General features: G+C 37.8%; 1 long non-coding RNA gene across 1 annotated transcript; it reads left to right on the top strand.

Moving 5' to 3' along the window:
* The first annotated feature begins 38,661 nt into the window (after positions 1 to 38,661).
* On the top strand, positions 38,662 to 40,705 carry LOC114168300 (uncharacterized). The gene is made up of 3 exons (XR_003600658.2): positions 38,662 to 38,901; positions 39,983 to 40,171; positions 40,422 to 40,705. It is a non-coding gene; the product is annotated as an uncharacterized LOC114168300 (long non-coding RNA).
* Positions 40,706 to 72,089: the final 31,384 nt, after the last annotated feature.

Genomic DNA, 72,089 nt, shown 5'->3' with positions numbered 1-72,089 from the left:
CTAAAATTAATACTTTTGTATTTACTATTTTAAGAGACTAAATAATTAAAGTATTTTTTTAGAAACTATAATTTCAATAATTATTTAAAAATATGATTTTTACCTTATTTATCACTAGTCGTCGGCACTTTCGCATACTTAGCTTTAACATTGAATTATCTATAACATAACAATTATCATACAAAATAAGATAACAATATTAAAATCTACTTTCCTTACTCGTGGTTAAGATGAGATTTGGAAAAGTTACTTCAACCGGAAAAAAGAGACCACAATGTTAAATGCGTATGAAAATAACTCTAAAATATTTGAAATATAATCAGACCAAAAAAATAACTTACCGTAGAAATGTTATTACATTGATATGTAATGTGTCATATTTTCAGAAATCAAATAAATATATTTAATAAATGGAACTACGTAATCTATGATGCACCGATATTTCAACTTGGGTCACGTATCTGTGTCTTACACGTATCGTATAAGATACTTTAAGATACTCTAATGATATTTATCAATGAAGTATCTAATCTATAAAGTCGTATGTACCACACCTAGCCGGCCCCGCTAGGATATCAACACATGTCACCCTTGACCGACACCTATATCGGCCAAGGCTGGGGGACTGGTGTACCACACCAAGTCAACTTAACAAAATAGTAATAAAACGATGCCTATGTACCAAAGAATTTGAGTAGTCAGCCTAGGCCGAGCTAACCTAAGCCTAATCGGCCTAAACCGGTAACTTAAATACCTAGAGGAACAACCTGCCTAAGATAGCACATAAGCAACACAAACCGGCAAGGAAAGTAGTCGGCTTAGGCCGGCAACCCCAATATACTTAACAAAATTAAAGCCCCCTTAGTATTCAATGGGTCCACCTCAGGGGCTAGGTTAGGGCCCAAGCCCATTTACAGCCCAAGCTAAGGCCCAAGCTAGGGCTTGACCCATAGCATAACAAAACGTAATTAATACTCTATAAATACACGTGGACCCCAGTAATTAAAGGTACGCATTCATTACTCCATTAATCACCTGATTTGACCTTTTGAGAGCTTTGACTCACTTGAGCTTTGGAGTCCCTTCTGCAGGTAACCCCTCCTGGGTCCAAGCCGACATATACCAACCGGAAAGAGGCCAACTAAGGAGATAGCGGACTACATGGGTAAGGTGACACTTGTGCCTAACTATCTTGTTTGTTCTCTGCAGGAACATCGTAGTAAATTACAATAAAATCTTTGAATAGTGACCAATTTTAGTGACAAAAAATAATTACATTGTATAGTGACCAAATTGACAACTAAAATAGTTCTAAAAAATTATAATTAGTCTCTAAATTGATAATTAAAATAGTTTCAATTATGAATTGGTTTTTAAATTGGTCACTAACATTAGTTACCAGATTTTGGATACCAAAATAATTGGTCTCTAATTAGGAAATTTGGATTCACACATTAACAATCATATATTTATTATGTTTATAAAAATTATTGTACACTTTTCAATATTCATATATCGCGTATCTATTATGTATCGTATCCTATAAAACGTATTGACATATCGAATATGTGTCATATCCGATACACGCATCGTGTCTGTGCATCATAGCTAGTAATTATTTGGAAAATCGATGAGAAATTAACATTCAAGAAAAAAAAACAACTAATTAATGTCTAAATGACACTTCAAGAGAAAGGGACAAAATTATGAAATAATATATGAGTGATGCAACATTTCGTTGGCCTGGATCGGTGGAGCAATTTTTGCATTAATCCAGGGTTGCAACTCGAGGTTGGTTGCTTTCTGGTTTACAGTGATTTGATCACGCGTGGTCTTGTGCGGATTCAGGGGTTGTAGGACGTTGGCTTCATATCATTGAAGGTTTTTTTATTTTATATGTAGTAATTTAAGTGATATCATTCACGTGTTTAGAGTTAGTTTGAGTGTTCTATGCTATTATGACATGTACATACATTTTTTTAGAAGGGTTTAAAATACTCTAATATTTTTTTATTTATTCAATTTTTATTATCGATCTAAATATAAAAAACGTAGAGGTGGTGCATCCTTTGGTTGGCGGCGTGGTCATGGAGTAGATGCATTGGTGTTGTTGTTTGGAGGTGTGTTGCAGCATACAAGTTTGGAGGTGCGGGGGGAACCTCGTTGGTTTGAGGGATAAATATGTCTTTTTTTTCAAGGTTTCATATCTTTGGGAATTGTTTACAAGACTAGGATCATCATGATCAAAGAAAGTTTTATTAATCTAAATTGTTTTCAAATTTATGGACACATTTGTCAATGTTTTTAATAATACTTGTGATATTTCTTTGTTACAATACATTCTCCTTACATGAAGGGAGATATGGTCTCAATGTAGATTACTGAAGAAATTTATCTTGCTGATATGAAAAAGTGCAAAAATCATTTGTATGGGCGTATTTTGTAAACAAAAAGAGATAAACTTCTCACACATTTATATATTTGTAAGAAGCTTGATGTGGCTTGGAAACATTTTGGTCGATTGAAAGCAATTCCTTTTGGCAAAGAGTTCTATGAATGTACTTTTTCTATGCTTGAGGATAAGAGAGAGGTTTTGGTAGTTAGATTTTAGAATTTATTCCGACATCTATGAAGCCTACGAAAGCTCAATGTTGGGTGCACATACATGGCCTTCCTTTAGAATATTTGCATTCAAAGTCAATTTTATCAATTACGCGTGGTATTGGCACACCCTTACATTTAAATAATTGCACCAAGAATAAGTCTGAAGTTTCTTTGCCCATGTCTTGGTTGATGTTAATTTGTTATATGATTTGCCCAATCAAATTTTGGTGGAAAGGCTTAGATCTACATTTATCGTTGACGTCAAGTATGAGAAATTGTCTCTTTTTTGTTCAAATTGTAAAATGATTGGTCATGATCTATCTAATTGTAGATGGTTACAACAAGATGTCAATGTAACTTCTGGTGGGGAGAAAATAGTTGGCACAAAAATACAATTTTATCATCCTAAGGTGGTTGGTACCCATGGATATAAAGGTTCTCCAGGTTCATTTTTAAAGCCTTTGGAGGTTATTGTGCAACCTGTTGTGGAGCCTATTAAGGAGCATGTTTTGACTGAGTCTTTGGTGAAGCCTGTGGTGGATCCTATTGTTTTTGTGGTGGACTTTGTAGTGAATCCTATAGGGGAGCTTGTGCTGGATATTGTTGCTCAGTCATAGTCTAAGCCAAATCATGACAATTTTTGTGGTTTGCATGAATCTTCTATTGTTAAGAATCTAGATGTTTCTAATGGTGGTGGTGTGGCAATGGATTTTGATTCCTTGGTTGATATGCCTTCTTTGCAGGATGTTTTTTGTAACATCTTGTCAGGATATTACTGATTTAAATAAATAAAACAAATAAAATCATAAAGATGTCGCATTTATGTATAAACTTCATTTCCCAAAAACGCGAGAAATTTAAACTTTCATAAATGTAAATAATGGAAACCGAAGTTCATAATTACCAAAGTGTCATAATCTAAAATAAACGTCTCAAATGAGTTTACATTTCATTTCTAATAGTAGAAAATACAAGTAATATAAAACACCTCGGATATCCCCCCTCCGTAGCTAAGTGTCACCGGCTCCACCTGCATCAACATCCTTTGCTCATGTGTACCGCGTACACGATCATCGCCAAACACAAGCAGATAGGGTGAGCTTATGAAATCAACATACATCATAACAATAATTAAATAACCAACCATATAATTATATTTTCTACAAAGAACCAATATACAATCTCTGTCTCTATTCTCTAACTTCTGGCCACAACCAAACTATTCGTGTTCTACCTCTTCTAGTGATTATTCCAAGATAATTTGCTGCCAAACCTATCGGCCACAACTGACAGAGCGTGTGCGAGAACCAATGCCATGGATCATACACTATAACACTAGGTGGAGTTCCCATATACGAACATAATCCGTAATGTCCCAAGACTACCAAACTCGTCAATGATTTACTGAGGAGGGCAATCTATCTAGACCCATCCGTACTGGCCACAACCAGCACACTCACACCGGCAACACTCGCCAACCCGAGCTCAACTCAAGGGTTCCTCGTGTTCATCCACCATCCCGAGCTCAACTCGAGGGATGCCATTCCGAGCTCAACTCGAGGAATGTACGTGCTTAACCCCTATCCCGAGCTCAACTCAAGGGATACGTTCCGAGCTCAACTCAAGGAACCCAGCAATCTTACCTTTGAAGCATCACCAAAAGCCTTGTAGAACACCCTACAAAGTCCAATAACCAAGACATACAACAACCAAATCGCCTAGTGGGGGACAAGTACCGCTAGGCGTTATTCGCCTCCAGATCGCCTGGCGGGGGACACGTACTGCCAGGCGCCAAGCGCCTCAGAATCGCAAATTCATTAACCACAGCCCGGCGGAACAACCCACACCGCCAGGCAGACGTGCTCCAGGAGACCCCTGATTTCGTCGCCATCGCCTGGCAGGACGCTCCCCTCCGCCAGGCGCCACCAATTCCAGAACCCCATTGTTTCCTTGCCACCGCCTGGTGGATGTGACCCCACCGCAAGGCGCCATACCAGTAATAAACTCTTATTGGTTTTTTCGTGACTTTTATTCAAGTTCCCCACATTGGTCTTGCATAATCATTCATTCAGATAGTTGAACCTTCTTCATTTCATGTATATACACTCTTATCCACACTCGTCAAACACTTAATCGTCATCCACACTCGAACTTTAACTATCCGTGTCTAAAATGTGAGTACACCCAATTCACCATTACCATTGATTCATCCAAAACTCCCAATTATAACCCTAAAATCATATTCACATTGTTTCATCAATTTGACCTATTAATTATACTGGTTTTCAATAAAATACGACGTTAGATCATCTCTAAATCACCAACCCATGATTTCCCTCCGATCAAAATCCTGTCAAAACACCCCAAAATGACAAAAAACCAAACCCCAGACCCGCGTCGCCTGGGGGAAATTCATCGCCGCCAAGCAGTTCATCAAGAAAAACCCAGAATAGTGTAAAAAGCATACGTCGCCTGGCGGTCGGGAATGTGCCGCCAGGCGGTCTCACTTCAGTAACCCAGAACAGACAAAAATGCATGCACCGCCTGACGGAAATGAACAGCCCGCCAGGCTATTCCTGGAAATTTTCTAGAAAACACAAAAAAAGACAGAATTCACAGGTATGCATCCAGTTTCATACATTGCATGGTGTAATATCGAAAGCCAACATAAATTAACAATTACAGCTCCCCTAACCTGGTTTTCCTTTGCTTAAAGCTTTGACAATTGAGATTTTCTCCCTACCCAAATTGCCTCCTTAGCCTTCTCTCAATTCAGTCCCAAAAGTCTCACTCAAACCTCACAAAACCTCAGATTTTCGTGCTCTCTTTCTAGGTATAACTTCAGCTTTGCCAAACCTTAACTATTAACCTAATTTTGCTTTTTAAAGGAAACCTTAACTATTAATCCCAAAACGAAAAATGCCACTTAATAGTGGTTAATTGCCATTCATTGTCCCATTTTGGGCTGTTTTACAGCCACCCCTATTCTGCCATTCCACTAGGATTTCCCTCAACTTTTCATATTCAAGCCAAAGCCAAAAATATCCAAAAATAAAGTTTAATGTGATTGCCAAATCAATATCAAACCATCATGCTAATTCATGTTTCATGCTAACAATCATCATCCAATTAACATATTATTTCACAGCATGATTATCATATATCTAAAATAACAACGAATAATAACATAAAATTGGCATACATAGGACTTGAACCCAAGTCCTTTCACACAATCAAAGTACTCTCAACCACATGAGCTAGTACTTTTCCACATAATACTCTTCATAATTTAATGTCATAAATGATTTTCCCACCCTCATTTATTAATTAATTATTTATTTAATTGATTAAATTCCACGGGTCTTACATTTTTCCCATTGTCGATAGTTTGTATAGTTTAAGACATTTAAATTCACCTCATTACAACTTTGAGGCAGTTTCTAATTTTTTAACATCTAACAAATCTTGTTTTGTAAAGGAATTGAAAATAGCCTCTAAATGGACTAATATGCTTGACGAGAATGAAGATTCCAATTCTAAGGAGGATGATGAGTTAATTCACACTATAAAGAAGCCTAGTCGAGGTCGGCCAAAGAAAGTTAATACTAAATCTTCCAAAGCATGGATTTATAAAAAGCTATAATAAGTTTTAAAGGTCTTTTATGGATTGCGAGTCAGTATAATATGCTGAGGAATTTGATTATTGAGATTTAGTTTTCTACCGGTGTTGCATTGGTTTACTTTTTTCCATTTATGTATTCACTTAATTTTTTCATCATAGTTATTGTTTTCCTATGTGTGTGATGTATTTTTATCATGGGTTTGGTGTGATCCTTCCATGTTTTCCTACTGTTTTTCTTTCTTGTTTTTAATAAAATCTTTATATTATGGTTGTGACGCTAACATGAGTTTATTGGAATGTTTGGAATAAGATTAGGAAAAGGGTAACAAGAAAGAAAACATGTATCCATCTTTTTTTAAGGAGAGTTTGCCTAATAAAATCATACATCACCTTTCTACCTTCTATTACATCTCAATATACAAAGTACTAGTAGTTAATCTTGAAATTAAAAGAACTTAAAGAAATTTTCTATGGGACTAGGAGCACGAGAGTAGAAAAAAGGATCAAATGGACAAACATATGCAAAGCCAAGCGGATGAGTATATGAAGTTAAAGATATAAAGCTACTTAATATAACTGTTAACCAAATGGAAATGGAACTGTTAACCAAATGGAAATGGAGGTTAGGTATAGAAAAACAAGACCTCTTAAAAAAGTTTTAAAGTCTAAGTAGGAGTGTTAGAGCAATTTAAATAATAGCACTAATAATAAGCATGAATCCTTGTAGTAGAATGATCTTATTCATATATAGTGATCGTTGGGTCAATGACAAACAGTCCCAAAAGAGAGATATGGATGTTATAAACATCAAAACAATTTGATGGAAACCTTGTAGCAATTTTTTGGATATCATATTTGTCGCAACCGGGGTCATAAGGGTACGATGAAAACTATTTTAAAATACAGAGATGTCGCCACCATGGTTTATTAAAGAAAACTATAGAAAAACCTTAAAGATTTTAGTCTTTGAAACTAAATTTGGGTTCGGAAGTCGGTTTTGTGTGGGGAAGGTATAAACACTCCAGAACGTCTATCCAAAGACGATTCCTTTTAATTAAGTGTGCCAAATTAATGTAATTTTTAGAATATTTATTTTCCCCCAAACTTCAAATATAAAAACAAATACAATATATTAAAGAATATTATTGAGTTTTTTAGCTAGGTTCAACAAGGATTGACCTTGCTCCTATTGATAACGTTGTCATGAAGTGATCAAATTACCACTACTTAACTATAGTAACTTCAACATTGCCAAATTAGTAGTGAACAAACTAGATAGGGTTAAACTAACCTTGAGTCATCTCCCAATGAATACAGAATTGATTTCAAATAATTTATTCTTATAAAAATCTATCCTAATGTAATTAAAACTAGTAACTATGAAGAGATGGGGTTTTGATATTCAAAGAATAAATGACACACAAATAAAAGATTGTAAACACAGTAATAGTAAACATGTCAATTCCACTACTTTTTCAAAATAGAATTCATCATTATTGTTATTTGATTTCTTGTCTAAGATTTCAAATTAATCAATGTAACTTCTCAATTAATTTGTTGTCGTCCTCACTTTTAACCAAAGTAATTTTTCAATCAAAAGCAAGTAACTTCTCAATTAAATGTTACTATACATAAACATGTCTATTCTTTTACCTCTTATATCTAGTAAAAACCCAATTAACCACAGTAGCTTCTTGATTAATTCTGATATAAGTTTTCACCTTTAATTAAAGTAACTTCTGAATTATTAGCAAAAACTCATGCAATCATATGAAAGTTTCTAAAATTAATCAAAGTAATTTCCTAATTAAAATTAAAAATCCTTGGACTCATACGAATGTTATGTTATGTAGATTTAACATTGTGCTAACTTGGTACAATGTAAAAATCATTACTTTTACTAGATTAAGAACGAAAAGACATAGATGAAAATAAATCTCAACAAGAATCAAAAGAACAAACATATTAATTCATCTAACCTCAGAATCTAGTTAAGAAATTACAATGGAATCAACCTTAAAAGCTTAACCCTCCATGGATTGGACGAAATACATGATAAATGATGAATGAGAGAAAATTAAAAAGGATGGAAAAACGAGAGATGTGGGGGATTGTAGTTGCCAAAACCAGAGAGTTGATAATTGTTCTCTTCTATTCCCTTGGGTCTCTTTATATAGGCCTTGATTGGACTTGAATCTTATATTTTCTATTGTTGAAATATTTTATCTTTTGATATAATATCTCTCAAATAATTAACTGATTTTATCAATTTCTAAAATATTTGGAAGATTTTCTTACTGATAATTTGAGATATAACAAAGATAATTAATTAAAAATCTTTAATTAATTATTCAGCAACTTAATTTCTGTCCAATTTCCAATTCTGCCCTTCTTGTTACTATGTAATGACAGACTAACACGTGGCATCACCTTCTCTCTCCCAAAATTAGGGTTTCTTCCTCTAGGTTTGCTTCAGCTGCATGGTGGTGATTTCTACAACGTCTCATTCTCTGATGAAGGTGTGATGATGGTGCTGCATCGCGGAATTGCGTCGTCAATGGCTTGCATTTTCTACAAGTTGCATGGTCGAAGGCGTGTTTGGTTAGAGAGTTCGTTTCTAGCATTGCATTGGAGAAATCCATGACGTGTTCATGGTTTTGTTGGAGCAAATAATGTAGAAAATGGTGAGTGACACTCGTTGTTGCGATTTCCGACAAAACTCGACGGTGCTACTCTGATGGTTCAGTATTGGATGCACGAAGGTTGTGTGATTTGTAACATCCCGACAGGATATTATGGATTTAAATAAAATAAAATAGAAATAATACGTCAATGTCTTTTAATAAATCTCATTTCCCAAAACGTGGGAAATTTAAAACTTCTTTACATAGTCAAATAAACTAACTCCAAATCATAAACTTGATTAAATCATAATTATCGCTAAGTGTTTACAAAACTATTCCAAATCATAAAACAATAAAACTCTGAGAAAACTCTTTATCCTAGTCTAGCCTCGCTCCGGCTCTATGCCTCACCAGATCCACCTGCAACATCATCTGCTCTTGTGTACCACGTACACGATCATCGCCAAACACAAGTAGATAGGGTGAGCTAATATAATAAACACATAAATACCAAATAAACATGTATCAAAACACATCAAAAACAAGCCCTTCTTTCATCTCACATGGCCACAACCATGTTATTATCAGCTCACCACAAGGAAGACTTATCATTTCCCTCCACATGGCCACAACCATGTGATGTCAATTTACATCGAAGGGAACTCATTCCTTTCCTTCCACATGGCCGCAACCATGTTATCAGTTTTCTACATCTTCTAGTGAGTACCTCAAGGCGTCTTGCTGCCACACCTATCGGCCACAACCGATAGAACACGTGCGGGAAACCATGCTACGGATCACACACCGTAACACCAAGTGGAGTTTCCAATACGAACATAGTTTGTAATGTCCTAAGACTACCAAACTCGTCAGCTATTCATTGAGGAGGGCAATCCATCTGGACCCATCCGTACTAGCCACAACCAGCACACTCACACCGGCAACACTCACTAACCCGAGCCACAACTCAAGAGTTTCTCGTGTTCATCCGCTTTCCCGAGCCATAACTCAAGGGAAGTCATTCCGGGCCATAACCCATAGATTGCCACGTTCTTAACCCATATCCCGAGTCACAACTCAAGGGACACCAGTAAGTCGACCTATGAGATATCCTAGAAGCCTTGTAGACCCCACCTCACAAATCAACACTCACCAAAACCATTCCAACATAACTGACTACCTTAAAATACGCAATTGTCCCAACCTTCGCTTAGCTTGAATCCCTTGCCTAAGCCACCACGCCTAACTCTCTTAAGCTAGGTTACCCCGCCTAAGCAAGCAAGTATCACAGTAGCAGCCCACGAAATCTCACCTAAGCGAGCTCGTTCTCGCTTGGGCGAGACCATCCTTGTAAGACCCGAGAAAAATTAAATAATTAATTAATAAATGCAGGTAATAGAAGCGTTTAAGGCATTTAATGCGGAGTGCTATGACGTAGAAAAGTACTAGCTCAAGTGGTTGAGAATACTTTGATTGTGTGAGAGGACTTGGGTTCAAGTCCTATGTATGCCAATTGTGTGTTATTTTTATTTGTGCATTATTTATTGATATATTTGAATGTGAGACGTGATAATGTAATCCTAAAATTATAGGAATTATCACAAATATGAATTGGTTGAATTGGTTGTGCACTTGCTTTGTGGTTGAAGGGTTGTGGGTTCAATCCTTGCTAAGGACAAATTCATTCTTTTTTTGCCAAATTTTCTTGGCATGAATATGAAAGGGTTTAGGAACCCTAGCAGCTAATGGAGAGGCAATGTAAGGGATGAAAAACAATGGGTTAATACTCATTGAATGGCTTTAATCATATTTTTATTTAATAAAATTCGTTTTAGCAAATTAAAGAGTAATTAGGGAGCATTAATCTTGAGAGAGAAGAGAGAAGGAGGGGAAATCAACCTGGAAAAGTGCAGAGAATTCTGAGAGTGAGAGGGGAGAGATTCTGGTTCGTGAAAGAGACAAATGGGAGAAGAATTGAGGTGGTTTTTAAAGCAAAAGGAAGAAGGTGTGAAAGAAGAGTGAGGATCCCAATTGGAGCGTGAATTCCAGGTAAGGGGAGTTATTCCTGCGTGTTTTTAATCGTAATCACTATATTGTGCCTTGTATGATCATAATTGCATGAACCCTATGTTTGGTTGCATTGTTTCTGCACCATTCTAGGTTCTGCCCAGAAATCGCCTGGCGGGCATGCATGTGCCACTAGGCAGAACATCAGTTTTCTCCCTATTTTGGGGTTCTATGATGAACTGTCTAGCGACGCGAAAGAACTACCAGGCAATGCACATTGTTCTGTCACTGTTTAATTGCAGAATTATATATTTTGTGATGTATTGATCTCTCTATGATTTTTATAATTGTGAGGTTGGGAAGATACCATGATTTCATTAGTGCTTGTATGATTTTAAATTACCCATTGGGATGAAGAGCAGATGAATTGTGATTCAACCTTAGGTATAAATTGAATATTAGGTTTTTGGGGTATATAATGATGTATGGGGAAAACCTGATGGTGCGGAAAGAGTAATAGGATTGGGAGTCGAATTGATAAATTGTGAGGGCTATTTGATTCTGGTAAAGTAGGAGTTGAGATCAAATTCAGGATAATTCAGTTCCTTGCGTGTGTGCAAAAATGCGAGTTTCTGGCCAAGCCTGGTGAGCCGCCTAGCGGCTCCTTGCTGGCTGCCAGGCGATGACGAGCAGTAGGTGTTGTGTTGTGCGTTTGAGTGATTGGCAAAGAAGGAAGGAAACCATGCAGGTGAATATTAGGATGGAATTTAGTGTGGAAGGGAGGAAGGATAAGACATGAACATGTATGGAATATGAGACTAGTAAAGGGAAAGTATGGATAGGTTATACATCTATGAGTAGTTGTAAGATAGGGTATTGGAAGCAAAGGGGAAAAGTTGCTATCAATTACAGGTCCAAGAGTTAGGAGGCATAATTTCCATCAGGTTAGTATCTTAGGATGTCTAATGGGCAAGCCTTAGTGAGTAAGAAACTAATCTTAAATGGTACACTATAATGTATGAGGGATCGACTAAAAGAGTGGGCATTATTGACAATGCAGTATAAGTAAATTGCCAAATTTTCAGAAACTGAAATGGAGTTTATTGAGTGTGATTTTGGTATGGTTGAAGTGATTAGCATAATATCTTGAGGACATAGGGTATAGTGACACTTGTGGTAGTATTTTGTATTAAGAAATTACCAAACTTAAGTGCCAAAACTAGTAAACAGTGCTATTGATATAGTGCTTGGCGGCACGGGAGGGAGTCCCAGGCGATAGACCCAGCGTGGGAGAGAACTGCACCGCGTGGCGCCTAGCGGCAGGGTGTGCTCCGCCAGGCGGTGTCCGTGAAGCAGGGGGTCTAGCAGTGGATGGCGCCTGGCGACAAAGGTGTTCCACCAGGCGGTATGTGTAGACTTCGCCTGGCAGCGCGTAGGCTGCGCCATGCGAATTGTCCAGGGCTTTTCTGTGTGATGTTTCAATGCAATGATACTATACTTGGATTAGGATATGTTGTGCCATGAGCGGGTAGGTTCGTGGATGGTGGTTAAACATATGATGAGTTAGACAAAGCAGCACTCAATCCTCATATTCTCACTTAGGCGAGGAGCTATCGCCTAAGCGAGACAAGTTTACACCCAAAAAAAAAGTTTCATGCCTGAGCAAGAGGTGCGAACAAAACACCCAAAACTCTCGAATTCTCGCTTGGGCGAGTGACACTCGCCTAGTCGAGACAACCAGTCGCCTATAACTGACACCCTCCGCTCAAGCGAGATGCGCGAGCAGTATCAGACTCAATCCTTTGCTCATCTCGCCTAGGCGAGCCCAGCTCGCTTGAGCGAGAGTTGCAGAGTTCTAAACAGATTTGTGCACACAAACACTGCAACAAGGTCTAAACCACATTCCAATTCATCCCAACAATCAAGTATATTGCCCCAAACATGTACACATAATTCAGACCCAAAATAATCCCCAAAATCCAAGTTTAAACCATAATTCACATGTACAGTACCCAAACCCTCATTATTTTCATACAATTGCATAAGAAGTTTGAGCAAATGCCATCAGAACAATTAAATACAACTTCCATTAGTTTAGACACGAAATTTTGGATACACACACAACCCAATCATGCAAAACAATACAATTAACACAGGGTTTCGGGTTCAGCTCCCCTAACCTGAAAGTTCCTTGCTTAAAACTTGAGTTGTGAGTCTTTCTTGGAACACCAATGCCCTCTCCTTGCTTCTCTCCTAAATAGTTCTCAAATTGTTCTAATCCTCACAGATCACTCTAGATTTTCATATCCCTCTACCTATACCAACATAACAGATGCAAAAACCCTTCCTCTCACCTCAATCTCTCCTTATAAAGGTGTCTTAATGGTAGATTTAAGTGCCAAAACGAAATTTAACTTAATTATGGTTTAATTATTATTCAAGGCCCATGATTTAATGGTTTTTCAGGTGTCTTAATGGTAGATTTAAGTGCCAAAACGAAATTTAACTTAATTATGGTTTAATTGTTATTCAAGGCCCATGATTTAATGGTTTTTAATTATGGTTTAATTGTTATTCAAGGCCCATGATTTAATGGTTTTTCAGCCCCTTCTTTACTGCCCCTCTGCTAGGGTTTTCTATGCCCTTTCAAATTCAAGCCACACCAATTATTAGCAAAAAGAGAGTTAAAGTTGGTTCACCAAGGTTTGAACCCATACCCTCACCAATACAAAGTCAACGCACAACCAAACCACCAATTCCTATTTTGTGACAATTCCTATACATATAAGGTTACATTATTCCTCCCCATGCTCAACATATTATTAAAATTAATAATAAAACAAACAGCACATAAATGCCATACATAAGACTTGAATCGAAGTCCTCTCACACATTAAAGTACTTTCAACCACTTGGGCTAGTACTTTTCCACGTCACATGAAACAATATTTAATTCCTTAAAGGTTCCCACTACCCACATTTATTATTTAATTAATTAATTTTCATGGGTCTTACATGATTTGCTCGTGCTGTGGCTTTATCGCAGGCATGGCAAGGTGCAAAAGCAAAACACGTTTGCTCGCGATTCAGGTGGGTGATGTGGCTGACGGTGGTGGCACATGTTGCAGGTGTACGAGAATGGTGTTAGGGTTTTAAAGGTTGGAGGGGATGAGGTGGCAGCCTTAGATTGGACAAAGATTGAGTGCTAGGATGTTACCACGTGTTCTTACATCCTGGCCGAAAATTACTAGTTTAAATAAAATAAAATAATAAGTAATAATAAATCTACAATTAATACAAATCTCTTTCCCAAAATCGCAAAAAAATTAAAACTTTAATTAACGCACGTGATTCCAAAATTATCAATTTAAAACTCAAATATTATAAGTTCCAAAGTGTAACATCCTTCATAAAGGAAATACAAGAAAATCATGTTTAATTAAAATAATCCCCACGATAGCCCTTACTTCGGCTCTATGCATCATCAGCTCCACTACTTTCGTGTAACAAGTTACACGATCATTGCCAAACACAAACAAATAGGATGAGCTTAATATAATTAAACACACACAAAATTATAAAACCCTCACCCAAAGCAAAAATCATTTGTTCCAAAACCTCCTGTAAGACCCCAGGAATTTAAATAATTAAATAAATAATAATTTAATATATGCGGGTAATGAGAGTTCCTTATGGCATTTAATGTGGACTTGTATGATGTGGAATAGTACTAGCTTAAATAGTTAGGAGTACTTGTTAATGTTTGAGGACTTAGGTTCGAGTCTTGTGTGTGCCATTTATGTATTATTTTAATTGTGTAATTTTTTATAATATGTTTGAGCATGATGAGTGATAATATAATCCTATATGTATAAGAATTATTAAGAAACACTAATTGGCTTAATGGTTGTGCATTGGCTTGATAATTGGATGGTTGTGTGTTCAAACCTTGGTAGACATGAATTAAGCTTTTTTTTTTTGCCAAAATTCTTTTTGGCATGAATGAGAAAGGGTTTTTGGAGTCTATCATTGGGGTCCACTATGAGGAGCGAAAATCAAGAGTAGCAACTAAGTTGGTGAGTGAGAGGAAGAGTGGAATTGTGGAAGAGCAAAGGCAACTAGTGTTGATCAAGGGGGAACTCAAGGATTTATCAAGCTAAGCAAGGAGTCCAGGTTAGGGGAGTTCCACTTCGTGTTTTCCTTTTAATTATATGAGCATGTGATGTATGAAATGCATGAGACTTCATGATTCTACCAAAATCACGTAAATTCACATTTATGGAATTTTTTCCAGAAATCGCCTAGCAGAGTTGAAGGCCTGTCAGGCAACTCATGTCTCTAAAACCAATGTTTTCTGGGTTTTTTATGCACTGCCTAGCGGCTGTGTGTTGTCCGCCATGCAACACGAACTAGCTTGCCAATTTTATGGTTTCTTGTGTTTCTATGATGTTTGTGATACATGGAATGAATCTTTGTGTATTATGGTATGATTGGGAGAATGAATAAATATGTGAGAATGTTATAATTGATGAAAATTGTATGAATCTTACATGATTGGGAAATTAGGGTTCAAGTTGGGATTGAGGATGAATAAACGTAATCTTTGCTTATGATTATGATATGTTTCATGGAAATAATTCTAAATTGAATAAGCATGAACCCTATGTGTAACATCCCTAAGGAATATTACTTAATTAAATAAATAAATATAGAAAATGAAGTTCAAATGTCTCAATATTATTATTCCCAAACGCGAGAAATATAAAATTATGTTCAAAGCGCCAATATTTAAATGAAATTAAATATTAATATCCTTACAAAATTCAAAAATTCAAAAACATAATGAAAGCAGAGTAAGAAAATCCCTAGCTCTAATCCCAAGCTAGCCCTCACTCCGTCGTCTGTGCATCCACAACATCACCTGTAACATCATCTGCTCCCGTATAATGAATCACACGATCATCGCCAATCACAAACAGAAAAAGTGAGCTAATAAAAATAAAATTAACATATATAATCACAGAATATAAGTAGTACACCCATCTTATTTATCCTAATTAGTTCTTGGCCAAGACCTCAAACCCCCAAAGCTTTTCAGCCTTCATAACACACAAGTAGTTAGCCTTGGACTCAAGATTTATGATGCTCACACGAACCTGGTAGCTCGTGGTCCTGCCTCTACGAACCTCCCCGCTCGTAGTCCTACTATGCGAACCTTCCCGCTCGTAGTCCTGCTCTACTGACCTACCCGCCCGTAGTCCAACACATGTGATCCCGAGCTACGTACCTCCCCGCACACAACATCTCTCAAGTGTGAGCACGGAACATACAAACCTACCACACTCGTATCCCCACACGAGAGTAACTGGATATGAACCTCCCCGCTCATATCATCACATGTTCACCACCATCCATGAACCTACCCGCTCATGGCACAACATCCCCTGATCCAAGTGTAGCAGCTTTGCTTGAACGCAACAGACACAAAAGCCATAATCTGCAGCGTCATTGCCTGGCGTTGCCTAAGCGCCGCCAGGCGAAACCAGTGCAAACCGCCTGGCAAGACCTCTCTGTCATCGGGCGCCAGTTAATTCCAGACCCACTGTTGCAGAGTTGCCGCCTGGCGGAACACGCCTTGCCGCCAGGCACCACTCATTACAAAGCACCTCCTTGATGGTCTATCGCCTGGCGGACATACTTGTGCCGCCAGGCATTATACTAGTAGCGAACATCCCTACTGGTTTTTGGCACTTAACATAGTTTGGCTAACAACAAAAGCAATTCCAAAAGTCCACAATTTACACACGTCTATTAAGGTTAAACTCTGGAAATTTGCACTCCTCATATAGTTTAAGCGTCTATTGTTCTTGATTGTCAAGTCCCCTAGTCAAGAGCTAGGCTTTTACCAAGTACTTTAACCTTACATAATATCCCAATCAGACCCATAAGACCACCAATCCAATGCCTTACAATTAGACAGTTTATTACTACTACTCTGCAATTATATTAACATTTTTCCCTCAATCCCCTTCCAATTAAATTATTCAATCATTGTGAATTCCTTAAACTGCCATATTAAATCTTTCGAGGTTCCAAACCTATAGCTCATGCTCCACATTCAACCATCTCGAACTAAGTGATTTAACCACCACTATATAGTTGCAACGTGACTCAATCAAGTTATAGCAGAATCAATCTCTTATTCAACCCTCGTAACCAATTTAGCTAATTAGCAATTCTATGGTTAACCAATTATTTTCACAACCTTTCATTATTCAAATGCCATGCCCAATTTCATATATTCCTTCTAGCTAAAAACCCACATTTCCAGCTTAGTATTCGTCCTCTCCTCATTGTCCAATTTTACCCTTTTAAACCATCACTCCAATTTCATTACCAAGTCTAATTCACTTTGCCCCTTGCACCTTACTTAATTCCCTGCATTCCCTGGTTTATCATGGCCCCCATTCACTTCTCTTACTCTCTTTGGCTCATTGAATTTCCACTTGACACAATTTACTAGCTGGTCCCAACCATACATATTTGCCTCTGCTCTCGTCATTATTTAATTGCACTGAACTAGGTTTGCACACCACCATCACCTGGCGGCAAGCGGGGCGCCGCAAGTGGCACACTAGTGCCAGGGCAGAAAAACCCAATTTTCGTACCTGCGAAGAACCTCAAAACCCCCAAAATTTGATTCAGTCTCCAATTTCAAACAAACTAATTACCTCAATCACGATTTGTTAGACCTTCGCTCTATAGCATCGTTCCTTGCTTATCGAAGTTCTTCCAATCACATCTTAATCATACCCTATCAATGATTTATGCTATTCTTTGATTCTAATATGAACCCCCCATGTCGCCAGGCAGCTCATGCCACAGAACCCAAAACTGGGTTAAGATCGATATGTCGCCTGGCGCTATATGCATACCCGCCAGGCGGTTTTTGGGCGAAAACCCAGAAACTTGCAAAAATTGGCACAAATAGGGAGAATTTTCATACAATAGGGGTCATACAATGCAGTGTACATTATTTACTATAGAAACACATGAAAATAACACCCCTTACTTTGAAATTCGTTCTCCAATTGGTATTCTAGCCCTTTCTTGATGATGTCCAAAAGCCTTACTTCCTTGCTCCACGAATTTCAGCTTTCCCCTTTTTCTTTTCACGTTCAAGAACCCTCCCTCACTGACTCTCAATACCCTCTGCTCAATGATTATTCCAGAATCCTTCTAACCAAACTTTTTTCATCTTAATTTCATGCATTTAAATAAAAAACGAATTTATCAATAATGGGAGTTAATGAGCATCAATTCTCCTTAACATGGTGGTTTCTCAACCCTTCTGATTTCCCTTGCATACCAAAAGAAAATTTGGCAAAAGAATGTTCATTTCGTTCTCAGTAAGGGTTAAACCCACAACCACTCAATCACAAATCAAGTGCACAACCAATTTAACCAATTCATGTTTTGTGATAATTCCTATAATTCTAGGATTATATTATCACGTCTCACATTCAAATATATTAACAAAATAATGCATAGATTAAAAAAAAGAAACACACAATTGGCATACATAAGACTCGAACCCAAGTCCGCTCACACAACCAAGTACTCTCAACCACTTGAGCTAGTACTTTTTTCCACGTCATAGCACTCTTAACTATTTAATTTTTCTCGATTCTTACACTATGCGATGTGGAACCTTAACATTATGTCAAAATGCGTGCTAGAATTGTTGATTTGGGGTTTTAAAGTTCGTTCAAGTGGAGGAAAATCTAGGCAGAACCTAAAACTGTATGCACCGCCTGGCGGCGCATGAACTGTCGCTAGGCGACACATAAGGACAATAGTATATCTGCTTTTTGTTTTGTGATTCGCGTTCTTGGAGGTTTATTGGGTAATTTTTATGCATAATATGGATTAGTTGGGCAGAAGGTATGGAAAGAAACATGCACATGTGATATAAAATTAAATTATGTATGATTATGTGATAATTGGGATTATATGCATGTAAAATCTACATTTTGCCTTAATTGTGATGTGGTTCATGGCCTGCTAGTTACTGAGATGAAATGTAAATTGTAATGTTGGCTAAAAATTACTGAAGTATGCTACATTTGGTAAAACAATAAGTTTAGGGTGAATTCATAACTAATTGAGGAAAGGCATGATTCTAATTTGTGAAATTTGGTAATTGATGTGTGGATTGTGATTCAGCCATATGGTTAAGACTGGATGAGTTGATTGATAATAAGAATTGTGTGTTGCATGTTTGTAGCCTGGTGGTTTTGGTGTTGCGAATTGTGGCCATGACAAATTTATTCCCGCATGTGGACTATTAGGTGGTGGCCTATAGTCGGAGGAACGAGTAGACACTCGTGGCAACAAAGATCGATCAATGTAATCATCAAAGGGTGTAGAATCAAGATACGGTTGAGAAGTTAGGATTCTAATAAGGGTCATAGATTAGAAGTTCTTATTGTATTGTAAATTGTGTTTTATTTTATTTGAGCTCACCCAATCTGTGTGTGTTTGGCGTTGATCATGTAACTCGTTACATGGGAGTAGATGTTGATGCAAGTGAGCACGTGGATACTTAGAGCCAGAGTGGGGCTAGCATGGGAGTTTTGCTTGGGATTATTTTATGGATTTTATAAGACTATACATGTAAACAATTATTATGGATTGTTTTATATTTGTAAGCATGAATGTATTTACGAATTTTTTTTATCGTTTGGTGTGTATAAACTAAAGTTTTAAATTTACCCACGTTTCGGGAAAGTGTTCTATTAATAAAGGTTGTTTAATTAATATTAATTTTAATTTTAAATAAGTAATTTCCAGCTAAGACATTACACCTCCCTTGAGAATCATTCTTTATGAACTAACAATCATAGGCAACCACCATGTTCATCCAGCTTCTACACACTTTGATAGTGACTTTAAGATAACACTTGTTGTCACGAGCCACCACTCGTGATTCCACCGCTACGAGCCACAACTCATAGATCACACTTGCGAAACCATCATGTTACGAATCACCATCTGCAATGCCAAGTGGGGTTCCCCAATACGAACCACAATCTGTATTCTCAACACAAGATTCCCCACATCACAGGCTGCTACCCGTAAGGGAAATCAAGTGGAGTCAACCAATACGAGCCATAACTCGTATACTCACACTGAATTTCCAATACCATAAGGCGACTACCCAGGGTCGCCACTGTTTACCCTCCATTTCGAGCCACAACTCAAGGAATGACCACAATAAGTGTCCACACCAAAGCCATCATTCAAAACATTTAAAATTAACTCAAACCCCTTCTGAAGACCTCTACCTTCATGCATCAAAAATCACAGCCATCATCGTGCGCATCTAGATTCTACACACTCTGATCATATCCTTAAGATGACTCTTGTTGCCACAAGCTCCAACTCATGGTTCCACTATCTATCGGCCACCACTTGTAGATCACACGTAGGAATTATACTATTATGGACTATAATCTGCAACACCGAGTTTAGCTCCTCAATACGAACCACAATTCGTATTTATCACAAGACTAGCAGCCTCATTGACTCCAACCGTGAAGGACAATCAAGTAAACCAATTCGTACTAGCCACGACTAGCACGCTCACACCAGAATTCCAATTACCATTAGGCTCCAACCAAGAATGGTCACGTGTGTAACCTCCCCATTACAAGTTATAACTCGTAAATGGCCCCTAGCAAGTCATCTCCTCAAAGCCTTCATCTAAAGTTGTGTAAAAATCCTCCAATGCAACTCGTCCTTGCACGTGGTATTGCTTGGCGCCACTCCAACGTCGCCAGGCGGAATATCGCTCTAGACCGCCTGGCGGGCACCACACGCCACTAGGCGCCATGCATTCTAGAAGTCCCTATTTGACAGTAGTGTTAGCGCTACTGGTTTTTGGCACTTTCGACAGGTTCTATGACACTCCAATCATCACAAGAACACATCAAAATGCCAATTTGCATTCATATCAATTAACATGACTTAAAAGCATCAATCCCTTATATATATATATATATATATATATATATATATATATATATATATATATATATATATATATATATATATATATATATATATATATATATATATATACTCCACCATTTAAATTCATACTAGCATTCAATTTCAACTTATGAATAATACATGCTCATATCAAATATAAAGCAGCAACACTCTAACAAGTTAAGCACATGATTCTATGCACTAATGCGAATTAGTATAACACTTCACACCTCCTATGCAACAATTTCATTTATATTGATACACATGCATTCACCAATAAACCAATTCTCAACATGTGACTAACCCAAAGGAACATTCAAATTCATGGAGACTCACAACAGAACCTAATGATGCTTCCAACTCATGCCACATTGAACATACTTTCAAAACAGTACTTGAACCATGTAAATAATTACAACATCTTGCAATTTGAATACAGAAGATTCGAACCCAAGTCCTCTCCACATAACCAAGTACTCTCAACCACTTGAGCTAGTACTGTTCCTTGTCATAACTCTCCTCATTAATTAATTTGGAGATTCTTTCTCTCGCATTTATTAAATAAATATTTATTTATTTATTTAATTTTCTCGAGCCTCACACGTGTCATCTTCTGATAGGGTCCTATTTTGTGAGTGGTAGGAGGGGTGAAAGTTACAAAATTAGGAGGTGTAGAATTAGTTTTGAGTGGCCCATTTGAGAAAGGGGATTGTATATGTAAAAATTAGGGGTGCATTTAGGTCTTTGTATACTTCTTTCCTAAATTTACTGATTTTGGAATTAACTTGTAACTTGGAAGAATTTAATTTCTCACTTTTAAAGAGCCAAATTTTGATTTTGGAATTAACTTGTAACTTGGAAGAATTTAATTTCTCACTTTTAAAGAGCCAAATTTTAACTTTAGCTGCATCAACAAATGTTAGAATATCCAAGAATATTTTATGCAACTAAAATCACTTTTTAAGCCATTTTTATCTCACAAACTCATTAAACTCAATTATCACATATCCTGATTAAATCAATCTTTTAAGCACTAAAATTCAATTAAATACTCAAATTTAAATATTAAACGAGGGCAGAAATTTGAACTCATCATCCATGTCTCTTCATTTGCAATGGAGGATGAAGGTTACGTAGTTCTTTAAAAACTATTTGGAAAATGATCCTTGAAAACATTTTAAATTTGTGGGAGGAACCCGACAAGGACTTTACATTGCTCCTACATATGTCCATTCAGAATGGAAAATCAGGGATCGTGTTGTTCTAAATGAAAAAAACTATTTGAAAAGGATGTGATTTTTGGATTGTGAACCCGATAATTGTCATATAGTTTCGTTTGCGTGTATTATTTGAAGGAATTTCATTGCTCTGTTATGTGCCTTTTTCATGGTTCTTTACATTGGCTACTTGCATGTACATAGGACAAATACTTAAAAATGGAGCTTTACCTAGTATCTAGAGGTGCTTCCTTACCTCATCCCTTAAAAGGTACATTCCATACTTCAACATCAAGACTTGTTCTTCCAAGTCACTACTAGATATATTTGTTTTAATAACATTTAAAAAATGTTGCTAAACCCTACAAAACTGTTGCCATTTGCAAAGACAACATTTATACACATGTTGTGTACAGTACATGTTACCAAAAGGTTTTAGCAACATGTTTACGTATTATTAGCATCATTTTTAAAAATGTTACCAAATAGTATTTTAAAATTGTTAAAAAATGTTTTCTAACTTTTAGATTCATATTTAGCAAACAAGTTTAATGTGACATGATTGAATTTGGTTGGGTTGTAAAATCTGGGGAGGAGAAAAGAAAAAGAAACATGTATTACTAAGATCGGAGTGGCAGGGACAGGATGTCTTTCCAAATCCACATGATTTTTCATTGAAGAGTTACTCTCACTTATGTAACTATATGTCCCCATCTTTGCATTTTTCTCTCATTCCACTTCCACGTCCTTATAAAATAACCTCATTGCATTGGACCACTTCATTCAGCCATGCTTACACCAATTTTAATTCCAACCCCTTCATCTCACTTATTTATATATATATATATATTATATATATATATATATATATATATATATATATATATAATATATAATATATATATATATATAATATATATATATATATTAAATATTATCAATTTAATCCCTAATTCATAAACCATAAACAACTTTGTTTGGGTTCTTTTATATATATTGTTTTGGGGTTACACTTCCCGGTACCCAATATTGAACATAGTTACACTTCTCGATTCTTTCATAAAAGCTACCAAACAATATTAGCTAAAAGTGTTTATTGAAACAATATTTTAAACAGTTTGAAAACAGGTTCTCAGTATAAATGTGAGTTGTATAGCTCTTAACACTAATACATTGGCATTTAATTTTCAATCTTGATTCAAAATAAATTTAGAAATAACTATAAAGAATATATCAATGATAAAAAAAATGATACCTTGTTTGCCACGTATCCTCCCAACACTGCTCAACCAAAGATCGCATAACAGGTGGACAGTTTGATGGAATAACTGGCCTTGAATTCGGAAGAAATACAACACCACATAACATAAATATTAAGAATATAGAGCTTGAGGTGTTTTAGGAAGGAGAAGGAAAAGAACATTTTCTTTGTAAATGAAACGAGACTACAAAGAAAAAACAAAGTAAACAAGTAACAAAAAAAGAAAAGAAAAAAAAGGCTAAGTTAATTTTAAGATTTAGTAACATTTATATGAAAAATGTTACAGTAGTATGAAGATATTTATCTATTGTAACATTTTAAACAAACATAATTAAGGAAATGTTAGTAAAAGCAATAAATGGTGCAACCAGTTTATAGGAATGGGAATGAAGCATGTTAAGCTTACAAATGACAGTTGAGATTTCAATATTCCAATTAAATCAAATTCTAAAGAAATGAAAGATTAAGTTATGTTTTCTATATTTTTCTAGGGAATGGAATAAAGTTTGCTCCTGCGTTATTAAATTAATCACCATTCTAAATTCTAAATTCTTGATTTTTTTCCTTACCATTTTTTATAAAATTCTTCATTTAAAATAATATTTTTTTTTTGTGATAGTTCTTGTTATGTTTTGGTATCATTGATATGTTTGATTTTTTGAGTGAAGAGTTTCACCCAAATTTATGATAAGATTGACAATAAATGAATCTGGGAGCGCTAGTGTCAAATGTGTGTATGCATTACATAAAAGAAAATGAAAATTGTTAAATTCTATTGGAAGGTAATGACAAACTTCTCTTTGATTAGTAGGATATGTCATTAAATGCTTTATTTAGTATACAAATCTAGAAGCAATGTAATCAATAAGTGCAAATACTTTTATCCTAGGAATATGACTTGTTTATTGTATGTATATAGTAATGAACACGTGCATGACATTTTTATAAAGTTTTAAATTAACAACATATTTATATTGTCTCTATAAAATAAATATTGTTAAAAAGTTTTAGTAGCATTTTTAACAATGTAGCATTTTCATTAAAAAAAAGTTACTAAAAATTTTTAGTAACAGTTTTATAATGTTACTTTTCTATAAAAAAAAAATGTTACTATAAACTTTTAGTGACATTTTAAAAATGTTACACTTTTATTAAAAAAATGTCACTTAAAATATTTAGTAACATTTATGTAAATGTCTCTATTAATATGTATAAATGTTACAAAAAATCAATAGTAACATAGGGAATACATAATATGTGATAAAATGTTACTAAATTTTATTAGCAACATTTTTAATGATTTAGTAACATTTTTGTAGTGTTACTATACATTACATATCTAGTAGTGCAAGGATTGACTTTGCTCTTACATATCTCCAATTGGAATGGAGAATCAGGGATCACGTAGTTTTTAATGAAAAAACTATTTAGAAAAGATGGAAGGGTTTGTAAAGTTGAAATGTGTTTAGAGAGGTTTTGTATGTTTTCAAAAGTAATTATCAAGCAAGTCCGAGACTCAACAAGATAACTAATGCTATGAAAATATGATTATTGAGCAAGTCTGATACTAGACATAATAATTAAAGTTATGAAAATAATTATTATCAAGCAAGTTTGAGACTAAACACGATAATTAAAGTTATGAAAATAATGATTATCAAGCAAGTTTGAGACTAGACAAAATAATTAAAGTGATGAAAATAATGATTATCAAACAAGTCTGAGACTAAACATGATAATTGAAGTTATGAAAATAATGATTATCAAACAAGTTTGAGACTAGACATGCTAATTAATGTTATTAAAATTAATGATTATCAAACAAGTCTGACATAATAATTAAAGTTATGAAAATAATGATTATTAAACAAGTTCGAGACTAGTCATGATAATTAATGTTATTAAAAATCTTACTATTAAGAAAGTCTGAACTCAACAATATAATCATTAAAAGGATTTTGAAAAGTTTAAATTATCAAGTAAATCTAAGACTTATAATTAAAGAAGAACAAAATTCACTATGAAAGATTCACTTAATATAAGAAAACATGCAATAAATACTATAATGCAAAGGCATAAAATGTTGTGGATTAGTAATATAAATGGCCATGGTGCAAATATAAATTCCAATAAATGCAACACGCTTGCACATGCCCCTCCTAAAGTCAAATCAAGATGAAAAATGGCAACAATGCTACATAGAAAACAAACTCAGAGGGACTTAGCTTCAAATGTCATTATTTGAACCAATTTTATATTTTCCTTACAAAAAGGTGTCCACATTCAAGTAAAAAAGTATTAAAAGACATGTTAACCTCACATAAATCATTATTGACACGTAAATGGGCAAGGAAAAAGGCAATAGTGCAGTGTGGGTCCCACTAGCTTCATTGACAAAACTTCAACCAAATGCATATAACAAGGCATATCAACCATCCAGTACTAGCTTTGGACAACCCAAATGAAAGGAAACACTTCAAAACGAGGTGAAAAAAGAAAAGACATGTGATAGTAATATTAAACCTTATTAATGTCCCCACGAGAATAGCTTTTGAGAACAAGGAAAACAAAACTTTAATGAGGCTTGACATATGATAATTAATTTTACGAAAATTATGATTATCAATCAAGTCTAGGACTTAATATGATAATTAAAGTTATGAAAATAATGATTATCAAGAGAGTTTGGGATTCGACATGATCATGAATGTTATGAAACTTTTGATCATCAAGCGAATCTGATACTCGACATGATAATTAATGTCATGAAAATCATGATTATCAAGCGAGTTCAAGACTTGACATGATAATTAATGTTATTAAAAATCTTGATTATCAAGCAAATCAGAGACCTGACAAGATAATTAATATTATGAAAACTTGACTATCAAGCGAGTTTGGGACTCGACATGATAATTTAAGTTATGAAAAAATGATTATCAAGCGAGTCTGGGACTTGTATAATAATTAAAGTTATAAAAATAATGATTATCAAGTAATTCTAAAACTAGACATGATAATTAATATTATTAAAAATCTTACTATCAAGAAAGTCTGAAATTCAACACGATGATCATTAGAATTGTACCTGATCGATACTATTTAGGTGCGGAACCAGACGGTCTCAAGTACCCTCTGTGTCGAACCTCCTCCTGCTCCTTCCTGGACTCCTCCTGAGCCTCCCAGCCGTCTGCACTCCGAGGGTGGGGGTACTTGCAGGCACTCCGACGCTCAAGTTAGAGAGTGATTGATATGAGTAGTAGTAGGTTAATCAGAAAAGTGTACCTTTACCTGTTCACTAGGCCTTAATTTATACTAACTTCTTAATGGACCTGTTATTAATATTTGCGGGCCGTTTGTATTTGAGGATCGATTCCTTCCTTTTCGATTGAGGTTGCACGCATCGGCTCTTTCCTTATTGGCAGGAATTGTTCTTTTGTGCTTTTAATAAAGGTCGGCTCTTTCCATTCCAGAGTTTGTTCATCTGTACATATCAACTCCTTCCTTTCTTGGCCGTCTGTACTTTTCCAATATCAACTCCTTCCTTTCTTGGCCGTCTGTATTTTTCCAATATCAACTCCTTCCTTTCTTGGCCGTCTGTACTTTTCCAATATCAAATCCTTCCTTTCTTGAGGTTTGATGGCATGATGCCCCTCTGTAACGCGTGTTCAGCCTACTGCCCCTTAGGCCGGGGTCTACTCGGCCACGAGGACGGGAAGTACACGGCCGCTGCGCTTACTGGGCTGCCAGCGCTGCACTGGAACCAAGTCCTCGCGGTTGGGCCATCACGTGGGGACGCCCTCATCTGGGCCGGGATGATCCCGGCCAGTTTTCTTCTCATTGGGCCGAGTACTACTCGGCCATGTGCTAACACCAGCCCCCCTAGGCTCGTAGTGACCGAAGTTCACAAGAGGCTATGATGTGCTGCCTTTGGAAATGGTGCCGAGAGGTTCCCAACCATATGCATTTATGAGTCTTGTTTTTTATTATGGGGAAAGAGAAAATATTAACTTGGCTCGCCGTTCGAGGCTGTCTTGTCATAATGGGGTGGTTTAGGTGGGAAGTTTTAAAGGAAATGTGCCGACAACCGTTGGATGTAGCGAGATCTCATGGTGATGAGGGGGCTACTTTTGTGAGAGTGGTCCACTATAAATAGAGGTGGGGTCTTAACATTGTGAGACAAAGGAGTCATTTAGGAAGTGAGCCACCGCCAGCCTAGTCTTCCCGTCTGCGCCATCTCAGGTATGTCGTCCTCCTCTGCTTATTATCTTTCCAGTAGGCATAGCGACTCTGAGGAGGAGGGGACCTTGTCTGACTCCCCGTGTAGTAACAGTGTGCAGAGGGACGATGAGGACTCTGTGGGTGCCGAGGAGTTCTCGGCCCTGCGTCATCCGGGGTACGAGTGGGTAGATCTCTGGGTGAAACTCCCGCTGTCTAGGTTTAGTAAATCTGCCGCCATAGTTGATTTTCGTAAGAAGTATGATATTCTAGCTAATACAGTAGACGATCGTGTTATTAGTGTAGAGCGAGCCAGGAGTGGGGATAGTGTGTGCCACGGTCGAGAAGGTCATTCGCATGACTTTTTCTACATGTATTCTACCTTAATCTCTGATTTGCATGTGCGCCTTCCCTTTGATGATTTTACAATGGGAGTGCTACGGGTGCTGAATGTAGCTCCCACCCAGCTGCATCCTAACAGTTGGGCGTCCCTTCAAGCATTCCGACTGGTCTGCCGAGTGTTCCATTTGAGACCCTCCCCTCAGGTTTTCTTGCAGTACTACTGTACGCGTCCGGGGGATCTGGTTAGTTGGTTGTCTCTAGTGGGTCAAAGCCACCAGTGTCTACTCGCGTCTTATACGCAATCTTTTGAAAGGTTTAAGACTGGTTTCTTTAAGATTGTCATCCGATCCGCCGGGGCTGGATATTTTTACTTTGAGAATGGCGAGCCCAAATTTCCGTTCTACTGGACCAAACATCCCACCCCCTATCGAGTTTGGCCGAGAGCATCCCTTACCCAGGAGGATCTGTATGTGCTGTCTTATTTGGACCAATTGCCCACGAAACTCTCTTCCAAGAAAATTATTGGTGTGTTTAATTCCTCTCGTCCGCGCGACGACCTTTTCGGTATGTATGTTCGTCTGTCTCCCCATAGAGATGCGTCTGGTATGTTTGGTCTAACGCTTATTTCCTTTTTTGTAGATATCATGGCTGCTGCTGGTCCCTCTGGCAAAGAAGTGTTTCTGGAGCTGAGGAGGAAAAAACTGGAGGAAGAGAAGAGAAAAGGGGGGGAAAGTGCTAGTCGTGTTCCCGCGGAGGCGCCCTCCCAGAAGGGCGACATGATGCCTCCGGCCGCGGCGAAGAAGAAAAGCAAGCGTAGGGATTGTGCCGCAAGGCTGAGTACTCCTCGGTCATCCTCCCCCAAGAAGTCTCGAGGCACTTCCTCTGCTGACGGTGCGGCTGATGCTCTGTCTGCGATGTTTGATGCACAACTCAAAATTAACCAAGGCATAGAGGTTTCCTTATCGTCGGAGGAGGCTGAGATTGTTTCAGTCATGCGTCCTGAGACTGTGTTGTACGCGCTGAATGAATTTCACGCCAGGGCGATGGTGATGGGTCACCATCTGAACACAGTGCTAAGCCAACTGCCAGAGACAAGCAAACTGGCTGCTGAGATAGAGAGTTTACAGAGGGATTTGGCCGAGTCCAATAGTAGGAGACAAAAGGTTTCTCTTCAGTTGGGAAGTGTAAAAAATGAACGATCTCAGCTGCTAGCAGAGCATAATGTCTTGAAGGCGCGCTGCAGGGATTTTGAGAAGAAAGATGAGGATTCCCAGGCGGCTTTGGAGCGTCTAGAGGAGGAGCTGGCCGCTGAGAAGAGAGATAATGCTGAGAAGGCTGGCCGGATTTACTAGTTGGAGGGGTACGTGATGTCCCAGCACGAGGAAGGTTTCCACAAGGCCCTGCGCCAGGCTACTCACTATTTTAACTTCGACGCGGGAGATGGGCGTTTCAATATTGATGAGGATGTGTACCAGGGTTCCGTCATGGCTGTGGAGGACATTCCTGTGGCTGAGCAACAGAAACCTACCCCCGATGATTGATATGTTACTTTGTATTTTCGTACTTTTAAAAACTGTTTCGCGAGCTTTACTTTTCTATTTGTTGGACATGTATTAACACACATTATATGCTTGGATGTGGTGCTTTGAACTTTGTTTTAGACTTTTGTGTTTGCATCTGTTGCGTGTACCTCTTTGTATGTTGCTTATTTGTATTTGCAGGTGAAGGTGAGATGCGTTCGGCCACTTTGGGCCGTGATGTGGCTGGCCATTGGCCGGGATGTGCTCGGCCGTACATGGCCGGGATGTACTCGGCCGTACCTGGCCGGGATGTACTCGGCCACTTCTGGCCAGGATGGCATTTTCTTTTATGCCATCTGCTCCTTAAGCTTTTGTTTGTGTATTTAACTTAGGTTTTGGCTTGTATGGGGGGATCATCTAGGGCGATGAAGCTTCCTTTCCCATTGGTATAGGTATGGGGGGATCATCTAGTTCGATGAAGCTTCCTTTCCCATGAGAGAGTGTGAAATTTTGCCGGTTATTTGTTCTTGATCTAGATATATGCATTTGTTGACAATAGACAAGATAATTATAAGAAAATGAAATGATCATGCTTTATTTATGACTATGATGCCTCGTTAAAACCTTCTTGACCAAAAACCCTCCTTAGGTAAAAAAGATCAAGGTAGGAAAGAGTACATCATTTATTGCGCAATCAAAATCACAAAAGAGTCTGAAAAATAAATGTTTGGCAAACTAACTGTAATAAAACTTGAGATGTGAGGCGTTCCAGGTGGTCGGGACAGGGGCACCGGATAGGTGCTCCAACCTGTATGCGCCGTTCCCCACGGCTTCACTGATTCGGAATGGTCCTTCCCAATTGGGCGAGAACTTCCCCTCGTGCTTCCGAGCGGCACTTGCCATACGCCATACTAGATCTCCCTGGTGAAAAGATCGTGGTTTGACTTTAGTATTATAGCGACGCTGGGCCCTTAGTTTAGATGCTTCCTCCCGAATGCGAACTTGATCTCGGAGCTCTTGAACCAGGTCCAGGCTTGTTAGCATACTTTCTTTATTAAGACACGCGTCGAACAGGCGGCGCCGCATAGAGAGCTCTCCAATCTCGACCGGAATCATTGCGTCTACTCCATATGCTAAGCAGTAGGGTGTCTCTTGTGTTGTTGACTGAGGGGTGCAGCGATATGCCCATAAGACTTCTAATAACTCGTCAGCCCACCTTCCTTTGGCATCTCCCAACCTCTTTTTAAGTTCTCGCAGTATGACCTTGTTCGCTGCTTCGGCTTGCCCATTTGTTTGTGGATGTTCGACTGAGCTGGTTATATGTTGTATATGGAGTCCCTTATAGAACTCAGCTAGCCCCTTGTCGATGAACTGTCTACCATTGTCCGTTATGACGATGCTTGGTATGCCAAACCTGCACACTATATTCTTCCAGACAAATTTTTGTACCTGCTGGGCCGTGATCAGGGCCAGTGGCTCCGCCTCAATCCATTTAGTAAAGTAGTCTATAGCTACCAACAAGAATTTTACCTGACCTTTCCCTGGGCTGAAGGGCCCTAGAATATCCATGCCCCACTTGGCGAAAGGCCAAGGGGAGGTAATACCGTGCAACTCCTCTGACTTGAGATGTATCATATTACCGTGCTGTTGGCACTGGGCGCACTTCCTTACGTACTTCTCGCAGTCTTCCTTGACAGTCGGCCAATAGTATCCTGCTCGTAGTACCCGAGCTGCCATGGTTCTCGATCCTGAATGTAAGCCGCAAATTCTCGTGTGTAACTCTTCCATAATATACTGGGCTTGGTGGTTTGTGACGCATTTTAACAGAGGGTTGGAGAAACCCCGTTTGTACAATTCTTCACCAACCAAAGTGAATCGAGAAGCTTTCCTGCGCATGATAGGGTCATCAATTCCATTTGTGTCACCGTGTTGAATGAACTGTATAATGGGAGTCATCCACCCTTTCTCCTCTGGTGCGACTGTCTCAGCAGTATTGCATTCTGCCAAAGTTACAGTAGGATGGTCAAGTGTGGCATGGATCACTATATGATGTTGTCCCTTGACTTTGGTAGTTGCTAACTTCGAGAGCAAGTCGGCTCTGGCATTTTGGGCTCTATCAACATGCTTTACGCTTGCTGTTCTGAATCTGTTCAACATGCCCTGCACAACGTGATAATATCGTAATAGGAGGGGGTCCTTTACCTGGAAAGTGCCGTCCAAGTGTCCTACGACCAGTTGTGAATCAGTTCGGCATGTCACTGTATCTGCTCCCATGTCTGCTGCGAGGGTCAACCCTACGATCAATGCCTCATATTCTGCCTGATTGTTAGAGGGTTTAAAGCCAAAGCGCAAAGCTTGTTCGAGTAGTAAATCATTCGGTCCTTGCAGAACAATCCCAGCGCCCCCGCCTTTCGCGTTTGAGGAGCCATCCACCGACAGGATCCAACCTTCCTCGCGTACGTCAGGATCTCCCGTTAATTCGTTGACAAAATCTGCCAGGCATTGCCCCTTGATCGGCCCTCGGGCTTCACATCGAAGATGATACTCAGATAGTTCCACGGACCACCCGACCATTCGGCCGACGAGGTCGGGTCGCCTCAAGACTTTGTGTATGGGGTAGTCAGACTTGACTATTACCTCGTTCCCCTGAAAGTACAGTCGCAGTCGTCTGGTTGTTATCACAAGTGCTAGGATTACCTTCTCCACTGTCTGGTACCGCAGTTCTGCATCATGTAGGGCTTTGCTAACAAAGTATACGGGTTGCTGGTCCCCTGCATGATCTTGTACAATGGCCGCGCTGACAGCATTGGTAGAGATGGCTAGGTATACTAACAGGGGTTTCCCCTTGCTAGGCTTCTATAGTACTGGGGGAGAAGACAGATATTCCTTTAGTGACTGGAAAGATTGCTCGCAAGCCTCATCCCATACGAATTTTTGTGCTTTTTTCAGGAGCTTCAGCATCGGCTGGATTCTTTCTGCTAATTTAGGCATAAAACGTGACAACGCAGTTAGCCTCCCTACCAATCTCTGTATCTCCTTGATGTTGGATGGACTCCTCATGTTGACAACCGCTTGGCACTTATCGGGGTTGGCCTCTATTCCCCTGTGGGTTAACATGAAACCCAAGAACTTTCCGCCTGCAACCCCGAAAACACACTTTTCTGGATTCAGTCTCATGTCATACTTCTGTACAGCTGTCAAGACCTCCTCCAAATCTTTGACGTGTTGTTCGAGTGAATCTGACATGACTACCATGTCGTCGACGTAGACCTCCATACATTTACCGATGAGATGACGAAACACCTTGTCCATTAATCGCTGGTATGTGGCGCCAGCATTCTTTAGCCCAAAAGGCATGACTTCATAGTAAAAATTAGCCTCTTCCGTGATGAATGCCGTTTTTTCTTTGTCGGGAGGAAACATTGGAATCTGATTGTACCCAGAGTACGCATCCAGAAAACTGAGCACCCTGTGTCCAGCTGCACCGTCTACCAATTTGTCGATGCTTGGGAGAGGGTATGTGTCTTTAGGGCACGCCTTGTTGAGGTTGGTGTAGTCTGTACACATCCGCCATTTCCCATTTGCCTTTTTTACCAACACTACGTTGGCTAACCAGGTCGTATAGGTGGCCTCCTTGATGAAGCCTGCTGAAATTAACTTCTGTACCTCTGCTCTGGCTGTTTCCCTTTTTTCTCCACCCATTTTTCTTCTCTTCTGTGCAACGGGCCGAGCTTCCCGAAAAATAGACAATTTGTGACTGGCTACTCTTGGGTCGATGCCTGGCATGTCGGCCGCACTCCAGGCGAACAAATCAACGTTCCTCTGTAACACTTCCCGCATCTCGGGGGTCTTTACAAGTGTCCTGCTTACATGGATGTATCGCTGTTCATCGAAATGGAATTCCTCTGTGCTTTCGATTGGTTCCACCCTCTCCTCGCTGTTGACCCGAGGATCCAGGTCTACTTCTGCTTCCCCTGGGACCTTCTCAATGTTATTCACTGCTCGCCTAGGAGGAGACTCGGGTCTTTCTCTCAGACTGTCCGTGTAACACCTGCGAGCAGTTGGTTGGTCTACATGCACTGTGATTATGTCTCCTGAGGCGGATGGAAACTTCATGGCCAAGTGATATGTGGAGACTACTGCACCAAGCGTATTCAACGAGGGTCTCCCTAGCAAAATATTATAAGAGGTGTGAGCATCAACAATAAGGTACCGGATTTTTACCGTTCGTGTTACCATTCCTGTTCCGAACTTGGTGAATAAGTCGACGTAGCCTTTCGTACTCACTCGCTCCCCTGCGAAGCCCACGATCGGCTCTGAGTATTGCTGGATCTCTTCTTCTAGAATTTTCAGTTTCCTGAGAATGCCCCAATATAGGATGTCCACCGAACTACCTGGGTCCACCAGGGTTTTCCTGACCGCGAAGTCCTCGATCTCTACTGATATCACCATTGGGTCGTCATGCTGGGGGTCGATCGCTTGGAAATCGTCGTCTCGGAACGTGATGGGTGGCATGTGCCGTCTGGGACATACTGTCACAGCGTTAACACTCTGGATTGCTCGCACATACTTCTTTCTTGCAGACGTAGTGGCTCCACCTCCCGCGAAACCTCCGGAAATGTAATTGATTACTCCTCTTGGTGGCCTTTCTCTCGTATCCCGCTCCTCATCTTTCTTGGGTTCGGCCCCTCTGCGGGTGCTATCTCCTTCCCTATCTCGGTACTCTGACGTCCTTCGTGGTCGCTCCTCGTAGCGTTTTTCTCGTTCTCCCCTTGAGGAGAATCCCCCGCCTTCCCGTTTTACGAATCTTCTTAGGTGTCCTGCCTGTATCAGTTCCTCGATTTTGTCTTTCAAGGTAAAGCATTCCTCTGTTGTGTGCCCATAATTTCGGTGATACCGACAATGCTTGGTGGTATCGGCGTTCGGGGGAGTCGGGGCCCTTCGAGGGGCTGTTATCAAATCGGTGTTCAGTGCTTCTTCCAGAATTCTTGCCCTGTTGGACACGAGTGGTGTGTACCTGTTGTATTTCGGCTGCCTAGAGTCTTTGAACCTGTGGCCGGATCGGGGTGCTAACGCTCGCTCCCTATCATGGTGCCTTTTCTCCTGTGCGTCCGATCGAGTTGTATTGCGAAACTCTTTCAATTCCTCCATCTGCATGAATTTTGTGGCCCTGGTCCGAAGTTCGTCTAGATTGCTCACGGGCTTCTTGCATAGACTGTCAACAAAAGGGCCAGGTTTTAGTGCTGTGATGAGGTGGTGCATGGCGACCTCAGGATTCAAATTAGAGATATTCAAGGATATCTTTCCAAATCGTTCCATAAACTCCCGCAGAGACTCTCCTTTTTCCTGTCGTATATTTACCAGTGCCAGAGAAGTAAGGTGGTGTGGCTTACTAGTGGCAAACTGTATGCCGAAACGGGTGGCCAACGTATCGAAGCAGTCGATAGAGTTGGGCGGCAACCGTGTGAACCAATTGAGTGCAGGCCCTTTTAGGGATGTTGGGAAAACACGACAGAGGATTGCGTCGTCCGAGGTATACAACCCTGCCTGGGTGGTGAAAACGTCCACGTGCTCCTCTGGATCAGTAGTGCCATCGTACTGGCTCATAGTTAACCCCTTCCAGCGCGCGGGAAGTTCTGCTTCCATGATCCCGTCCACGAAAGGGTGGCGTCTGGCTGCTCTAGGCCTTGCTTCTGTTTGGTTGGTGGCGGTTTGTGCTCGGGACTCGTCTCGTCCGGTACCATCCCCTCCCTCTTCATTGCTGCGGGATTCCTCACTGTGGGGGGGATTCTGCTCAATTTGCGCTCGCATCCGTTGGTTCTCCTCTCTTAGGGCATTCAACTCTTCCTGGTTCTTGCGCCTTAACTCTTCCAACTGGCGATTCATCTCTCGTTGCATCTCTGCTGCTACTGAATTATGATCGACTGCTGCTCTTGTCGACACCATCCTACTTGAGAATTGTCTGGCCCCACGGTGGGCGCCAATTGTACCTGATCGATACTATTTAGGTGCGGAACCAGACGGTCTCAAGTACCCTCTGTGTCGAACCTCCTCCTGCTCCTTCCTGGACTCCTCCTGAGCCTCCCAGTCGTCTGCACTCCGAGGGTGGGGGTACCTGCAGGCACTCCGACGCTCAAGTTAGAGAGTGATTGATATGAGTAGTAGTAGGTTAATCAGAAAAGTGTACCTTTACCTGTTCACTAGGCCTTAATTTATACTAACTTCTTAATGGACCTGTTATTAATATTTGCGGGCCGTTTGTATTTGAGGATCGATTCCTTCCTTTTCGATTGAGGTTGCACGCATCGGCTCTTTCCTTATTGGCAGGAATTTTTCTTTTGTGCTTTTAATAAAGGTCGGCTCTTTCCATTCCAGAGTTTGTTCATCTGTACATATCAACTCCTTCCTTTCTTGGCCGTCTGTACTTTTCCAATATCAACTCCTTCCTTTCTTGGCCGTCTGTATTTTTCCAATATCAACTCCTTCCTTTCTTGGCCGTCTGTACTTTTCCAATATCAAATCCTTCCTTTCTTGAGGTTTGATGGCATGATGCCCCTCTGTAACGCGTGTTCAGCCTACTGCCCCTTAGGCCGGGGTGTACTCGGCCACGAGGAAGGGAAGTACACGGCCGCTGCGCTTACTGGGCTGCCAGCGCTGCACTGGAACCAAGTCCTCGCGGTTGGGCCATCACATGGGGACGTCCTCATCTGGGCCGGGATGATCCCGACCAGTTTTCTTCTCATTGGGCCGAGTACTACTCGGCCATGTGCTAACAAGAATGATTTTGAAAAGTTTAACTTATCATGGGAGTCTAAAACCCATAATAAAAGAACAACTAAAATCATTATGAAAGATTCGCTTAACATAAGAACACATGCAACAAATACTATAATGCACACGCATAGAATGTTGTGGATTAGTAATATAAATGGCCATGATGCAAATATAAATTCCAACAACTGCAACACGCATGCACACGCCCCTCCTAAAGTCAACTCAAGATTAAAAAAGGCAACGGTGCTACATAGAAAAGAAACTCAGAAGGACTTAGCTTCAAATTTCATTATATGAACCAATTTTATATTTCCCTTACAAAAAGGTGCCCACATTCAAGTAGAAAAGTATTAAAACGCATGTCAACTTCACATAAATAATTATTGACAAGTAAATGGGCAAGGAAATAGGCAATAGTGCAACACGGGTCCCACTAGCTTTATTGACAAAACTTTAACCAAATGCATATAACAAGGCATATCAACCATCTAATACTAGCTTTGAACAACCCAAACCAAATTAAACACATCAAAACGTGGAACAAAGAAAAGATGTATGATAGTAATGCAAAGCCTTATTAAGGCCCCCATGAGAATAGCTTTTGAGAACAAGGAAAACTAACCTTTCATGAGGCTTGACATGATAATTAATGTTATGAAAATTATGACTATTAAGTGAGTCGAGAACCCAATATGATAATTAAAGCTATGAAAATAATGATTATCAAGCGAGTTCCGGACTCGACATGATAATTAATGTTATGAAAATTTTGATCATCAAGCAAGATCGAGACTCGACATGATAATTAATGTCATGAAAATTATGATTATCAAGCGAGTCTGAGACTCTACATAATAATCAATGTTATTAAAAATCTTGATTATCAAGAAAGTCCTAGACTCGACATGATAATTAATATGAAAAAATGATTATCAAGAGAGTTGGGGACTCAACATTTTAATCAAATTTATGAAAATAATGATTATCAAGCAAATCCGAGACTCGACATGATAATTAAAGATATGAAAAAATTATTATCAAGCTAGTCTAGGACTCGACATTATAATTAGAGTTATGAAAAAATGATTATTAAGTGAGTTCGGGACTCGACAAGATAATTAAAGTTATGAAAATAATGATTATCAAGCAAGTCTGAGACTCAATATGATAATTGGTGGTATGAAAATAGTTTGAGACTCAACATGATAATCGATGAAAATATTTTGAAAGATGTTAATTATCAAAAAAGTCTAAGACTCCCCTTAATAATCAATGAGATGATTTTGAAAGATTTTAATTATCAAGCAAATCCGAGACTCAACATGATAATTAATGTTATGTAATATATATAAAAAAACAAAAGAAATTATTGATAATTTTTGTAAGATATATATCCCTTCTAGAAAAGAATATCACCAAACTCAAAAGGTTGATACATAGACTATTTATTACTCAAAATTCTTCATTTCAATATTCATGTTTATTGTGCATCTTATGTGTTATGTTGAAACATCGAAGCAGTATATTATAGTAGCCATTAAAATCAACATTTGCATTCCAACGAAAGAAATTAAGGAAAAAGTATAAAAGCTTTTGGTTAATAAATTAACATACCAAAAGAAGCTTTCAAATGCAAAGATTTATATATACATATAAGGTTTATGTTTGTTTGACACCTTTTATGCCAACACACATTTGTAACTTTCATCTAATATTAATGGCTATAAAACTCATCCCAAATTTCGTATATTACACAACATACCATTTCTTTTGACATAACAAACCCACATTAAGATATAATTTCATAAAAGCAATGAAAGCTAGAACATGTATATACGGTGCCATGATGAGTTCAAGCTTTAGTGTAAAAGAAGGAAAAGAAAGAAATAAAGAAAAAAAACAATCAATATGTTTTGTGCTATGATTTAAAAATAAATATCACAACTAAATATAGAAGAAAAAACCTATATGGATTTTTGCACACTTTTATCTAAAAGAATAGGACCTTCAAATCACCCAAGCTTTTGCTTCCTATTCACAATATCAACGCATAAGATTTGCACCAAGAGCACTCCTTTTCTTTTGCTCCCTTCTTTTTTCAGCTCTCCCAGAACTCTCATTCTGTTTGATTTTTTTTTTCAAAATCCAGACAATATTTGCAAGTGTACCTCTCTTATCTTCTTAAAATTCTATTTTGTGGCTTTCCCCCTCCAAGAAGTATCACTACAAGAAATTTATGAATTATCTATCGATTATTATTTACGGATTAAAATTCGTACGTAATTTAAAGTGTATATACGGATGTTACCTATTGATTAGGATCCTTACGTACGCATTATGTACGGAATTTTTCCGTAGGTAAGATTAAGTTAATTATCTAGTCTTTGAACGCGTATGGAACGTTGCCGCAAAACAAAAAATTAGGGTAATTTACATATTTATTTTCCTTCTCATGCGCAATGCTCACGGGGTTTCACTATAATCTCGCCTCCCATATTCGACCTTCCAATTCCTATCCAAATTCAAACTTTCATTTGCTTCTCATACTTGTCCCTCATAAGTTGATCGAAGAATCTTGTTCTCGTAGAGATTGAACCCTAACTCGTGTTGGAGTGCAAGCCCACAAATCCTAACTCGTGGTAATATCGATTGTGCAAAGGTAATAACCCATCTTTTCCCTTATGTCCTCTTCTCTAACTTTATTTTTCCTCTCAACTTCTCACACGCTCTAGAACAATTTCCCCCAACAAGGTACCAAACACATTCACTAATTTCTCTCCTCAAGTACACAAAGATCTATTTCTCTCCTCTTCATTCACGGGTGCTAAAACGTGCTAAAACATGTATTCAAGTTAACGTTGAATCACAAATTTACAACCTAGTTTACAATTTTTCTATTAAAATGATTACAACAAAAATGTAACTCATTAAAAATTAAAAACCCAAAATTGAAAACCCTAAATCTGAAAATGAAGTGTTTGGCTAACAAAGTAAATCAAAAGCTAAGTACAGGTCCTATGATACCCAATAAGTTTTTCACTAAAATTTTGGGAAATTTTCAGTCCTAGGATTATTGGTGTAGAATCAGAGGGTTTTAATGCATTTGAAAGAGTAATATTGTGAATTTTTATTCTGTCTTTTGGGTAGTTATTGTTTTGCCCTGATAATTAAATTGTAGATTTGTATTTCCTGTTTATTATTATCTTAAACATGGTTACTATTGTTGTGTTGGGAAGAGTCGGTTTCAGGGTGAAATATTAAAGGATAATTTGTCCATATTTAAATATATGATGTCTTGACAATAAAAATTTTCTGAGTTCCCATATGATAAACCCCCTTTTCTTGGTGTAGTAACATAGGCTTAAATGTAATTGTTCTCAACCTAACAAATGTGAGATGGAATGTCATAATGGTCTGAAAATTTAAGGAAGCCTAAATGGGTGCAATTAGTGACTTTCAAGAATGTAGTGCATGAGGTACTGTGAGTGTCTGATATAACATGATAATATTAGTATTTGGCAGTTTTAAGTTTTCTATGATATGATTACACATTCTTCCTTTTATACGAAATAAAATAGGTTTGACCTATTTTCTAAGGCCTATCATTTGGATTCCATTGCTTAAATTGTTGGTATTAAGTGTCATATAACAAGATTATTTTTAAGAGTACCTAATTTTATTTTACATTACATTAGTAATTTTTCCAATTGTGAGAATTGATATTATGAAATTTGTTTCAGGACCTTACTGCTTCATCTCCAGTGCTTTCTGGAGCGATGGTGCAAGTGAAAGAAACTACCTCATAAACTTCTCTTTTTGCATGTTCTAGTCATAATAACCAATGAGAACATGTTACAGATATATAGCAATTGCACACAAGAAAGCCAAAGTAAATTATTTTGGGCTGCATCTGAGGAAGAGATTGCGAGGTATTTATCTTCAATCCATGTATTCAACTGTATAGAAAATAGTGAAAATAAATTCGGAGTTCCTGACTCAAGACTTGGAACTGAAAATAGTGAAAGTTTTAGGGTGTGTTGAATGTTTCTGGAAAGAAAAATTAGCTTAAAATCAAAAACTGAGATAACAAATACTCACACCATGTTCATGCCTCATCACATACAACACCACTCCAAATGACTAACACCCTTCTATGAAATCAAATTTGTTCTTATGTAGGTTTTCCCTTTTAGGCTCTATTGACCAAAGAGGGAACCCTGAGTTCCTTGGAAGAACAGTGACCCTAGAGCCTGCTAAAGGAGGAATGTGTAAATATTTCCAAATAATTAATCTTTTTTTACCCTATTATTGAGGTTGATTTATTAATGATTATCGGTTCCATATTTCATTTATTCAACTGTTATGTGAAGTTTATGTAGTAATTCTAGTATAAGTGTGCAAGTAAAGTATAATGTCTACGTCATGTTCATATGATAGCATATTATGTGATTAATTTTATGGAAATTGGCGTCTTTAATTGACAGCATATGATTATCATATTATGATATCTAGGTCTTATTTTCATATTACTTTGGCCTTTTGGGTATTTCTTGTTTTCCACTTTTAATTATTCTGTGAATTCATATCTATTTTATAATGTAATTTTCAATTTTCTGAGGGTAAAAATTATCAAATGTGATCTATATTAGATACTTGCTTTATTTTGCAATGAGAGAGTAGGGAGCTGCTTACAAGATCTCAAAGGAAGAAGATGCAAAAAAACACTAACGATATGCTTTTTAAAATATTTTATGCTATTGGAATATTATTTATTATGCTGCAAATAAAATTCAAACATAAGTATATTTTTTCCAATATGCATACCAAAAGTTATTGAAAATGATTAAATGAATTCTACTTTATGTTTTATTTTTTATTTTTTATTTTAGCTTTAACTTTACAAAAATTTCTAAAAATAATAGTTATATATATCTATATATATATATATATATATATATATATATATATATATATATATATATATACCTTAAAGGATCTCATCACTAATGTTATTACTAATATTCATAATTGTAGTCCTTGTGTTCAAATCCATTAACATTTAATTTCAATATGTAATTTTATTGCTATTTTATTTTATAAACTATCAAAACATAATCATTATTTGTGTACAAAAATGTTCCTGCGGAAACAAATAAGGAATGTTAAAGACACAAATATCACCTTCCCTCAATCCTTGCCCTCTCGAGTTGGCTCCTTCCCGGTTTGCACATGCTATCTACCAGTGTATATGGTTTGGGCCGCTATGTGTTTATGCTTGACTGGTTGTGTACTTAGTAATTAAAAGAGGTTATGTATGGACGTCCTTAGCCGTGTGGTCTCCTTGGTCCGCCTAGGTGTAGTACACTAGTCCCCTAGCCTTTGTCGTTATAGTGTCAAAGGCTTGAAAGTGTGTGAGTAACTGCCTTGATCCGCCTAGGTGCAGTACACCAGTCCCCCAACCTTTAAGTGTTATGAACAGTGTTAAGGCTAGATCATAAAGGGTGATGGTAGTTGAGGGGGTGCCAGATGTCAGAGGTCCAATTAGAGAGGTTTGCGCCGCCATTTTAAGTGTTGTGACGTTTTGCGTTCATTGTGATGCTTCATGTGACTGATGCTTTTAGCGAGAAAAGTTGTAGCGATTCAGATTGTTGATTATAAATACATTTGTTGTTGAAAATTTGTTTACGTTGGTTCATTTGCAAGAAATCTGAGAGTAGTTATTTGTGTGTGTGAGATCTGTCCGATAAGTTCTTTGTATTTGTCGTCATCTTACTGTCAAAAAGCTATGTCTAGTGGTATTGATAGTGTGTCATTATCTTCTTCGGGTAGTGGGAGTGAGCGATCTTGGGGAGATGGGAGTAGTCGGTTTGATGTTGTGAGTGTTGGCCAAATGGTAGGTGCGGGGAGGATTCCGATGGAGACAGTCATTGAGGTAAGGGAAGACCCCTAGAGGAAATAGCAGAGAGCAACTGGCCAGCCAAGGTCGGGTATGAATGGGTTGCTGAAGACGTGTGGGCCCAACATTCCTTGTTCAGATGGTCTAGGTTGCTTAAGTCATGGCTCAACTGCATACCTATCTTAGAGAGGAACATAAGTCGTGACATAGTGGCTTTAGAGAGGGAAAGTGTTGTCGAGGGATTCTTCTACATGTATATGTGCCACTTTTCATAGTTGCACGTGAGGCTGCCCTTTGATGATTTTACCATGGGGTACTACGTTTACTAAATGTTACCCCTACCCAGCTGCATCCAAACAGTTGGGCGTATTTGCAAGCTTTCGGGGTTCTTTGTCGATCGTTGTATTTACAGCCATCCCCGTAATCATTTTTATATTTCTATGATACGAGGCCCAAGAATCCGACAACATAGTTATCATTGATAAGCCTGCCAAGTATAAGCAGGCTGGAAGTGTTCACTCAATCATTCAAGCATTTTAAAGACGGTTTCTTCAAGGTGGTGGTGAAGGAACTTGGGCAGTCGTACTTTTATAACGATGATGGGAACACTAAGTTCCCTTTTAGTTGGACCGACAACCCTTGGTGGTATAAGGATATGAAGAAGGAGAGATTGTCGTTGGCGGATAGGGAGGTGGTGGAGACACTAATGAAGTTTAATGATAGGCTACCCACTAAGGACTTAGTTAGGGTTTATAATTCGATTCATCCAATTGTTGATATAGAAGGTGTCTTTTTGAATTTTTAAGTGCTATATTGTGTTTGAGTTAACTAATCAGTATTCGTTGTTGTTGTAGGTCATATGGCACAAATCGGGAAGAAAAATTTGAATCTCTTTTCAAGCTCTCTGCAAGGAGAAGACGACGAAGGCTAGGGCTGCTGGGAACACTAAAGTTCCCAACATGTAAGAACCTCTTGTGGAAGTGCATGTGCATGGGGGTTTTAAGAGGAAAGCGGAGTTGCCTGCTAGGCTTGGCGGGGGTAAGGAAGTGAAGAAAGTTAGGGTTGCCCTGTTGGGGCCGGGATCCTCATCTAGTGCTAGGGGACCCGAGACTGGACTTATCGAGTTACCAGAAACTGTTGTTCGACGCGATATTGAGAGTTACTTGCCTGAATCTCTGGTTAATTCTATTGACAGTATGGAGTCGAATGCTTTGGTCAAGATTATGGTTGAGTTTGGCAGCAAAGCGTTGATCTTGAGATGTAGAGTGGGTTCTCTATATCAGAGAGAGTTAAAGGAAGGTAATCGATCTAGGGTGGAGGAGTTGACGGAGGAGTCGAAGGTTCAGGCTGACAAACATGCTAAGGAGAAGGTTGCCTAAAAGAAAGCAAAGAAAGAATGGTTGGAGGAGAAAAAGAGGTTAGGAACGTGGAAGGTGCGATGCTTGGAGTTGGAGAAAAAACTGAAGGGGAGAGCGTTGATCTTGAGACACAGAGTGGGTTCTCTATATCAGAGACAGATGAAGAAAGGTAGTCGGTCTAGGGTGGAGGAGTTGACGGAGGAGCTGAAGGTTCAGGCTGACAAACATGCTAAGGAGAAGGCTGCCTAGAAGAAAGTAGAGGAAGAATGGTTGGAGGAGAAAAAGAGGTTAGGAACGTGGAAGTTGCGATGATTGGAGTTGGAGAAAAAACTGAAGGGGAGGATAGTGGACCTTGAGGCCGATTATGACGAGCTTAAGGAGAAAAATGGTGGCCTGGAGTTGTAGCTGGAAGACCTTAAAGGTTGTACCATTCAAGAGCACATCAATGGTTTTCAGAAGGGTTTGCGGTAAGTGGCCTTCTTTTACAAGGATATTAACGTGTCTAATGCCAGATTCGATGTCAACAAAGATGTTGTGGATGGTGAGCTCGTGAGTGAGGCTGGCAGTAGTCCTGAGGAAGAGGCAGATAAGACTACGAAGGCGCCAGATACGAATGTTGATGTAGTCGTGGTCGTGGGGGATGCTACTGACGGAGCAGCTTAGGATTATTGCTTTTGCGCTTTCAATTTGACTTTAAGCCTAAGTTTGTAATAACTCGTACACTATTTTACTTTCTTGTTATTATGATTAATGTTCTTGATATTTTTGTTGTTCGCTGGATACAGATAAACAATGTTCGACCTAGACCACTTACTTATGGTAAGTGGTGAGGAACTTAGATAATTAAAACATATGAATGGTGTTTGACCTAGGTCGCTTACTTATGGTAAGTGGTGGGGAACTTAAATAATTAACACATATGAAGGGTGTTCGACCTAGGCCGCTTACTTGTTGTAAGTGGTGGGGAACTTAAATAATTAACACAGATGAAGGATGTTCGACCTAGGCCGCTTACTTGTGGTAAGTGGTGGGGAACTTAAATAATAAAAACAGATGAAGGGTGTTTGACCCAGGCCACTTACTTATGGTAAGTGGTGGGGAACTTAAATAATTAACACAGATAAAGGGTGTTCGACCCAGGCCGCTTACTTGTGGTAAGTGGTGGGGAACTTAGATAATTAAATTAGATGAAGGGTGTTCGACCCAGGTTGCTTACTTATGGTAAGTGGTGGGGAACTTAAATAAATAACACAGGTGAAGGGTTTTCAACCCAGTCCGTTTACTTGTGGTAAGTGGTGGGGAACTTAAATAATTAAAACAGATGAAGAATGTAGTGTACGTTAAAGAACCCTCTGTTTTATTTATGAATTTTGGGGTGCCTCGTTAAAAACTCCCCGGCCAAAACCCTTCGTACGGAAAAATGCCAAGTAAGAAAAAAGAGTACACCCAGGGTTACAAGTGTTTGGTACATTGATTAGTCTAACTAAAATAGAATATTAGATGAGATACATTCCACGTGTTCGGTATCTCTTCTCCCGACAGTTGTTCAAATTTATAGGTGCCTCCTCCTGCATCGTCACATATTCAGTATGGTCCATCCCAATTGACGGAGAATTGGCCATCCTTCTTTCTTGCATTGTTGGTCATTCTCCACACTAGGTCCCCTTTAACCAATGATTGTGGGCATAGGTTTGCGTTGTATCTCCTGGTCGCCCTTTATTTAACCGCCATGTTACGAATTTGAGCTTTGTCTCTTAATTCTGACAATAGGTTGAGGTGGGTACACATATTTTGTTAGTTATGGTATGGATTATATACATGGTGGCACAGGGAAGGTTCACCAATTTCAATCGGTATCATTGCTTTCGTGTCGTATACTAAGCTGAAGGGGGATTCATTTGTAGCAGACTCAGGGGTGCATCTGTAGGGCCACAATACTTCTAACAAATCTTCTGGACATCGGCCTTTGGCACTGTCTAAATGTTTTCGTAATTCGACTAGAAAGACTTTGTTGGTAGCTTCAGCTTGACCATTGGTCTGTGGATGCTCTACGAAACTGGTGATGTGTTTGATTTCGTGGCCGATGTAAAATTTAGCGAGCTCCTTATCTATAAATTGTTGGCCATTGTCGGTTATGATAGTGTGCGGCACGCCATAGCGACATATGATATCTTTCTAGACGAATTGCTGGACTTGTTGCGCTGTGATGGTGGCCAACGATTTGGCTTCTATCAACTTGGTAAAGAAGTCAATGCCTATAATGAAGAATTTTACTTGTCCTTTTCCCAAGGTGAAGGGTCGAGGATGTCCATTCCCCATTTCGCAAATGACCATGGAGAGAGTATGAAATGCAGTTGTTCTTGCTTCTGATGGATGAGGTTACCATGTTTCTGACACGGTATGCACTTTTTGACAAAGGTCTCGTAGTCAGCCTCCATGGTTGGCCAAAAGTAGTCGGCCTTGAGTATTCTGTTGGTCATGGTTCGTGCACCTGAATGGTATCTGCATATGCCTTCATGGAGTTCCTTCATTATGTATTGGGCTTGTTCCATCGTAACACATTTGAGTAGTGGTTGACCGTACCCTCGCTTGTATAGTTTGTCACCTATCATCGTCTACCTTGCGACTTTAGCCAGCTAGGCTTTGTCAGTATTGGTTGGGGGGTTGCCGGTTTTGAGGTATTTGATGTATGGGGTTGTCCAGTTTTCAGTGCGGTCTAGGTTGAGGCAGATGTTTGTTATGGATGGTGCAGATAATGTCTATTGTAGTAGGGACTTATGCTTGCTCTTTAGCTTAGTGCTTGCCTGTTTAGATAGGATATCGGCTCTAACATTTTCACTCCTAAGGATGTGCTGGACATATACTCGGTCAAAGGTAGACTGTATGACATTGCGGACTAGGTGGTAGTATTGTAAGTAAGTGACATCTTTTATTTGGAATTTATTGTTAAGATGGCCTACAGTGAACTTGGAATCAGTCTTGCATATAAGTGTTTTGACGCCGACTTCGCGTGCGAGGGATAGGCCTGCAAGGATGGCTTCGTATTTGGCTTGATTATTGGAATTTTTGAAGGCGAAGTGGAGAGATTTTTCAATGAGGATATCATTGGGGCCTTTGAGGACAATGCACCCTTTAGATTTGAGGAACCGTCTACATAAAGCGTCCATTGGTCCTCCTCAAGGGTATGTTGAACGTCATTGACGAAGTCTAGTAGGCACTGGGCTTTGATGGGGCCGTTAGGTTCGTAGCGGATGTTGAATTCAGAGAGCTCGACGGCCCAGGACAACATTCGTCCAACGAGGTCAGGTTTTTAGAGGATTTTTTGGATGGGGTAATCAGTCTTGACAATAATGTTGTGGTTTTGGAAGTAGGGGCATAGGCGTCTCGCTGCATGTACAAGGGAGAGTGCTAGTTTTTCCACCATTTGGTACCTGGTATCTAGATCTTGCAAAGTTCGGCTGACGAAGTACACTGGTGTTGGAATCCAGCAAATTCTTGGACCAGGGCGGTGTTGACCGTGTGATATGTTGCAGTGATGTATACTAGGAGTGGTTGGTGGATATCCGGTTTATGGAGGATAAGTGGGGATGTGAGGGTGGTTTTAAGGTTTTGAAAAACTTTTTCACATTCGTCGTTCTAAGAGAACTTCGTAGATTTTTTAAGTAGCTGGATGATGGGTTAGGTTTGTTCGGCTAGCTTCGGGAGGAATCTGGATATGGCAGCGGCCTATCAGGCGTTGAACCTCTTTGACATTGTTTGGGCTTCACATTTCGATGATGGCAGTGCACTTTTTAGGGTTTGCTTCAATGCCGCGTTGTGTGAGCATGAAGCCTAAGAATTTGCCACGGTCGACGTCGAAGACGCACTTTTCATGGTTAAGTCTGAGGTTATATTGTCGTAGCGCGGAAAATACTATGGATAAGTCTTGTGCATGTTGCAGGTGGCTAGGTGATTTAGCAACCATGTTGTCGACGTATACTTTGACACACTTGCCCATCAAGCGACTGAACACTTTATCCATTAACCTTTGGTAGGTAGCGCCTGCGTTCTTGAGGCCAAAAGGCATGACCTCGTAAAAATAGTTGGCATCATCAATGATGAATGCGATCTTGTTCATGTCGGTTGTTGCCATTGAAATTTTGTTGTACCCGGAGTATGCGTCTAAAAAGCTAAGAACCTTGTTAACGGTTATACCGTCTACTAGCCGGTCGATGTTAGGTAAGGGGTAGGCATCTCTGAGGTAGGCTTTGTTAAGGTCTGTATAATCGACGCACATTCGCCATTTCCCATTAGCTTTTTTGACTAGGACCACGTTAGATAGCCAGGTGGTATAATGGGCTTCCTTGATGATGCCAGCGTTAAGTAACTTTCGGCCTTGATTTTTGCTGCCAACCGATGTTCGTCTCCCAACTTTCGCTTCTTCTACGAGACGTACCTGGCTTCTTTGTAGATGGAAAGTTTATGAACTACTACCTGAGGGTCAACATCAAGTAAGTCTGCGGCTGACCAGGAGAAGAGGTCGATGTTGGCAATAAGGGTGGGTGTCAAGATATCGCGTTGTTCTTGTTGGAGGTTAGTGCCCATTTTGAGAGTGCGACCGTTAGAGAGCTCTAGACTTACAGTGTCTTCAACTGGCTCGATGTGTGCGTCGTGTCCTACTCTAGGGTCTAGGTCTTCATCAGATAAAGCTATGCCAGAGCCGGGTGGGCATTCAATGTTGGTTTGGAGGATTGGTAGCTGAGGACGTAGGCTTGCCATATAGTACTCTCGTGCGAGTCGTTGGTCGTCATGAATGGTAAGGATGTCACCTGATGAGGAAGGGAATTTTAATGGCTAGGTAGGGTGTGGAGACGACGGCTCCTAGAGTGTTGAGGGATGGTCGGCTGAGGAGGACGTTGTATGAGGTGGGTGCGTCTATGACAAGAAAGCGGATGAGGATTATTTTGGTTTGAGATGCTTCCCGGAAAACAGTGTGGGGGTCTATATATCCACGAGTTGAGACCTTCTCTTCGAAGAACTGGCAGATAGGTTCATCATAGGGAACCATGGCAGTGAGTGGAAGTTGGAGTTTCTAGTAAGTTGTCTAGTAAAGGATGTCAACGGAACTGCCTTGGTCGATAAGCAACTTTTTTACCGCGTAGTTTTCTAGTTCTACAGTGATGACCATGAGGTCATCCTGCTAGAGGTCGACGCCATGGAAATTGTCGTCAATGACGGTGATGGGTGGCATGCGGCGTTTGTGGTGAGAGTGGGTTATGTGGTTGATGAATTAGAGGTGAGGTAGGTGTTTCTTTTTGGCTGATGAGGTGGAGCCACCACTGGCAATACCCCCTAAGATGGTGTTGATTGTGCCGCGTAGGGGAGGATCAGCTGGGTTGACGTAAGTGCGGGCTGGTTGTGGTTCTTGGCGGTTGGGTTGATTTGGCCGATTATCGTGGCGTGTACTGTGAGGGAGGTGTCGGTTATCGGACCGGGATGGATATGGAGTCCATCCTTGCGGACAAAGCGGCAGAAATGGCCGGCGCAAACCAATTCTTTGATTTTATCCTGGAGCGCTTTGCATTCGTCTATAGTGTGTCCATTATTTTTGTGGTACCGACAATATTTGATCATGTCGGCATTGGGGGGTTGGAGGTTTTGCGAGGTGGTGGGATCAGATCAGCATGGAGGGCTTCGTCGAGAAGTTGAGAGTTGGGGATGCTTAGCGGAGCGTATCTGGTGAAGCGTGGTTATCTAGGCGCTCTAAGCCTAGGGTCAAGTCATCGAGGTTGTTTATCTGGGCTGGCGGTTGATGGAGGTGTAGTCATTGCAGAACTTGGTGTCGAGGTTCTGCATATCTTCCATGTAGATGTAATCCGCGGCACATAGCTTAAGTTCATGCATGAAGGCCGGGGGGTGGAGGTAGACATTATTAGCGAATGGTCCGTGTTTGAGGGTGAGAGCCATACACTGCAAGATCATTTCTTGCGTGAGGTTGGGGGTGCGAAGGGCGGCTTTGCTGAAACAATCTATGAAGACGCGCAACGTCTCTTCTCGTTCTTGTCTGACGCTGAGGAGGGATAGGGGTGTGGCCTGATGCGGGCGGTTGCCGACGAAGTGTGTAGAAAACATGTGGGAGAGTGTGTCAAAACAGTCAATGGAGTATAGGGGGAGGGTAGTGAACCAGTCAAGGGCAGGGCCTTTGAGGGTGGTAGGAAAAGCTTTATAGAAAACGGTATCGTGGGACGTATAGAGGGCGACATGGGTGATGTATATTTTGATGTGCTCATCGGGGTCGGTTTCTCCCGTATAGTGGTCCAGTGTGAACGGTTCCTACTAGGCGGGGAGGGGTGTGTTGGTGATAACGTCATTGAAAGGGTGACGACATCTGGGTGGTTGGAGTGGTAACGGGTGTGGTGGAATGGGATGGTGGATGAGAGTAGGAAAAGTAGTGGTGTAGTGAAAAGGGGGATATGGACGATGGGAAGGGTTGCAGCTAGGGGTGGTTGCTGCGAGGTGCCTAGGAAAATATTTTTCTTACTTTTTATAATTTTAATTTTATTTCTTTCTTTAGTAGAAACTATGTATATTTTTTATTTTTTATTTTTATTAATTTATTTTATATTTATATATATATATATATATATATATATATATATATATATATATATATATATATTAACCTGATATATTTTTTATAGGTTATATAACCGTTAAATTTGGTTATTTTTGTGTTCATTCTTTTTTATAAATTCAAATTTATTTTATAAATCTATTTTTATTATTTAAAAACTATTTTTTCTATTTTCAATTTTTATTATTATTATTATTATTATTATTATTATTATAAAAATCTTTTTCTTATTCTTATTCTTAATCATAAAATTATTTTTATGTTTTTATGTAATCTTTAAAAAACTTGTTTCATTATAAAAATTATTTTTCTTATCTTTTTCTATTTTCTATTTAGTTTATTTTTCTATTTTAAAAATCTTTTAGTTAGTTTATATTATATCTTTAAAAGTTGTCTAGGAAATAATAAAAATAACTAAATAAAAAATTATTATTATTATTATTAAAAATTCATTTTACTTTATTAAATATTTAGTCATTTTGATAAATTTGGGTGTTGAAAATATTCTTAAATGCCTATATGAGGAAAAAGAAAAATATATCATAGTAAGAAATATGACATATTCCACATGTACGGAAGGTGGCTTTTATTTTTAATTAATTCTAATTAATTAATTGGATTGATTATTTTTAATAAAACCTTTTTCATTTTATAAAGTATTTACATCAACAGAATTAAAATTTTATTTAAAACAATGTACGTAAACGCGAAGTACAAGAAAAGTTGTGACAATTATATTCGTGCTTTCATGGTTTTATTTGCATGCATACTTGTACCCTTTCTCAAAATTTCAATAGCAGATGATTCTATCAACGAGCCCCAATTGGTGAACGATAGAGAGACTTTGGTTTCAAAAGAAGAAAAATTTGAACTTAGTTTCTTTCTGCACCTCCAAAATTTCTTTAAATTCCTGTAAAACCTTTGAATTATTTAAAAAAATTCGTAGACACCACACCCAAAAAAAAAAATACAAATATATATATATATATATATATATATTCGTTTTTTTAATTTTAAATTTCATTATTTATATGTTATTTTAAATATGATTTTTTAATTTTTTTTCTTTTATTAAATTTTTAATTAATTACATAAAAATAAATTTAAATTTAAAAATAAAAAAATATATAATTGAAAAAGTTTAAAAAAATTTGTTTAAAATTAAATATTTAAATTTTAAACAAAATTAATAAATTCAAATAAAATATAAAATAATATACACATGAAATATATAAATAAAATAATTATAATAATATCAATAAAATAAATAAAATTAATATATTAATTAATTTTAATTTTATTTATTTTTTAATACATCCTCTAAAAACAAAATTTGATATAAATATATATATATATATATATATATATATATATATATATAAATAAATAAATAAAGATTTAATTTTACTTTTTAAATCTATATTAAAAAATATTTAAAATTGTAAAATATATAAATTCAAAACTAAATTACTTTAAAAAGTGTAAAAAATAAGTAAAAGAATAATAAACTAAATAAAAAACAATTAAAGTTAAAAAAATTAAACTTTAAAAAAATTAAAAAAATCTGAAACAGAATAAATATTTCTTTTAATTTAAAGTTTAACTATTGTTTTAATTTAATTTATTTCTTAATTTAAATTTTTTGTTATCTTTCGTTATATTTATTTTAAAATTTTAAAATAAATTTGATTTAATATAATGTATTAAAAAATAAATAAAATTTAGAAAAGAATACTAAATTTTAACTTCAAACAAAATTAATATTTATATATATATATATATATATATATATTATTTTTCTTAATTCTTTTATATTTTATATATTAATTATGTTCAATTTTTTTACCGTTATTTCTTAAGTTTATATATATTTTAATATTTTACTTTTTTACTACATATTTTACAAATACAATATAATATTAATATATAGTTATATTTGTATATACATTTTTTTATAATTTTATTAAAAAATTAATTTTTTCCATTTTATTTTATTTCAAAATATTAGATTTAATATTTTATTTTATTTTTAAAAATTTTAATAAACAAAATAAAATATCATTATATGTTTAAAATAAGGAATTAACAATAAAACAATTTAAAAATAATAATAAAAAAGATTATACATATATATATATATATATATAGATATAGATATATTTATTACTTTATTTTTTTTATAGACTACATTAAAAAAGATTAAATTAAAAGTTAATAATAAATATAACAAAATATAAAAGAAAATTCTTAAAATGAAGAAATAAATTAAATAAAAATAATAATTAAACTTTACATTAAAAAATATATTTATTCTATTTCAAAGTTTTTTAACTTAAAGATTAATTCTTTTAACTTTAATTATTTTTTATTTAGATTTTATTTATTTATTATTTATTTCTTAAACTAATTTATTTTTAAATTTATACATTTTACAATATCTAATATTTTTTAATATATTTCAAAAATAAAATAAATCTGAAATTATATACACATATTTATTTTTATATATAATTTTATTTATATAATATATTATAAAAATAAATAAAGTAAATGTTATTAAACTTTAAATTAAAAAAACAGAAAAAAAAGTCGACTTTCGGTGTGTGTATATATATATATATATATATATATATATATATATATATATATATATATATATATATATATATATATATATATATATATATATATATATATATATATATATATATATATATATATATATATATATATTTATTGTTGACTTTCGGTTATATATAGATATATATATTTTTTGACATTTGGAAGTTCAAAATCTTCGTCAGATGTTAACATCCGAAAGTAAATTTGAAAGTGAAATCTGCATGCTTTGGTCAAATGGTCAAAGGGCATTTTTGAAATTTAAAAAATATTTAGGGGGTGCTTCAATGTAATATTTGGTGGTGCAAAAGAAATCTTGGAGGTATAGGAAGAAATTCCGTAGCATTTAATACAAGAATATCCCAATTCATACAGTTGTTTGGGTAGAGCCAACCCAATGAATGATTCCTCGGGAATCTTAACACTAAAGATATTATTCTCACCCAAAACGGATTTGTTGTTTGGTACATCAACTCTCACAAGCACAGAACCACTAGCAATGCTCATGGATAGTGGAAATCTTCTGATAAAAAATAGGTATAAATAAACCTAGCAGAGTATTTGTGGTTTCAGGATCTCATTTCCTTGAAACAGATTCAAACCAATGATCAAGATATATACATAAGGATGTCTGCTTCCTGTAACATCTCGACAAGATATTACAGATTTAAATAAAAAAATAAAGAAATAGTAAATAAAAGTCAATTAATGAAACTGCATTTCCCAAAAACACAAGAAATTTAAAACTTTATCACATTTATAAAGTATCTAAAAATTCAACTTATAAACTCAATTGTAAAATAAATCCATGTTCATAAACAAAAGATTACAAATCTGTAAAATCCATAATAAAACAACTCTATAGAAAATCTCCCAAGCTAGCCCCGCTCTGGCTCTGTGCCTCACCAAATCCTCCTGCAACATCATCTGCTCCCGTGTACCGCGTACACGATCATCGCCAAACACAAGCAGATAGGGTGAGCTAATATCAAACAAATCATATACATAAAACATTTATATACCAATATAAATAAACCAAAGGAATTTCATCCTTTCATTTCATGCCAAATGGCCACCACTATGTTGACTGTGTTCTACGTCTCTTAATGAGTACCTCAAGGTGTCTTGCTGCCATACCTACCAACCACAACTAATAGAGCACGTGCGGGAAACCATGCTACGGACCACACTCTGTAACGCCAGGTGGAATTCCCAATATGAATAAGCATTTGTAACGTCCCAAGACTACGAAATTCGTCAACTTGATACTGAGGAGGGTAATCTAACTGGACAATTCGTACACGCCACAATGTGCACACTCACACTGACAACACTCGCCAACCCGAGCCACAACTCAAGAGTTCCTCGTGTTCATCCGCCATTCCGAGCCACAACTCAAGAGATGTCATTTTGAGCCACAACCCAAGGAATGCCACATGCTTAACCCTTATCCCGAGCCATAACTTGAGAAATACATTCTGAGCCACAACTCAAGGAACACCAGCAAGCCAACCTTCGAGATATCACCAAAGCCTTGTAGATCACAAACATCCAAAGCAACAAAATGCAAGTCTGGCATCTGCATTATCGCCTGGCCTTGCTCCCAAGCTGCCAAGCGAATTGCGCTTCCAAACCGCTTGGCTGGGGACACGTACCACCAGGCACCACACGCCTAAAGACCCACTGACCTACAAACTCCGCCTAGCGGAACCATCCTCACCGTCAGGCGCCACTCTGATCCAGAGCCCACTGTTTCTATGTTGTCGCTTGGCGGGTCAATCACCACCGCCACGCGCCACACCAGTACTTGTGCAGTATTGGTTTTAGTTCAAGTTTAGGCACACTTTGCACAAGCCACTCTCACTTGCCCCCATTCCAGAGTACCCCTAACTAGTGTATTGCTATCTACAATGTTTTCAGCCATCATAGCATCTCACATGTGAATTCATTCTCTAAATGTGGTCATATAGAAAATCCTAATGCGTTCACACTTATCGTTTCTTGATAGGATCCTAAATATTTCATCCATGACAACACCACAACCATATTCCCCTACCTTATCATTCAACATACTCTACGTTCATATAAATACCAATTGGTCAAATTACTTTAAGTCAACGCCCAACCCGGCTAACTATGCTTATGGTGAATCTATGCCAACCACTACGACATTTTATACTTCAACCACAATAATATTACAATGCAGATTCCTAATCCATTCCTTAATTCTCATCTCCTTTCATTAATCCATCATTCTTCCTAATAATATAACCAACAGATCTCGATTTTGCTTTTACGTACCACCCATTGACCCCTCACTAGATTTCCCCTCGCAGCCAACTCAGCTACAACGATCCCTGATCTGCACTTGTCGTCTGGCGGGTATGCAAGTGCCACCAGGCAGTGCATAGAAATCTGGAGATTTTTCCAACAATTCTTACACCTGCAAAACCCCAACTCTTCCCAGTTTTCCCTTGCTTGTGGATTTCCATCAATTCACACACGATCTCGCTTATGATTATAATAATTCGCAGCCTAAATGCATTCATTATCATTTTCCAAAGCAATTTAAAAAACAATTATCCTTGTGACATTCAAGCCCAAAGATTCGAACCCTAAAATAGAATTCATAACAATTTCATCAATTTTATCCTCCAACTCCATGCAATTCGAAGTCTGCGAACATTCAATGATCAATTAACGTTTAAGGATATTGTTTTCCCCGATCAAACTCAACTAGAACCCCCAAAAATCATTAAATCGAGCCAGTGAAAGAGCATACACAATCATGCTATAACTCATTCATAAACATAAATAAACCAATTCAATGCACAACCATTTAACCAATTCATGTTTCATGATAATTCATATAATTCTATAATTATATTATCACTCATCATGATCCAGCACATTATTAAAAATAATTATAAATTAAATAGCACATAAGTGGCATACATAAAGACTTGAACCCAAGTCATCTCACATAATCAAGCCTTCTCAACCATTTGAACTAGTACTTTTCCATATCACACATGTTAGAATTAAATGTCATAAAGGCTCCCACTACCCACATTTATTAATTAATTATTTATTTAATTAATTAAATTTAGCGGATCTTACACTTCCGAATTTGGTAAGCACCATAAACTTTGTCTTTCGTTTCAATTGCAACTTTTTCTTTTCACTTGCATTTTTTTATCTTTTATGTCCTTCCAGAACGCAAGAAGAACATGCCGACGATAATTGTTTCCATAGTTGTTTCAGTATGTGTGGTTCTGTTACTATGTTCTTATATTATACAAATCCACCTATATAATATACGCATTTCAATCATCCAAAACATATAAACCAACATGCTTCAAGTAATTCCTCATACCTTGAGGGCAACTGATACCAGCACGCCAAAATTATAACTATTCCAACAAACATACCTCCTTATGACCTCCCTCTCTATCGCTAAAAATCACAATTTCAAGAGAGAAAAAAATAATGAACCAATTATAATCATTGCCTACACCACTTTATCTCAAAATTTCAAGACGATAAAAAAGTAATCCAATTTACATCATGAATTAATGCACTTAAGTGGTACAAAAGTTCATCTTCTTAAAGTTGTCCCTTAACCCATCAAATTGACATATTCACAAGTAAAAAGAATACCACATAACACCGTACCCCATCACAATTCAAACAAAAAAAGAATAAAGCTTCCATTACCCTTCAATGGAGAAACCTTACCCCCTAATACACATCCACCAAACACAAATTCCTATTTTTTCCCTCCAGATAGAACCCGTTCTTCTCATATCCAAGACCAAGCAATCACATAAAAAAAAACATAGATGCATCGTGTAGTTCCCCTTACATAGAATTCCTACAGCAAAACCACCTTAGCTTTCCTTTCCCACTCAACGGTCACTCCTAGGTGTATCACGAATTTACCAAAAAAATATACACAATTCCAACCTTCTTTCTCTAGCCATGATTTGAACATACAACCCTAAGACTTAAGCAACACTCCAAACCACACCAACCAACACGTTTTTCTTGTCATTCAATACACATAACAACATTACAATAGCATTTACGCATTCCATGCATTCAAGAAAACAAAACCAAATAAATTCTAACCACGCCGAATAAATTCTAACTTATTAATATACACCATTCATGCCCAAGACAAACAAAAACACTCTCAAGCAATTATAAAAGAACAAAAAATAAAATGTAATTGTTTCAAATGCACACATAAGGTTTGCACCCATGACCACTAATCCCATGATAAAGCTTTAACCAACTATGCTACATTTCACCTCTGCTTTTGACCTTACTTATTAATTCAATTAATATTTCTCGCTCCAATCATCAATTAGAATTATAATTATTTTCCTGGGTCTTATAGAGTCGAGTTGGGCTAGGCCCCAAGTCGACCTGAGTCAACTCAGGTTGAAGGTTGAGACGAGATGGCTTTGAGCCGAGTCGGCCCGGGACGAAGTTCGAGCTGGATCGGCCATCGCTGAAGGTCAAGTTGGGTCGACTCAAGGAGTGGGTCTAGTATGTCGATAAGCGGGTGCCAAACGTCAAGACTAGTTGGCTTAGGTTGAAGGTTGAACTGAGTCGTGCTAAGCCTCAAGTCAAGCCGAGTCAGCTCGAGCCATAGGTCAACCAAGTCGGTCCGACCGAAGGTCGTACTTAATCGTACTGAATTGGAGTTTGAGCTAAGTTAAGTTGGACTAAAAGGTAGAGTTTAATTTATCGTAAAATAGAAATTAAATTTCTTTATCCAAATAAGAAAATTGAAATCTAATATATTTCAATTACTTCATCAAAACTAATTATTTAAGAAATGAAGATAGTTCAATTACAAATAATTTAATTATTAGGTATTTAATTTTTTGGAATTGTTGAAATCATTCATCCAAACACAAGGTAAAGATGGTCACAACCAATAACTCTGAGGGAAAAGGTATAAAATTTTCATAAATTAACTTCATAAGATAAAGAAAACAAATTTCTCACAATTTTAAGTAAAATAATTTACTCCCAATCTTGTAACTATTTCTCTTGTATGCTTTCTTAATATATAGGATTTTAGTGAGTGAGCACTTTAAGTTTTTAGTCAATATGTAGGCTTTAGATATATGACCATTGCTTGGTGGAAACATATATGTACTAAGAAAAGTGATCACAAATATTCTTGAAATGATTTGGCTTGATTTAGTCATATTTACCTTTAAAGCTATGCATGGAAGGTTGTACATTCTTTTAGTATGTTGCGTTAATAAGCAAAGAAATATTGAACACATATATGAAATATAAAATTCAATCATAATCAAATACATGACCACTCGGTATCAATTGTGTTTCGAGAATCAATATATTTTATTCAAATGTTAGTACTTCTACGTACTAATATTTTATTTAATCTCTATATTTTAAATTATTTCAAATATTTATTTTTACAGACTAAATTATTTTATATTTACTGTACCGCATAGATCATTTTAAATCATACAATTATAAAATAAAATACTATACTTCAGTGGAAATTAAAAACTAAATCATATATTTTCTTCTACAAAATAAAATTAATTTAAATAGTTTTCCAAAATGTTCACATTAATAGAAAAAAAAATCAACACTTGTTCAATGGAGAGAAATTAATGTATTATCCGTATTTGAAATTCCCAAATCAATCATGAATTCATTTCAACAATGTAGTAGAGATATGGGGTACCAAGCCCAATGATTTGCGTTCACCAAAGCGGCAAGAAGATGGTCCAATATGATTGGATTGGAGAGAATGTTCCACCTCACAAAATGGGCTAAGGAGATGCAAATACCACATTGACTAGACTACTGCAACCCAAAATTGTCACTGAAGAATAAAACACAAGCCTTTTGTTTGTTCCCCTACAGTACAAGTGGAAAGAAAGGATGGACCAATGTTGCTTTGATGATTTATACGTTGTGTAATAGGCAGGGATACGAGGGGTTCGATTAGGGAAAATTCAACTTATTATCTGTTTTGTTATTCATGGGATACTTATTTAAAAAGTATTCACAAGTATTTAAATTCCACGGATATTCGTGGACAACAAATATTTAAAAAAAATTATAAATTTTTATAATTTCATCTAAACAAAATTTTAAAAATATAAAGTAAATCAAATAAAATATAAATTAAATTTTAATTAAATTAAATTAAACCTAATAAAATATAAATTAAATTTTAATTTTAATAAAATTTAACCTAATAAAATATTAATTTTTAATTTTTGACAAGTAATGGATATCTGTAGGTACCAGTAGTATATATTTGTACTCGACTTGTTTATAAACGGGTATTAAATCATTTGTTATCCATTATCCTGCGGGGATTTATGTGTCTTGAATTTTGTTATTTTTCATTAATCAAAGTGTTCATTTTTCCATTCTAGAATAGCTAATTTGAGCATATTAAGTCAGATTCCTCACTTTTGGCCATTTTCGCAGTTTCATAGAATTAGTGTTTGTAGAGTACTTTTAAACATCATTTGAGTGTGGTTGCATCATATTTTGAGTCCTAGGGTCTTAGGTTAGTCAAATCTAGTGTTAAGAGTCAAATTTTGCTTATTTAACCTTTAAACCATGACATAGTTGACTTTATGGTTGAGATTTTCAAAATCTTTCAAAATTGAGTGATTTGACCTTATGGAATCATTATAAATGCTTAATTACACTTGTTATAAGTGATCAAACACCACAATTTGAGGTTTAGGGCCAATTGAGAAAAAGTCTTAGTTTTCATATTTTTGGTCATTTTAGGTTAGTTGTTCAAGTAGTTTTTAGATAAAGCTAACCCTTCCACTTCAGCTTTTGATCAATTTGCAGGTCCTCTATCCTTAGGCAAGGTTTAATTGAAGATTTGAAGGCCTAGAAGTTCACATAGCAGCAAGGTCAAGTTGGTGGCAAAGCAAGAAGTGTGCAAAAGTGGCATGTTTGACCTTAGAGTTGACTTTTGCCATTTGAACCCCAAATCAAGAGCCAATCATTTGAAGCACTTTAGGACACTAAATATGACTGGTTTGGGCCTTGGGATTGCCACAAACATGAGAGGGGGCTACACTTTAGTAAAGCAAGAAGTATTCAAAAGTGGCTTGTTTGACCTTAGAGTTAACTTTTGCCATTTGGATGAAAAATCAAGAGCCAATCATTTAGAGCACTTTAGGACACTAAATGTGACTGGTTTGGGCCTTGGGATTCCCAAAAATCTAATAGGGGTCTGCACTTTGAAGTTTGAGCTCATTTGGTGAGAGGTGGCTTAGTGTAGGGTAGGTTTTAAGGTAGATTTGGTGTGGTGGCATAGGGGGGACGACCCAGCAGCCTCCTAAGGAGGTTGCAGGTTTCTTGGACCATTCTTAGACTAGTTTTTGATAGCAACACAACACTTCATGCAGAAGACCCGAAATCCCCCCTAAAATCACTCATTTTCACTTCATTTTTGCCCTTGGAAGCATGGATAGCTCAAGAGTGAGAGGAAGGTTGGGGAAACTCCTCGTACTCATTTTATGTGTTGTAATATGGATTTGAGCTTAAATGAATGAAAATTTTAGTACTGTTCATTTGGCCTATGATTTCATAATGTTTATCATCATTTTCCACTAAACCACCTTGGCTACAACTTTTTGAACTTGAGCTCCACCCTACCTTACCAAATATAGGTTTTGGAACTAGGCCTATGAATTGGTGTGTCCAAAATACCTCTATACATCATTGTTTCAGAATAAACAAGATGAATGGGTTGGATTCAAGACCAATTGTCGCAACCGAAATCGCGGTGGGACGGCAAAAAAATTTTAAAAAAATATAGAGGAGTCGCCACCATAGTTCATTATGGAAAACTATAGAAAAACCTTAAGAAAGAGAATAGTCTTTGAAACCAAATTTGGGTTCGGGAGACAGTTACATGTGAGAAAGGAGTTAGCACCCCACAACGTCTGTCCTAAGACGGTTCCCTTTAATTAACTATGCAAGATAAAAGTAAATTTTTAAAATATTTGTTGTTCCCCAAAAATCAAACAAAATAAATACATATATGAAATAATAAAGATAAATTTTATTTTTTTTGGCCCGACGAGGATTGTACTCACTCCTACGTATTTCCATCTGGAAAATTAAGGATAACGTAGTTCTTCGTAAAATATTCGTTGTTTGATATTATTTTTTTAATTTTTAATTTTAATATTATGAAGAGAGTCTGAGATTCAACATGATTAAATTATCAAGCAAGTCCAAGACTTGACATGATTTCCAAAAAAGATAAAAAAAGAAGTATAATTTATAACTTATAATTTTTTTATTTTAGATTTTTTTATATTTTTTATTATCAAGAGAATCCGAGATTCAATATGATAAAAAAAATTAGTTATCAAGCAAGTCCTAGACTTGACATGATATTCAATAATTATAAAAAAGAAATAATTTATAATTTTTATTTTTTATTCTTTTAAATAAAAGAATTAAAAGTAAGCAAATCTAAGACTTGACATGATATTCAATAAAGAAATATAATTTATTGTTTTTATTTTTATTTATTTTACTTTTATTTCTTAAAATAAGAGAATTAAAAGCCTACAAATGAGTGCTTTAGTTATCAAGTAAATCCAAGACTTAATATGATATTCAATAATTATATAAAGGAATAATATAATTTTTTTTTTTAAATAAGAGAATTAAAAGCCTACGAAAGAGATTTCTATTTACCAAGATAAAAGTAATGGCCTCCCAAAGAGAAGGAAAGAGAAAGGTCACACATATCAATAATGAATCCAAACCCAAAATCACCAAACATTCAAACCCCAAACACATTTACCGTATAATAAGTCAATCAATCATACACTTGATATTATAACAGAGTCTTAACAATACATGAGTAACATTAGGAGCAAAAAGAAAAGAATTTACCTTTCAAGGTCACAAGGTCACGAATATAGCAAATCTGACTGAGAGGACAGTGAGGTGACCCCCCTTTACGTGTGTGCTATGGTAATAAAAAAAGAGAAGTTTTTTCGATTCTTTTTTCTGTGTCTTGCATTGGAGAGGTTTTGTGCTTATATAAACACCTTGTGATACCACTAAAATCCTAATCTTTAATTATAATGAGATATATGAGGAAGGAATTGGTCTCGATGAAACATATTATAGAAAATAAATCGTCGCATAATATCCGAGGTTTTAATTATAATTATTAAAAAATATTGCTTGTAATTATTAGAATCATAGATTTTCCGGTACATGAAGATCCTCATGCAACATGTTATGTAAATAAAATCATAACATAATATTCATATAATTGATTCTAATTATTACTAGGAATATTTGCTTCTAATTATTAAAATCATACCTTTCTTTGAAAAACATTATTGTCGGGAATATTTGCTTCTAATTATTAAAACCGTACCCTTCTTTAAAAAAATACAGATCTTAAAATATCATTTTTTGACATGTCATGTGAGGAGTGTAAATAGCAAATAGTGGGGGTGAAGATATGTATAAAATATTTGGGCTCATGTAATGTGTGTGACAATTAAAAACAAATTAGATTCTTCCTTCTTTTTCTCTTTTTTTTTTCATGGTAAAGATTAAAGTTTGAAAATTTAAAATAACTTATTTCACCTTTTTTTCTTACCTACCATAAATCAAAAACATATATTTTATTTTCTTTTTATTTATTTTTATTTTAAAAAAAACAAATACATTAACTCAGACGAAATTGGGTGTTGACACCAATGGTAGTAGCCAAGCTCATTTCACTCATATTTCTCCACTTCATTGCACTCTTGCTACAATTTTGAGTTTCTTTTCATTCCACCACTTCACACACATCACTTAGTTACTATTCCATTAAATTTCTCTCTCATTTCTCAATCATTTTGAGTTCTGTAAATTTGTGCACCTCCTGGGATGATTCCCAAGCATTTTGAACAATCAACACCCAATTCCATCACCATTTCACAAATTCACGTCTCTCTACATTTTCTCGTTCACGTTCAACATAAATACACTGTTCCATTCAAATTTCTCGTGATTTGAGCTTTTTGATTTTTTCTTGAGCTTCGTTCATCATCCTTGGATGTTCCCCAAGTTATTTGAATCAACAATTTCGCATTTCCTTCCATGAATCATCGAATTCGAATTTCTGCATCTCAACCATTCACGTTTCTGCATAAACTTATAATTGTGCAATTTCAATGATAGTTGATTGGTTTGGGTGTTTCATTCATAGCATCATCACAAAGCTTTCTGCACTTTTAATTGCATTTTCATTGCACGAGTTGGTTGAATCGATCAAAATCGCGTTTCTGCTCAAATTTGGGGATTAGGGTTCATGAAATTGGAAACTTTGCGTGTTGTGCGCCAAATCGAGTGATTCCAGTTTATAAATGCAATTGAGATAAATTATAATCATTCTGTATCATTAAATTTTCAATTTCATCATCAAAAGATCCCAATCTGAGGTTACCATGCACTTTGCTCATAAACATGTTCTTGATTTTGGACATATTTCGAGTTTGAAGAATTTGGACCAATTTAACCATTGTATTAGCCTAGTTTTGATCAATAAACATGTTTTGAGCATTTAGTATTAGCTAATTCGTCATTCCCTACCATTTGGTGCGTTGCATGTCATGCATTCATGCATAGTTCATAGCATTCCTTACATTTGATGATTTTGAGTTCTCTATTTTTTAAGTATTGATTTTGAATAAGTTTCCCCACCACAATTCAAGCATAAGTATTACATTTGACTTTAGCCATGTCCATAGATTGATTCCCAAGGTTCTCCCTATACTGCAGTTTTAAGGGGAAATTGGTTGACGGAGTCTTTTAGGCAACAAAAAGGCTTTATCAAGGACTCATTTGAAATATCCACTTACTACCCTTAAAAGATTTTATCTATGGATACTCGCAGGCATTTATATATTTACCATCCGTTTAAGGGAAATATTTGCATCAGATGATGTCACACTTAATGTTGATATTGTCCTTTTGCATATTGTACCTAGAGATTTCAATGTAAAAATTTTGGTCTAAATCCAAAACAAAATGTCACAACGTGTATTTTGAGTCAAATATTGTTTCAACTGATCTAAATTTACTAGTGTGAAAGATACATTTTTCTCTTAGTGAATAATCACAAAGGTAAAAAAGAAGTTGATGGTGGAGTTACCAAGAATCTTTGTTTTATTTGTTGAAAAGACAAATTATATTTCTAAAAATAAAATAGAGTTACATAAAATTTAGTAAAGCAAAAGTGCTCAAAAGAAGAAAGTAAATATGTTCTTTCAAGATCCAAGAATCCCCAAGATCACTCAACTATATCTTCGCTTAATGAAGGATTATCTTGTTTTCTTTTAGAGTTATGAATATGGTGAAGTTGTTTAAGAAAGCTTTTTGAAAATTCCCACTGGACATTAAGATAGCATGCTATCTAGATGTGAAGGTTCATTTCTCAAGCTCATGAAAGGAAGAAAAGAGTTGGATTCAAGTTAACACACACACGGATTCAACAACACTTAAAGAACAAAATGAAAGAAGAAACATTAAAAATGGAAAGCATAGAAGATGAGCAATAGGTGAAGCACACCACTCATAGGGGGGGATCCAAGCCAACCAAACCCTAGAGATGAGTGATGGTGCCGCCACTTGCAAGCAAGATAAGGCAAAGGTGAGTTCACTTCTAGGAAGGAGAGCTCACGGAATTTGGTGGTTGAAAACACAAAGTTTATAACAAAATGATCAACCCTTTTACAAGACAAGGAGCACCCTTTAAATAGGAGTTCATAAGGGTCCTTTAGCAAATGCAAAAACATGAGAAAGGATTAACTAGCAAACCCTAAACCTAAAGTGAGAGTCATTCCCGGCCAAGTGAAGGGAGATGATTGGTGGATGCATTCCCATGAGGATTATAGGCCAAAAGAGGAAGGAGACCAAGTAGCCTTTAATGGAATAAACCAAAAAGGCAAAAGGAGACAAGGTATATGTCTACTTTTGCTTTTACTTTATGCTTTTTTACTTTCCTTTCTCTTCCACTTCATCCATGTGCTCCAATCACCATGTGCCACCTAGCCATGCTCTACTTTCTCTTAATTACCTACAAAACAAGACAAACAAGGATTAGCATATTGGTTTAAGTTAATCTAATCTTGGTCAAAAGGTTAACTTTGGGTCAAAGTCAACAAGTCAACCAAAATAAGTCAACTAGAAACCAATTTAGGGAATTCAAACTAAAGTAATGCGAAACAAAGATAAAGATGATGAAATAGAAGACTCCCCTCTAGATATGCTTCTAGTGACCCTTCTTAAGGGAACTTCTAAGGAGGTGGTCATGCCTTCATCATCCCTACTCCTCTGTCCTCAGCTCCAGATATAGCACTCTCGGTCTCACTATAAGGCTTTTGGTTGACATCAGATAGGAGGTACCTATCAAAGATAGTCCAACGATCAAGTCGAAGAGAATTCAATTAAGATTTTAAAACAATATTAGTCTATCAAGAGAAACTAACATTTCAACTTTACCTCTCGCTCTATTTATAAGGAAATTTAATGGGCCTTTGCTATAGTGGGATTAACATAGGCCTAATCTCAACTTAACCTTGCTTTACCTTGCTTGACCATCATTTATTCACGTGCCTTAGATAATGCCTTGCTAAGACCAAACCGAATACCTTATGGTCGTCGTTGCAGGTGTCAACTAAGTTTGATAGGATTCATTTGGTGCAAACATGTTGTCAGACCCAAGCAGTGATATTTTCTCAAGAAAGAAAAAAAAAAATTATAGAACAAAAGTTATTATTTGAAAACTCAAAAATAGGTATTATATATTCACTAATGAAAAACATCAAATCTATAAAAAATACACTAAGAAAACACAAATAGAAAAATCCTAACACATGTCATTTTAAAATTTCAAATTTTTTTCCATCTTTTAGAATTATTTTAAAATAAAATAATAAATAAGCAGTTTCAAAATATCCCTTTTCTTTGCCTCCCAAACCATCTTTTGTCTTTAAACCATCTTCTCTATTTTTTTACAACCTTTCTAGAACAACCATTGAAACCCTAGTTGTTCAACAAAAAGGAAACCCTCTCTCCTTTTCTTTTTAATTTGCTTTCATCTCCTCCACTGCACACATTAAGACCCTAGTCATTCAACAAAAAGGAAATCCCTTCTAATTTTCCTTTTATTGTGCTGTCATATCCTTCGTCACACTAATTCGTTCTATAACCCTCTCATATCCTTTGAGACCATAATCGTTCAAGAAAAAAAGAAGCATTATATATCCTTTTTTTATAGATCTCATTTGTCGCTAATGCTTCTAGTTAGCGATCAATGCATTTTATTTTCCTTTTCTGGAGTGTTCTTTTAAGTTGTTTATTAAGTCTTTGTTTAAATTCGTTTGTGATGAAAGTGTATTGAATAGGAAACTCAGTTATTAGATTATCCTGAATCACATAGAGAAAGATAGCTAGGAGTGAGAGTCAAATAAGGTTCATGTAGTCATGTTTGGTTCGAGTAGAGTCAGGGCTTAGACCATAATCTATTGGGGTCACATGGCAGGTGTATAATCTTTGGGTTCTAACTCAATGCACATTTAACTTCTAGAAGTAGATTCATATCATCATGATTATATTTTTTATGCTGAATCATATGCATTTTGGCATGTATAATATATTAGAGATGTATATGTTATCTTTCAATTATTACTTATGTTGTATTATGTTATCTTGCCTTGTGTTTTGTGTTTTTCTTGTGTTGTTCTATTATGAATATGGGTTACATAAGAGCAAACGATAGCTCAGGTGATGGTGCACAACATTGAGGATGTTGAGTGATTGTTCAACCTTTGTAAAGGAGTTGTTATACATCTACATGCATTGTTCATTTATATTCCTCTAGGAGACACTTTCTTTAAATAAATACTTTGAAAAGTTTTGTGCACAAAGAATGTAATTTCAAAGCTATGTATTGTGGTTTTCTTTATAAATGCAAATTTAGTGGTTAGACAACCTACTAGACAAAACACTAGTAGACAATAGGTTTAAGTTTGATAACATATAGTTATTTTAGTATATACTTATCAAACAATATGACTTCTTTTACATGCAAGTAGTTCTTATTTTTTGTTTTGTTAGACATTAAGTTAGATTTCCTTGGGAGTCTTGTAGCATCTAATAGGGGTGTTACAATTAGCATGCATGCATTCTGATTGTTTGATGAAATATATTGATGAGGTCCGTGGTGCCGTTAATCTGCAGGAAATAGCTCCATTCGACGGAGAACGACCTTCAGGTATCGATTGTTCAGTGGAATCGACGGGAAATGCAGTGGAAGACTCACAAATGGAACGAATCACTCTTATTCTCTCACGGATCCTCACAACACTCACAGTGTTGGAACCCTAGGAGGAGAAATCCTTATCTAAGGTGAAGGGTGAGCTGACGAAGGAAGGGATTAAACCACAATTCATTCATCTAAGCTGGTTCGGTACAAAGCATGACTTGCCTTTATATAAGAAAGGCAACTGTGAAAATGGTGAGGAAGAAGGAACTAACGACATTACTGCCGTGTACAAGAACCCTAACAGAAAATGCGTGAGTGGAAGGAACCCTAATAGAGATGTTAAACCCTAATGGCTAGGGGACGTGTTCCTCATGTGGCAAATACTAGTTGGTTAAAGCAACTCAAAAACCAGAAACAGTAACAGCGCGAAGGAGGCAAAGAACCCTAGGTCATGGGAGGAGAAACGCTACTGAATGCACACTCTTGGAACCCAAATCCAATTGTGATATGTGACTCGTCCCTTCAATAAGCACATGGGCTGAACTTAATTTGATGGCTTGAGGTACACGTGTTGACTATGCTGAAACATTGAAGGTGTGATGGCGCAAACGTTGGGCTGCACTTAGCATATGGAAGCCCAAATAGAAGGAGCACTGAAGCCTACGCGTGGAAGTGGCATGAAAGTGGTCCAGCAAGTGTTGGCATGAAGACGTGGAAGAAATTTGGCCTGCTGAACGAATGTGAAGCTGGAACGTTCAAATGGTGGTGCGCTGGACGTTGGGCCATATTAATCCAATTGTCCAATTATGAGGCCCACTATGCATGAAACAATTTGAAGTAATGGGCTACAAAATTAAAATAACCCAAATTAGACAATCATTTATTTAATAAAAGAAATAATGAAAATAAAAGAATTAAAAGAATTGGGCGTAGGCATTAGTCCAATAATATAAGCCTTGTTGGGATGACATCATATATGCCAATCATATACTGTATGATATTTCCTATTTATGTTATCTTACCCTGTGTTTTGGTGTTTTGTATGTTGTTTCTGCTATGACTGTGTGTTGCAAGGGAATAAACTACAATTTAGGTGGTGATGCACAACAATAGACATATAAAGAGGTTGCCTTAATCACAAGAATTTTTGTATATATGTATTTTCAAGTCATATGTTCATTTGGATGACATCATTTTGTACAATTGAAAGTTTATTTTGTAAACAATTAATTATTAAGGAGGAATGGAAACATCTTTGTATGTGCACCACACCTAGCCGGCCCCGTTAACGTATCAACCCTTGACGGAGACCTATATCGGCCAAGGCTGGGGGACTGGTGTACTACACCAAGCCAACTCAACAAAATAGTAATAAAACGATGCCTATATACCAAAGCATTCAAGTAATCAGCCTAGGCCGAAACGACCTAAGTCTAACCGGCCTAAACCAGTAACCTAAAACATCTAGAGGAACAACCTGCCTAAGCCAGCATGCGAGCAACACAAACCACCAAGGAAAGTAGTCGGCTTAGACCGACAACCCCAATATACTTACCAAAATCAAAGCCCCCCTAGTATTCAATATGTCCACCTCAGGGCCTGGGTTAGGGCCCAAGCCCACTTACAGCCCAAACTAAGGCCCAAGCTAGGGCCCGACCCATGGTATAACCAGACATAATTAATACTCTATAAATACACGTGGACCCTAGTAATTAAAGGTACGCATTCATTACTCCATTAATCACCTGATTTGACCTTTTGAGAGCTTTGACTCGCTTGAGCTTCGGAGTCCCTTCTGCAGGTAACCCCTCCTGGGTCCAAGCCAACATGTATCAACTGGGAAGAGGCCAACTGAGGACATAGCGGACTACGTGGGTAAGGTGACGCTTATGCCGCCTAACTTATCTTGTTTGTTCTCTGCAGGAATAATTAGCGCCCACCGTGGGGCACGAGATGAACACCTTAGTACCCGTTTTTCTTCGAAGATGGTTTCAACTCGCAATAGAGCTGGAGTTAACAAGCAGGCTGATGCTGGTCCCTCAGGACCCGCTAACATCACCCCTGACCTAGCCGCCATCCTAGACGGCCAGGCTAAGATGCAACAAGAATTGGCAGATCTCAAGAAACACATCGCTGATGAGATGGAGGCGCTATGACAAGAGAATTCTCGCCTCAGGCGAAAGATCGAAGCTGATCCCACCCTGAAAGGAAAAGCCAAGGAGGTGTCTGAGGCTGCAAGGTCCCCGGCCTTCCAGCCCACAGATGAAGAAAGCGAATACAACCCCACCCCTCACACCTTCACAACCACCCAACAAACACCCATTCCCTCCACCCATCCCACTCACTTCCCATCCACCCAACCAGGGCACACCACAGCCCCTACCCCTGCTGCTACCCTCCCCACCACCCAGATCCCCTACAATATACCCACCACCCTACACACTACACATGTTCCACCTTACAACCCACATCCCCCGTCAAAACTTTACCTCCACCTTCCCCACTATGATCAACCATCCCATCCCTCCCCACCCGCTCCCACCCCACCAGCCCAAACGTCATCACCCCTTTACCGACTTTATCGCCAACACCCCCCTTTCTGCCCAGTGGGAACCCTTCACACTGGACCGTTATACCGGTGAAACCGACCCTGATGAACACCTCAAAGTCTACATCACCCATGTCGCCCTGTACACGTCCCAAGACGCGGTCTTCTGCAAAGCCTTCCCCACCACCCTCAAGGGCCTTGCTCTAGAATGGTTCATAACCCTTCCACCCTACTCCATCGACAGCTTCGACGCTCTCTCCCATATGTTCTCCACCCATTTCGCTGGCAGCCGCCCACATCAAACTACCACAATCTCCCTCCTGGGCATTAGACAAGAACAAGGCGAACCACTCAGAGCGTTCATAGATTGTTTTAGTAAGGCAGCTCTTCGCACCTCACACCTCAACCAAGAAATGATCCTCCAGTGCATGGCACTCACCCTACAACCCGGCCCATTCGCTAACAACGTCTACCTCCACCCACCTGCCTCTATGCACGAACTCAAATTGCGTGCGACCGATTATGTCCGCATGGAGGAAATGCAGACCCTCCATACCAAATTCTGCAATGACTATGGAGCCACCACCGCCAACCTTACCCCACAACCTCCCCGCCCCGATACCCGTCCACGCGAGCCCCGCCAACCCCGCTTCACCAGATATGCCCCTCTTACTATAGCCCAATCCCGCATCCTTGATGACGCCCTACAAGCTGACCTCATTCCTCCACCACGCAAGACAAGCACTCCTCCTAATGCTGATATGACCAAGTATTGCCGCTACCACCGCAATCATGGCCACACTACAGAAGACTGCAAAGCACTCCAGGATAAAATAGAAGAACTGGTCTGTGCTGGTCACTTTCGCCGCTTCATCCGTAGAGATGATCATTCCTCTCGATCCCGCCACCCCCCTCGATCCGACCACAGACGCCCTCCACACGATTCCCGCCACGACAGACGCCCAGCCCAACCCACTAATCAGGAACCCCAACCGGCCCGTACCGACATCACCCCCACCGACCCTCCCCTACGTGGCACTATCAACACCATCTTTGGTGGCTTCGCTAGTGGAGGATCCACCTCTTCTGCCAGAAAGAAATACCTCCACCATATTCAATCCATCAACCATATTACCCATTCCCATCACAGATGCCGCATGCCTCCCATCATCTTCACAAACAAGACGACCTCGACCACCAACAAGACGACCCCATGGTCATCACTGTTGAAATCGAAAACTATGCCGTTAAGAAAGTCCTCATCGACCAGGGTAGCTCTGTCGACATTCTCTATTGGGCCACCTATCAAAAACTTCAGCTCCCGGACACGGCCATGGTCCCATATGACGAACCAATCTATGGCTTCTCTGGCGAACAAGTTTCCACCCGCGGCTACATCGACCTTCACACCGTGTTTCGTGATGGAACCCAAACCAAAACCATTCCCATCCGCTTCCTTGTTGTCGATGCACCCACATCCTACAATGTCCTCCTGGGTCGTCCTTCGCTCAACACCCTCAGCGCTGTCGTTTCCACCCCCCATTTGGCCATGAAATTCCCATCCCCTTCTGGTGACATCCTCACTGTCCACTACGACCAACGCCTTGCACGCGAATACTACATGGCTAGCCTGCGCCCACAACTCCCCATCCAGCAAACCAACCACATTGAGCGACCACATGGCTTCGGCATCGCCCTATCAGGCGAGGATCTAAACCCCAGAGTGGGCCGGGATGTTCGTCTCGAACCTGTTGAGGAGACCTCCCCTCTAGAGCTTCCAATTGGCCACTCCATCAATTTAGGCACCGGTTTGAACTCTAACGAGCGTGCCATCATCACACCTATCCTTGTCAACAACAAAGACCTTTTCGCTTGGTCAGCCACTGACCTACCTGGGGTAGACCCTCTAGTAGCATCCCACAAGCTATCCATCTACAAAGAAGCCCACTACATCTCCCTGAAAAAATGCAAACTTGGCGAAGAACGCCGCCTGACAGCTAAGGTTGCGGCTGACAAGTTACTGAGCGTAGGATTCATCGACGAAGCTCAATACACCACTTGGCTTTCTAATATCGTCTTGGTGAAGAAAGCCAATGGCAAATGGTGGATGTGCGTAGACTACACGGATCTAAACAAGGTCTGTCCTCACGATGCCTACCCCTTACCCAATATCGACTGACTTGTTGATGGCGCGGCAGGGAATAAAGTGCTTAGTTTCTTGGATGCATATTCTGGATACAACCAAATCCCCATGGCCGCATCTGACATGAACAAGACCGCCTTCATCACGGACGACGCCAACTACTTTTATAGAGTTATGCCCTTTGGTCTTAAGAACCCTGGAGCAACCTACCAACGGCTGATGGACAAAGTTTTTAGCCATCTAATGGGACAATGTGTCGAGGTATACGTTGACGACATGGTTGTCAAGTCTCCAAGCCACCACCAACATGCCTAGGACCTCTCGGCGGTCTTCTCCGCATTACG

Source organism: Vigna unguiculata, chromosome 11 (assembly GCF_037176805.1).
Source record: "Vigna unguiculata cultivar grain cowpea cultivar isolate G323 ecotype 2 chromosome 11, ASM3717680v1, whole genome shotgun sequence".
Lineage (NCBI taxonomy): Eukaryota > Viridiplantae > Streptophyta > Magnoliopsida > Fabales > Fabaceae > Vigna > Vigna unguiculata.
This window is presented reverse-complemented; position numbering and strand designations above follow the sequence as displayed.